This window comes from Neltuma alba, unplaced genomic scaffold (genome assembly GCF_004799145.2).
Source record: "Neltuma alba isolate B1F8T4 unplaced genomic scaffold, ASM479914v2 tig00010922_pilon, whole genome shotgun sequence".
Taxonomy (NCBI): domain Eukaryota; kingdom Viridiplantae; phylum Streptophyta; class Magnoliopsida; order Fabales; family Fabaceae; genus Neltuma; species Neltuma alba.
Genome location: NW_021635698.1, coordinates 82,950 through 155,038, shown reverse-complemented (window position 1 = coordinate 155,038; position 72,089 = coordinate 82,950). Strand labels below are relative to the sequence as shown.

The 72,089-nt window shown below is 33.5% G+C and overlaps 7 protein-coding genes and 1 pseudogene across 9 annotated transcripts; 5 read left to right on the top strand and 3 right to left on the bottom strand.

Moving 5' to 3' along the window:
- Positions 1–3,439: 3,439 nt before the first annotated feature.
- LOC114759955 (pentatricopeptide repeat-containing protein At1g62930, chloroplastic-like) lies at positions 3,440–4,027 on the bottom strand. The gene has a single exon (XM_028949199.1). It carries the CDS (start codon positions 4,025–4,027, stop codon positions 3,440–3,442), a length of 588 nt encoding a protein of 195 aa, XP_028805032.1.
- A 172-nt stretch (positions 4,028–4,199) lies between these two features.
- On the bottom strand, positions 4,200–5,108 carry LOC114759954 (putative pentatricopeptide repeat-containing protein At1g12700, mitochondrial). The gene has a single exon (XM_028949198.1). The coding sequence runs from the start codon at positions 5,106–5,108 to the stop codon at positions 4,224–4,226; it is 885 nt and encodes a 294-aa protein (XP_028805031.1). The 3' UTR covers positions 4,200–4,223.
- A 17,016-nt stretch (positions 5,109–22,124) lies between these two features.
- Positions 22,125–27,526, top strand: LOC114759960 (pentatricopeptide repeat-containing protein At3g62890-like). 3 transcript variants are annotated; one of them, XM_028949206.1, is made up of 3 exons: positions 22,125–22,212; positions 23,076–23,155; positions 23,897–27,526. In XM_028949206.1, the coding sequence occupies exon 3, from the start codon at positions 23,918–23,920 to the stop codon at positions 26,291–26,293; it is 2,376 nt and encodes a 791-aa protein (XP_028805039.1). In that variant the 5' UTR covers positions 22,125–22,212; positions 23,076–23,155; positions 23,897–23,917; the 3' UTR covers positions 26,294–27,526. The 3 variants fall into 3 exon arrangements, with proteins under 3 accessions (XP_028805039.1, XP_028805037.1, XP_028805038.1); XM_028949204.1 differs by having other exon boundaries at positions 22,125–22,289; XM_028949205.1 differs by lacking the exon at positions 22,125–22,212 and having other exon boundaries at positions 22,317–23,155.
- Positions 27,527–28,921: 1,395 nt separating this feature from the next.
- Positions 28,922–33,424, top strand: LOC114759945 (bifunctional UDP-glucose 4-epimerase and UDP-xylose 4-epimerase 1). The gene is made up of 9 exons (XM_028949188.1): positions 28,922–29,314; positions 29,564–29,613; positions 29,717–29,852; positions 30,168–30,269; positions 30,386–30,613; positions 31,224–31,305; positions 31,986–32,068; positions 32,146–32,237; positions 33,013–33,424. The coding sequence occupies exons 1-9, from the start codon at positions 29,117–29,119 to the stop codon at positions 33,098–33,100; spliced, it is 1,059 nt and encodes a 352-aa protein (XP_028805021.1). The 5' UTR covers positions 28,922–29,116; the 3' UTR covers positions 33,101–33,424.
- A 1,979-nt stretch (positions 33,425–35,403) lies between these two features.
- Positions 35,404–37,798, top strand: LOC114759959 (pentatricopeptide repeat-containing protein At1g14470-like). Its single transcript, XM_028949203.1, has one exon. It carries the CDS (start codon positions 35,404–35,406, stop codon positions 37,690–37,692), a length of 2,289 nt encoding a protein of 762 aa, XP_028805036.1. The 3' UTR covers positions 37,693–37,798.
- A 964-nt stretch (positions 37,799–38,762) lies between these two features.
- On the bottom strand, positions 38,763–43,326 carry LOC114759951 (PHD finger protein Alfin1-like; annotated as a pseudogene).
- Positions 43,327–46,779: 3,453 nt separating this feature from the next.
- On the top strand, positions 46,780–52,637 carry LOC114759950 (GTPase Der). Its single transcript, XM_028949194.1, has 9 exons — positions 46,780–47,491; positions 47,665–48,049; positions 48,150–48,374; positions 48,680–48,939; positions 49,219–49,439; positions 49,652–49,777; positions 50,242–50,427; positions 51,441–51,578; positions 52,010–52,637. The coding sequence occupies exons 1-9, from the start codon at positions 47,341–47,343 to the stop codon at positions 52,325–52,327; spliced, it is 2,010 nt and encodes a 669-aa protein (XP_028805027.1). The 5' UTR covers positions 46,780–47,340; the 3' UTR covers positions 52,328–52,637.
- Positions 52,638–58,780: 6,143 nt separating this feature from the next.
- Positions 58,781–59,578, top strand: LOC114759953 (early nodulin-75-like). The gene has a single exon (XM_028949197.1). The coding sequence runs from the start codon at positions 58,781–58,783 to the stop codon at positions 59,576–59,578; it is 798 nt and encodes a 265-aa protein (XP_028805030.1).
- Positions 59,579–72,089: the final 12,511 nt, after the last annotated feature.

Here is a 72,089-nt window from a genome sequence, read left to right as displayed (position 1 = left end):
TTATTGTACTTATTCTACTTATTTTCAATTAAGTCACAACACGTGAATGTAAATTAAAAATAATTGGCAAATAAGTTCACTTATTAGGCTAAATATGGGGATGTTACTGTGAAAACCTTAAGCTAAACATGATTGTTGCGTTAAAAACATATTTCTAGCTTCCCCATGTTTAGCTTAAACTTCTCATAACACTCTTATGCAGTTATGTTTAACTAAATAATTTTTATAATCTTAAACAAAAAGGCTCTAAAGAGTGTTAGTTTTGTCCTACTTTTGTGTTATTGGCATTACAAGAGAATTAATTTTATTAATTTACAAGCAAATTAACTTGATTCCATGTATAACTATATTCCATTAATTAAAACCATGGTGTTGAAGAAGATGAGTTTTTTTATTTTATTTTAATTCTAATGTTAAAAGATTATTAAAGAGAAAGTTTATAAAGTTAAATAACTAGATTAAAATGTAATATAAAATTAAATAATTTGAAAACATAATGGCTACCTATATCAAAAGAATGGAAAAATATAAAAATAACTGCTAAAAATAAAAATGGGTTTACCCAAAATTGGCAAGAGAAGAGTGAAATGGGAGTGCTGGTGGTTTAGGTTCCAGCATTTTTTATATAATAAAAAAATAATAAATATTCAAAGCAAAATTCCCTCTTCTTTAATTAATGCCACTCTCTCACTAATCAACTTTCTTTCTTTTGTTTTTTTGGCATTCTCACTTTGACGAATTGTCTCGCCTTTCAATCTTGTGAAGCCGCGTAATGAAGCTTAAGTTTTGTCTTTTGTGGATGGTTTTTCAAGTAAAATCTTTGTCATTACTCGGCAGTTGTTGGATTTGCAGACGTTTTTCAAATACCGGGGGCCTTCCAGTTTGAGTATCAATGAATCTTTGATATAGATTAATCAGAACAGAAATTTAGTGAATACTATTTTATAAACTTGTTTTTAATAATTAAGTTAAAATTAGGGTTTGGGTTTAACGGAATCAGCTAGTCTCTCACAGTGTGGCCAATCAAGGTTTAAATTCTTGCTAGAAGGTGTGCCTACATTTAGTGTCTGATAGTGTCTCAGATAAAATTGTTTCTACTAGAAAGATACTTGTATTTAACCAAAAAAAAAGAAGAAGTTAAAATTGTGGAATTTGAAAAATGCCTAACACAGTATTCTTTTTTTTTTTTTTGGTTTTTAATTCTGTTTGGTCAGAAGGGGATAACTAATCCTTCCCAAAAACCAATTATTTTGCGTCTGTCTCTTATTTTTTATGCTTTTTGTCTAATTATTTTCTAGCTCTTTTACCGTAGTTTAATTTTTAGTGTTTTATATTCTTATTAGCTAGTCAGGGCCTTGTAGGTCAAATGATACCAAACGCCTTTTTTCAAGGGTTTTTTTTAATGAGGTTGTAAATTCAAATCCTTTGTATAAGTCCTCACTTAGAAACGAGTATTATAGTCTTCAATTCTTTTTATAAGGCATCATATGAGATCTTATTACATTTTTCTCTTCATATTATTCTTACTCAATGTTGGTTCATATTTTCCAAACTTAAGACTCTTCACTTCTCAAAAGATCAGCTTATTAAACACAAATACGATAACTTTGTTACAGACTGTTAAGTTTTTAGCCTCTCCCTAGTTTAAGTGTTAAAAATGACATAATAATTAAAAAGATAGAAGGGACTACTCCATATATATATATATATATATATATATATATGAGTTAGTATATGACTCAAAAATTCAAGACATTTCAATTCTTTTGAATTCATGATCTTTTCTTTCTGTGTCTGTGTTGTGTGTGGTATATATGAGCCAACATGGCATTCAATATAGCATTATCGACGTGATAGAGACTTACTTGACGCGGAGAAAAGGCCCAAGAAAAACACATTGGGTGAAGCTAAACTCAAGTAAAGAGACAAGTAAGGTGCTTGAGAAATGAGAACTCTAGAATGTCACAGAACTGGGTTTGGTGGAGGGGGAACTTCGGTTTGAATCCCAGGTGCAATTAGCAATGGCTACCACATGCATATAGCTCCCCAATGTGCATGTAAAATCTACCAAAAGATGCAAGCTGTTTTTTGAGCCTTGAGGCTTGTTTTAACTCCAATGAGTTCTCAAATCCCAACTCCTCCATATGATGATAGAAAAACAAAAAGCTCTTCTAAAATATCAAGGTATAGAGCTTCAATTTTACGCAATCCAAAACTCTGCAATTATGATGTGACACTTTCCAAATCTCTATCAATCCACAGGATAGGGTACTATGAAGCCAAAAACCGAACGTAGAATATCATAAGACTATTAATTATAAATTTGGAACAAATGATAACAAAAGTCCGTGTGAATGCAGCCTACCTTTTCTTCTCAGCACCCATATTTGGAAGTGGGAGAAGACAACTTAGAGCGATGGTTTATAGCGGACTACAGTTATGAAAACAAATGCTCCTAATCTGGTGAGATGCTGGGACAATGAACCCAGAGTATCCTTGTCAGTAAACAGATAGGTAGGCACGAGCAATTTTCCCGTCTAAAAACATATTTAAAGCACAATACTGCCTACAGTTAGATATGCAATGAATAAACATACAAGTTCAATTCATTAACAACATCAGGTTCTAGCAGACGTCAAGTTCCCATAACAAGAAAAAAATTAGACACGGGTTTTTCATGGACTCAAGCATCACATGTTCATGATTAGTTCACCACAAGCTTTGTTGAATAAAGGAGAAAGCATCATCAAGGGCTACGACCTAAGAGGAAAATAAACAATATTTATTCCATTTGCCAGATACAAGGAGAAAACATCGCAAAGCAACTACAAGATTAACACCAGTATAATCGAAGCCCTTAAACCTTTGTTTATGCTTATGCTACCAAATAAGTTCAGACATCAATTTACTTGTTCTTAAAACAACTGAACGAAGATTGTTTGTTGGCCATACTGTCCTGAAAGGAACTATTACTTTAGATTACAAACTCTAAAAAACAACATTTAAGCTACAATTAGAACAATGGAAAGTGCTAATACTTGTGCAAGAGCCTAAATGCGCCTTTGCGTTATGAAAGACGCCTTAGTGGGAAACAGAACCCTCCACCAAAAGCCCTTTCTTTCATTGGAGGAGTTAGGTGTCTATGAAGGTGATAAATTGAAGTAGACATAATAAAGAGAGAATAAATTGAAGTAGAAATAAACCATAAATAAAGGGAGAACAATGTCTTGTGCAGACAAAAGAATATCACGGGTACATACAATAAGCACAATGAATCTATTACAGATATGACTTGAACATAACTCATCAAGTCCATTCAGCCCATCAAATAATCCAACAATTTTAACCAAAAATGAAACAATCATTGGATAACCATTAAGGACAAATTTTAATATTAGTACATGTATAGGTAAATAGGACAAGAGTATCAAATCTTGTTTTATTGTTTCAGAAGACCATCATCAATCATTTCATGGACAAGATTCTCTACTTTATCATTCTCACTTTTTTCCAAAAGAGCTTGAAGAAGTATTTTATATGTTATTGAATCAGGGAGGCAGTCATTCTGTTTCATTTTCGGAAGCAGTGTCATAGCTTCATCAAGCAGCCCTTGTCTACAAAGGCCATTGATCATAATATTATACGTACAGACATCTAGATGATAGCCTTTGATAAAAAGGTATTCAAAAATCTCCCAAGCATCATTCAGTCTATCACCTTTACACAAACCATCAATAAGTATGTTGTATGTGTACAAATCAGGCTGAACTCCCTGGGCAACCATTTGCTGAAATAATGCAATCCCCTGATCAAGATGTTGGCTTTTACAAAATGCATGTAACAAAATACTATAGGTGACTACATCAGGGGCATGACCACTACCACACATATCACAAACAAGATCTTTCACGCATGACATTTTTCCTAATCTACACATGCCACCGATAAGAGAGTTGTAAGTCCATACATCAGGATCTACATTTTTGCAACGCATTTCCCTAAACAGAGCCATAGCTTCATTGACCATTCTGATCTTACATAATCCACCAATCAAGATACTAAAACTAATTAGAGGGTGTCAATCCACTTCGGACCATCTTATTAAATACTTATTTTGACTCATTAACACTGTCCATCGAACAATACCCGGCCATTAATGAATTGTATGTTACAACACCAGGTCTCTCACCACATTTCATCATCCTGGCAAGCACTCCTTCAGCTTATATGATCTTTCCTTCTTTGCAGAGCACATCAATCAATATGTTAAATGTATAAACATCAGGTTTGATGCCTTTCAGTGCCATCTCATGGAGCAAAGAGTTAGCTTCTTGCCATTGTCCCTTGTTGCAGTGACCATGGATTAGAGAGTTATAGGTGACAATATCTGGTAAAATTCCTTGATGAACAATTTTTGAACACAATTCATGGGCCTCATTAACATGTCCACCTTTGCAAAGGCTATCAACGATTGTGGTGTATATGACTACATTAGGCTTAACTGAGTGCCTCTCCATCTTTCGGACCAATTTAATGGCAGACCTTACTTTCCCAAGTTTACACAGCCCATTGACCAAAGTTGCGTAGCTAAATTTATCTAACTGAAATCCTTTGGCCATGATGTCGTCATAAAAGTCCAATGCTTCTCCAACCTCGTTCCTAATGCACAGTCCTTTTATCAGCGTATTCAAAGTTACAGTATCCGGTTGAAGATCCATCTTGTGAATCTTGCCCAATGTTGAGAAAGCAGAATACATGTCACCCAAATGGCAGTAACAATTGAGCAAGATGTTGAGTGTAAATAAATCGGGTGTGAATCCCCTAAACTCAGCTTGTGCAAACAATGAGATGGCAGTGCGATTATGTTTAGACTTGGCAAGTGATCCTAAAATCTTATTAATTTGGAGTATGGAAGGTGGGGGATGCAGATGGAGTAAGCGAATGAATGAAGCTATGGAGTTGGAAACGCTATTCACATTGGGGGTTTGAGAATGGGCAAAGAATTTGGGGGTAAGGGAAAAAGGGGAAGAGAGAAAGACGGAAGGTGAAGAACATGGAATAAGGTGAGGAAGCTGGGGGAAAGCGTACCTTCTAATTCTAAACGACATCTTCGCCGCCGATAAGGAACCCCGCCTTTCGTTAGAGTACTCGATCTTGGACTGGGAGCAGCACGTTTATTTTATAATGTGAATCCTACGGTCTTGTAACCTATTAGTCTGAAAAAGTACATGATTTTTTAAATTAAAAAAAAGCTATTTCTAATTTTTTTTAAAAAAATAATAATGACTCACAAGAAAAATTACCAATTGTTGTTAGAAGTAAAGATTAAACATATGTTATAAAATTAAGGGACAAAACTAAAATATCATATAAAATTAGATAATCCAAATTGATTTTATGATGAGCAATCATTTAATTTTTTAATGTTTAATTTTTTTATTTTTATAGATCCAAAATTCAAAATATAGATAATTTCATAACTGACATATTTTTTGCAAAATAAATTTATCATTAAAAATTACAAATTAAAATTTTTAAATGTGAACCAGTTAAGTCAAATTTTAATGATTTAGATTTTATTACAATCATAACTATAAAAGTGACGATCGCCAAATATAAACTCATTTTTCTTTGAAAACATTTTTTTCCTCAAGAATTTATGAAGTTTAGTATAGAGTTACATATTGAGGGTCCGTACTCCTTAATTTTATGTGTTAGGGCTTGAGGTGTAGATTTGCAATTTTGAACTCTTTTTTTTTTTAATTAATCCTTTTGTCTGTTATCATAAAAACTGCAATTTGGTAGAAATTCTTGCGGCATCATTTTATTTTTTTTGCTTGGTTTCGAACTGAAAAAAAATCTTCAAAATTTTGATTTAAAATTTTTTTTTCTTGTTGCATATATATATGTATTTCCATTTTTTAATTTCAACCATCTCATTTGAATTTTATTATATATTTCTTAAAATCTAAATAACTTATAAAATGTTGGCATGTTGTTCAAGTAAAATTGATACAACTAATTTGATGTCAGATACTATTAAATGATTTTCTGGCAAAAAAACTACTCGTATTAAGTAGTATTTAAGTATTTTTTAGCTAATTAGATATAGCTCTCCTAAATAATTTTTTAAATGTTGGCATGTTGTTCGAGTAAAAATGAATTCAACCGTTTGACTTATCCATTATTGGTTTTTATTACTTCTCCGGTCCTTAATATAAGACCCATTTAACTAATTTGATTAGATTAAGAAAGTGAAGTAAGTTAGTTAATTATAAGAAATGTGACACATTTTTCCTAAAACACCATAATCATCTTTCTTAATACCCTCTCTCCCTCTTCTACTTAATTATGATTGAGAGAGTATCCATAGAGGTAATTTAGAAAAAATTGATAAATATGATAAATGGGTTTTATATTTAGAACCAAAACCAACTCAACAATTGAGTCTTATATTAAGGACCAGAGGAGTAATATTTTTAAATATGTGATTAATATTATATTATAATAAATATATATTAATATTTTTGCCTCTTATTGCTGGGAATCATCCATCTACAATGACAATATATAAATCCAACTAAATCAACAGAATTTAATAAAACATATATCAAAACATTAATAGTGGATATTAAATAAACTTTTTATACATTATAAAAATTCCTTAAAATTATTTTAATTATAGATATGTGTTCAAAAATATTAATAAACGTAACATTTTTAATTTGGGTAAAATACAATGAAATTTTGGATAATTTGCCAAATCAAATTATTTGAAATGGCTTGGATTAAATTGTAAATTTGATTCTAGAATTGCTTTATTCTATTATAAATTTGTTTGGATGAGAACATGATCCCTCTATACCTCTTTCAGCTAAGATTGATCCATAACTAAGAGTTGAAATTTAAACTCTCACCACTTAAATTATGTCACAGCAAATTTATGATATGTTCCGTGGGAAATTTTTCCTCCAGAAATTTTAAATTTAAACAGGCCATAGTGTAAAAAATAAAAACAAAAAAGAAATTTGCCATAGAAGGAAAAAAAAATACTCTGCAATACATATTTTCATTATTTTCTCATGGCAAGGATCCGAGATTTATTATTGTCATTTGCAAGCTTTTTTTTTTCTTTGCTAAGTATAGGTGTCTTTTTATTGGAAGTAATCCTATTTAAGGCACTGTCAAGAATTGAATATACGCACCTCTCCCAGTGAGAATTCGAACTTTAATTCGCCACGTCATGGCGGATTAGTCTTTTCTGCTAAATTCAACCCTTATTGGTTCTACAAGCACTTTTGAAGCCAAATGAAACCACATTCTTAACTGGGGTATACAGGCCGCAAGCCTTAATGGTCTAAAACGGTTAAAAAAAAATCCTAAGAATTACAAGAGTAAAACCTATGAATTATAGGGGGGGGGGGGGAAAGGTAATAGGCTAAATCCAATTTCTTGTTCCTTAGGACTACGAGTTAGGACCAAAAATAAATATTCAATTTGCTAAAAGAAACAGTACCAGAAGAAATTCAATTATATTTTCTAATCTTTAAGAAAAACCCTAACATAAGTAAGAAAAAAATGAGCACTACGACGACTGTTATGATGGAAGGTTGGGGGGGAGGCTAACAACAATGGCAAGACAAAGCAGGTAAGTAAAATGTTGAAGCAAGGATAAAAATGGAAGACGATGGTATGAGGAAAAATGATGCTTCATTCAAGGATAAGCTACATGGTCAAAACTTGATGGAGGTCTTGAAAGATAGGAAGGGGAGTAGGGTGTTTTATGATGCATGGAATGACTATATAGAGCCTGAAAGCCAACTTCACAAATGGAAATGGTCAAGAAGACTTGGAAGTTAGAGAAGGAGTAGATAAAACGGATCAGAATGATGAGAACTACCTAACATTATGGGTCTAACAGGAGGAATATGTATTATGATGTGTGCCATAGAGGAAGTCCTTAATCGTTAAGCTTCTAAGAAAAAACCTTTTGGTAAGGGTGATAAGGACAACATTGGGAAAGATATGGAAAACATAACATGCTTTCACTACTAGAGATATTGATAATCACTTCTTTATAGTCTTGTTTGAAGATGAGGATGACATGAACCACATTTACCTCTTCCAGTAGAGCTCAAAACCTTGAGCAAAGATAGTAAGGAGAATTGCTTAGTGAACTTGACAAGTGACAAGATGGAGAATGTAGAGCAGATAGGGAAGGAAGCACGAATGGATCATAACCATGAATTAGGTCGAGAAAGTCTGGAGAAAGGTTAGAAGAGATCACAAAAGGTTACGAAAGGAAAGCACTCAGGTGGCGATAGATGTGTAATCCTAGTCCATATCTTTATTAGAGCCCTTAAACACTCAATCCAACATGTCTCCCACTAATTATGATGTGTAACCAACAATTGGCAGGCTAACTGGCTAAAATTATATACCTTTTTGTTATTCCTTTTTTTTATATGTTAGCACTAAATTATAAATAATCAATGAAAACACTATGAACTTATTTAAAATGGTACAAACATCTAAACAAAATCACAAAAAATTATTACAACTATAGTTTCCCAAACATAAGAAAACACTAGCAAGTTCAAACATTAATGTTTCCAATGAAATCAACATTTAACAATGAATAACCATCTTGATCTAATTATCTCCAATGGAAATGACATTCAAAACAAAGGGGAAATGAGTGAGAAGAAATGAAGAAGTAATTCGAGCTCGATTTCTAGCGAATCTATAATGGCAAAGAAATTCAAAGAAAGGGAAGAGCAAAAAAAAAAAAGGGGAACTTTGGCAGGAAAGCCATGGCGTGGGAAAGGTTAGGGTTACTTAGTCTTAGTTTAGGATAGTATTTTGGGAGAATCTCACAAAAAGAAGTTTGAAATTACTAAATTCCAAATTTGGTTTAGTAACAACACTCTAATAGGTTTTGACAACACTGGACTTGCAAATAACAAAACATTTTTGTAAACATTCTTTATTTGAGATTTAGTAATTTTAAATTTCTTTTTGTGAAAATTTCCTTACTAATTTTTTAAATTTATTATCACATATAAAAAAATAATTAGGTGGGTTAGCCATAGGTTGGGGTTATGGCATTGCGACTTAGGTGATGTTGGGTTGGTTTTTTAGCCAACCCTAACCTATCTTTTTTAGCAGGTTGGACTCGATATTACCAACTCTATTTTTTTTTACAATAAGAAACCCCAACTAAATCCTAGGAAGATCACTATTAGGCATAGTAATAGCGTCTTGTCTTATGATATTGGACAAATCATCAGGAATACAGTCGATTACGCTGAAGCTATGCATCACTCTAGGACCCATTGTTGTAAGATAATCTGCAGCCTCATTACAACGACGATTAGTGTGTAGAAGACTAACTTTCCACTCACGATTGAGTAACTGGTGCACCTCATTGATAATCCCATGCTCTTGGTGAATCTCATCAGGTGGTGTTGACAGGAGTTTAATAGCATTTATTGAGTCAGATTCTAAGAGAACTTTCCAATAACCTACGTCCCTTGTTGACTTGACACCATGGGCGCATCCTCATAGTTCAACCGTCAATTCATCACTATCGTTAATTAGATGGATGAAGCCCTTTAAGAAATCACCTTTAGAGTTATGTATGAGACCTCTGCATGCACTTGTATGAGACAAGTACGAGTATGCACTATTAATGTTCACTTTAACCCATCCCTCCTTAGGTGCATGCCAACGATGTTGTGTGGAACTTCATGGAGTTCTTGGGATGGTGGATCCCATGAGACTCTGCCGAGAATGGTAGAAACTATGAATCTAGCCTCTAGTGTTATGGATCACAGTCTCATTATCGATCCACTTACCCTCGAAAATGAAAAGATTTTGATGACGCCAAAGCCACCAAATGACAATTACAAACTACACGTTCCAGTCTTTAATATTCATAGGCTTTTGATTCAAATTCCACCAAATCCAATCAGAAAGACTTATTGCACAAAACATCCTCTATTGTGAGTGATGCACCTGTTGTTGCCAAAGAAGCTTGGTTTGCCTACAGTCTTGAAGGACATGAATAGTGTCTTCTACCTCACTATTGCACACCGAACAAGTTCTATCATCAGTTAGGCCTCTACATTGTCGAGCAGCATTAGTTAAAACACTCCCATGAACAGCGAGCCATAGAAAAGTTCTACACCATTGTGGTACTTGGAGTTTCCACAATTGCTTCCACATAAAACTAAGATCAATATGCTCTTGTGAGAGCTTCACATACGTTGATCTCACAGAAAAGTTACCATCTCTTTACTATTTCTATTTAGCATTAGACCCATCTCCACTCAGCTCTATCTCACTTTTAACTTGCTCCCAAATTTTCTTAATCCCAGCCCATAAAACAGAGCCACTTTTTTGGGAATCGATTTTGGCAACAGCGTCATTACCATATCTGTATTTATCTCTCATAACCTCTACCCATAAAGTGTCTTGACGTTTGACCAACAGCCTTCCCACTTTCATTAACAGTGACTGGTTTTGATATTTTGCATGTCACAATCCAAGGCCACCGTGTTGTTTCTTCAAGAAGACTAAATCCTATGCTACTAATGAGATCTTATTATGCATGTCAAAACTTCCCTAGAGAAAGCACCTATCATTTTGATCCAAGGCCTCGTGGGAGGGATTAGGAAGTAACATAGTTTGCATAACATGACCCAGGATTGCAGAAGTAACTAATAAAATCAAAGTCATCCTTCCTGCCAAGGACAACGAATTTGTTTTCCAACAAGTTAATCAGGCTTTCACTCTATCAATGGTCCCTTGAAACGACTCCTTATCTATTCGTTTATGTAGTAGGGGTACCCCAAGGTACTTCCCCAGGTCTGTTGTTTGAGAAAACTCTAGGATTGAACTGATCTCTTGACATCTATTATGATTCATGTTTGACGAGAAAAGTACTCGTGTTTTTTGGGAGTTTACCTTTAGGTCTGAGTATTCACAAAAAGTATTTAGGAAACTTTTAATTGGTTCTGCTTGCCCCATTGAGGCCTCTGCCAGTAGAATAATATCATCTGTGAACAATAAATGACAAAGTAGAGGGTCACGCTTTACTAACTTCATTGGTTTTCAACATCCCTCTTCCATATGTTCCTGAATCAAATGAGCTAGTCTCTCCATACAAATAACAAATAGATAAGGTGACATTGGATCTCCTTGTCATATACCTCTAGATGTCTTAAAGTGATCCACCTTACTACCATTCTACAACAATTGTAAGTTAGCTGAACCGACATAACTCATAATTACCTCAATGAAATGTTTGGGAAGTTTTAAGTCTTTTAAGCAATATGCTAGACAATTCCAGTTCACCTTGTCATAGGCCTTCTCAAGGTCAATCTTGATTGCCATGAATCCCTTCTTCCCTTTCATAACACGCATAGAATGAATTACCTCCTGTCAACTATAATGTTATTTGATCTATGACGCAGGTGTACAAAACCACATTGATTTGGGGTGATAATCTGTGGTAAGAAATTCTTTATTCCATTTGCTATAATCTTCGTAATGGCCTTGTAAATGACGTTACAAAGGCTAATAGGCCTCAGATCTTTAAAGGTTTTTAGGAGTTCTTTCTTTGGGATAAGAACAATTAACATCCCATTGACTTCTTTAATTGCACTAGGATTGGCAAAGAGAAATTTCATAAAGTGCACAATTGAGTTACCTATATTGTTCCATTGATTTTGGTAGAACAATGCATTGAAACCATCAGGACCCAGTGATTTTAAAGCGCACATGCTAAATATTGCAGCTTTGATTTCACTATCCTCCACTTCACGAGCACAATTTCAAATATGAATATCATTTAATAGAGGATATGAGATTGTGTATTCTAGTTTGTTATGTACTCGAGCATCTTCAATGAAGAGGGATGCAAAAAATAGTGTTGCTTTATATTTTATTTCTTCACAATCATAGCTCTATTTATCGTTTTCCAAGCAAATCACTTCAATTCTGTTGGTCTTCCTTCTCTGATTTGCTTAAGAGTAAAAGAAACAAGAATTTTGATTCCCATAGACACTCCAATTGGCTCTAGCGTTTTGTGCCCATAGTAGGGATCCCCATAGAAGAACACTTTCAAGGTATTTCCATAATTCCGATTGTAGATCCTCATAGGCCTTTGCTCTCATGCCTCCCTTAATGGCTCGATTGATTCCATCAAGTCTTCGCATCAACTTACGTTTCCTACTTTTAATATGGCAAAACACAGTTTCATTCTAATAGCAACAAGCTGCTACAAATCGTTCCATATTGGCATTCCAATTGAGAGAGTTATTCCACTCCCTCTTCACAAACTCCTCAAAATTTTCATGAAATATCTATAACACAATGAAACGAAATGGTCTTTGTAACTGTTTGCCCTCTACACAAGGATCAAGGTGAAGTACAAAGGACGATGATCAGACTTAAAGAAAGGAAGGTGAGTTACCATGGCATTAGGGAATTGCTAGCACCACGCTATATTAGCAAAAATATGATCTAGGAGTGCTTCTGTATTGCCCCGTCTCTAGGTGAATCTAGGTCCCAAAAATTCAAAACTCAACAAATTTATCGCTTTGAACCACTAACAAAAATCCTGATCAGCAGACAAGTGAAAAGGGGCACTCAAGCGTCGTTCTGAATCTAGAAAAGTAGCACTAAAGTCTCCTCCAAGCACTCATGGGCCACGAACACTCTATGTAGTCTTAAAAGCTCAGGCCATAACATCCTACAAGAAGTAATGTTAGGACTAGCATACATAATGGTCATGACCCAATTTCTCATATACTAGTTTCAACAGGTAAATGCCTGAATTGACGGTGTCATTCTAAAACCTCAATCCTTCTAATACCAACATTCCACAGACACCAAATATCTTCATTGTATCCTTCAGGACCAATAAAGATGAAGTCTTGAAAGCCAAGTTGAGAGATCCTACTCTCGGTCTTTTGTCTATCTGACTGTGTTTCAAGCAACGCAAGAAAATCTAAATCATAATGTTTCTGAATTTCTTGTACTAGGCTAGGAAAAGACTTTGAGCTGGTACCCCTTGAATTCCATATCATGAAATTCATAGGGAAACAGTTTCTGGAATTGATGAGGCTTTATTGTCCCTTATTCGGACATCATCCATAGCTTCTGTATCCAAAACGACTTCAATGGAATTAGCCATAGCTTTCTGTTTGTGGCTGCCACCTCCTTTATGTCGCTCCACACCACTTCCAGTCCTTGACATAGCATGCATGTTCACGGCATCAACATGTATGGTTGCTATGCTATCATGTCCTTCCACCGATACAATATTAACTTGCCTATTCATGGACAAAGTGTGCTACCAGGGCCCTCTTGGAGAGTAGAGAAGGGATTGGGCCCCATAATAGGATTCTTTCCTTTAGTTGCATTCTCTTTTCATTTTAACTAAACTTGTGGGCCTGTTCTCCTTCCCATACAAAATGGGCTTCTCAGAATCTTTTCTTTTTGTACCCACATTAACCCATACAGCTCCTTGTTAACTACTTTTCCAAATCTCCTATTTTTATTAGTATCTGGCCCTACCTGCATCTCCTTATCCTTCTCTAATCTCGTTGACTGTTTTATTTCTTTTTCCTCAACCTTCTTCGTAATTCCTTACAGATTTTTCAATATCTTCCATTTATCCCCTCCCTTAAAACCTGCCTCTGTAACTACCTCGCGATCTCATTTGATCAGCATTAGGGCTCCCAAGTGATTAACACTGCTCGGAGATGTTGCTCTGGTGACTAGAATTTAGGTAGAAGTAGGTTTCTCCTTGTGGGACAGTGATATAGTCTGCCTCACCTTAATCGTTTCATTATCCTTAGTTTCCTTCACTCTCTCTTCCTCATGTACCTTTACCAACATCAGGCAATCCTCCTTGATGTGTCCATACATACCACACTCAAAATAGACCTGGTGTAAGCCCTCATAAGCTATATGTCTATCTTCCCCCTACGCTGTAAACACTGGTAGCAAAGGCTGCTGCAAATCAATCTCTACACATATTCTTGCAAAACCACCTTTATCATAAATCGAAGTGGATCTATCAATTTTAGGGGTTTTTCCTGTCATGTTTTTGATCATCCACAAAGATTCAACATTATAGGATTTGTAACATTCTATTTTTTTTCCTTATCTTATTATAAGATTTAAGTTATATGGGTATGAGATTAATTAATAACATCTAAAATTTAATCTTATTGTATAAATTGTAAATCATAATTTTTGTGATATATATATTATGAAAAGATTTTTTAAAAAAAATTTAATTATTATATATAAATACATTTTAAAAAAAATAATTAAAAAAAGCAAGTGGGTGGCACATGGGCCACCCACCGCTTGTTGGAAGGGGGAGGTTAATCCCCTTATTTTGGGCCGTAGGCCTCTTAAAAAAAAAATTTAATATGTGGCAATGGCTTTTCAAGTGGGGTCACGTGCACCCCCACTTTCAAAGCATTTTTTCCCCTTGCCTTTGTTGCTTCAGTCCTCCTCTCCTGTTCGTGTTTCTTTCTTCGCTGCCGCGCAACAGTGAGTGAGAGCGAGTAGGTGACTGAGAGTGTGTGAAAGAAAGGTTTTACTTGGGTACATATAAGATATCTAGGTAAGCCATCTTCATCCTATTTTTTTTTTATTTAGCTTATTCTTTTTATTTTCTAAGGTATGGCAGAAGAATGAATATTTTTTAGAGCTTGATAGATTTTTAATAATTTGATGCTTCTAGCTTATTTTGCTGATATTAATAGAGCTTATGAGGGTTAGAATAGAAGCCTTATGACTTAGATTTTTAGTTAGATAGTTGATTTGAGGCAATGTAAGTTAGGGATTGGTTGGAAAATGGTGATTTGTGTTAATGATGATATTAATTTCAAAATTTATCTTTTAGTTGAGTTCATTTGAGGTTATATTGAGGATTCAATGCTTGAATTTTGAGGATTGTTGTTGAAATAGTAATGTTGATGATTCTTGGAGAGACTTTAACTAGTGAGAGTTGGGTGTTTTGAATAAATTGAGGAAAATAATATAAATTGTTGATTCTAATGAATAGGGAATGGCTAATGGGAAAAAAAAAGGGGAATAGAATTGTAATAATGATTGGAGGTATAGTTGATATATGGTTATTTTTCTAAGGGTTAAAGTAAGCACTTTTTGGGGATTTTAGGATAATTTGAAGGAATTATTCTTATTAATAATGTGAATGAAAGAAATAGAACTGGGAATTACTAGAAATTATCACTTGGAGGAATACATGAATTATTTTTCCTAAAGATAATTTTTTTAAAGTAAGACAATTATGAGGGTTTAGTTAATAAACTATTTTTAATTCTATATTAACTAGTCTTTTTATTAATATATGTTTATAAATTCATTGTTGTAGAGTAAGCTTGGTTTGGGCTCTTGAGTCTTGAATCCTCCTACTTTTAGTTCTTGTGTCAAGAACTTGAGGTAACCACTTTCTAATTTACTTTGTATGCTTGTTGATGTGATTATAAGCATATGTTGATATTATAAATGCTATCATTATATGTTATAGTGGTTTATGTATAAAAAGTGATATACATATATATATATATATCAAAATGTATGTTTTGATAAATTTATTAGTTAAGTGGGCATGAATTATTTTATGAATATCTTGTTGATGTTAAACAAATTTGATTATTGAATATGAGAATACGTTATGAGTATTAGATTGTGTGGAATTGGATGGTTGAGATGTGTTGTATTGGGTTGTGCTGAAATGAAATTGTGGGAGGTTTGATTATTTATACCACGTGGTATAGCCGCCACTTGGCGCCCAGTGGTTGGCATTAACATTCTTAGGGCCCTCGATATCACCCTTCCTTTGGCCGGGTCAAGGGTCAGCCCAAGTGACATGACACCTTTCCAAATTCTCAGGAAAGGAAACCTATGGTTCGATATGAGCTCTGTAACTTTTGGTCGAGTTACACCTCATTATTGGAGAGCTTGGTGCAGTCTTGTAAAAGAGACGAATCCTGTTATGTGTGAATAGCCCATGGGTTTTGTCAGAGGTTACAAGGAGGTTATAAGGATGGTTGATGAAGTTCTGTGCATGCAAGTTACTTTTTGAATTATTACATATTGTTTTTTGTAAAGATGTTTATCTTATATGTTATTTGAAATTGTACTTTGCCTGCTTAAGTATCTTGTAATCACTCCCTGGATACTTGTTGAATTGGAATTGTGGTTACTGGGTCAATTTCCCGTGGTTATTTAACATTTTTTCAAGCGAGGGTTTAGGTGTTGGTCCCAAGGGGAAGTTGTCCGAGGCTTGAGTTTTCCTTTCCACTCTGTATAGCCTCTATTTTGGTATACATGATTCGATTGATGTATATTGCCAAACTTTAGGGCCTTTTGTTAAACTTAACATATGTTTAATCTTTCCGCTGCATTCTAGACTTGTACTATTGGGCGGAGCCCTTTTTGGATATATGTGACTGTTATTTTGATTGCGATTGTTAATGGGCAATAGTGATAGTTATTTTAGTGGACTTCAAATGTTCTAGTCCATTCATGATTGGTTTTAGTATTTTTGGGTTTATAGATATTCATGATGAAATTGTTATACACATGAAAAATCAAGTAATGATTACTTCTTATTACATTAATTATCTTTACTATTCTAGAATAGTAGTTACTGCTTTGTTATGGAAATAACTTGTTAATGACTATGGTAAATTTCTATTTGATTAGTTTTGTCCTTCCTACCATAGTTAACCTTTTGAAGTAATTATCGTTTTGAAAATGTTTATTTACCATGAATTACGGGTGTTGTTACAAGATTTGATCAATAAATCTTGAATACGAACCCAAGCTGCTATATGTCGTTGAGTATTTGCCTTTCATGGGTTAAAATTGGGTTTCTAACATTGAACTAGGAGATAATGGTCATCAATCATCCATGGTCCTTCTTGATACACAAAATCTCGATCTTCTCTACTAGTGAAAGACACAATATAATAGCTATTATTCAGAGGCGCAACCTTTATAGGCTGTTGAGGCTTCCATATCCTTTTCACTCTATCAATCAAGATGTACTTCGGTATTTCGGCATCCAACAGTTCAATAATGAGGGAATTCATCCAAGGTTGGCACTATGCTGACTATTGTTCTGCAAAAACTTTCAGAACAGGATATCTGCTGATCCTATTAGTCCCGCCATTATGCTCCTCGTCTGACCCCTCTTTCTCTCCACCTTCTCCCTCCTCGGTATTCTTTTTGGCATAAAAGGCTTTCCATATCCTTATCCTCTCCATGTTTCATTAAGTAGCCCGACCATCCTAATGAAAGCAGTTTTTCTTTATAGGACGCAGGAAAAGACCTTCTTGTTGGTGGTGCATTACTAGTAAGACTTGGCATCTCCATGTTCATAGCCCCTTCCAACCTTCCAAACATGAAATTGAACAGGGTATTATTCTCCACACCCTTGTCCCTGTCTTTCCCACTGCCCTTATCTCTGTCACTCCCTCCGTGACCTCCTATCACCTACTTGCTCATTTCAACACTCGCTCGTTCGTTCAAGTTTTTTGGATATTACCAACTCTATTGATATTAGAATCCGATTCAGTACTAAATATCTATATAAAAATTTAAAAGTGTGAACATAAAGTAATAAAATGAATTTTATTATTATTTGGGTTAATTAATTTTGTTGTTTCAGTAATTAATTTTGAGTTAATATCATTTGACTAAAGTATATTTTTAGTTTTTTAATTTTATACAATATTTCAATTTAATTCATTCACTTTAAAATATGTACTTTTAATTATGAATCATCAATTATATTCTTAAAAACATGTAATACTCGATTCGTTTAAAAATTGGCTGGGTATGACATTATGGGCTCCAAATATATTCAACTAATCTTGAATATATTGAATTAAAGATGGAGCATCATAATTGAATAGTATGTTAACTTGGGGCTTAAATGGAGAAATAAATAAATAAATTTAAATTTTCATATGTTCCTCATAAATTTCACGTCTCTAATTCAAATCTTATTTGAATAAATAAATAAAAATAATACTCCTAAATCTTGAGCTAGTTTAGATAATATAATTTATTAGAATTTAAAATTTAATCAAATATTCTAGTTAGTGTATCACACAGGACAGAAACTTTTAGTTTAAACCTAAAACTGTGAATTAAAAATAATCTAGGATAACGACATTTGATATCAATAATTTTAGCTTTGAAACAAGATTTCGCCAATGAAAACACTACTTTAAGGACAAAAGAACTCTTTAAGCAAATCAAAATAAGGTCAAATTTAGAGACTAAAATTATTAAATTATTAATTTAAAAATTTAAAAATTAAAATCTAAATAAAGTTAAATTAAAATATTATTTCCCCATTAATTTTCGACCAATACCTAATTGGTATTTCACCCTAAAATTAATTAGAGTTAAGATGCATTCAGAACCTAAAGTATTTTGTCAAGTGTGTTTAATAACTTAAATATTTTGCGGTTTGTCCAATATCTTGAAATATTTTATCAAATACGTCCAATATCCTAAAATATTTTGTAATGTGTCCAACATCCTGAAATTTTTTCAGGTATATCTAATATTTTAAAGTATTTTGTTGTTTATCCAACACTCGAAAAAATATTAAAAATATATTTTATGGTACTTAATATAAATTCATAAACCTTTTTAGTAGTTAATAACAAAACTAAAATTGCTCATAAAATAATGCCTCGAACTAGATCCGCAAAATACTTGAGTTAAAGTGCTGAACCCAATTATTATCAATTATAAAAAGCGTCCTAAGGCCTAGGGAAAGAATTTAATAGTACCTTCAATTTTTAATATAACAACCTGTTTTATTTTTATTTTGATTTTAAATATAAAATTTTAATTCACTTTATTTCTTATATTTATCTATTTTTTTAAGGTAGTTTATAATTACTTAAATTAATAAGAAAATTACACATAGGTCCCAAGAAAGAGATTTTATTCATCTAAGGTCTTACAAAATGTTAAAATTACTAACAAGTCTTAAGAGACCTTAGAGTATTTTATTCTAATTGTAAAATGATATTACTACTCCTCAGATTTCCAATTCATATTTTCTCTGCCCTTACAATTAACAATCTCAGCAGTGACTATTAATTACCCAATGAGAAAGTGTTGACAACCTGAGCAATATCCATTGACAATTTACTTTATAGGATCATATAACCTCCACGTAAGAGTAAATTATAACTAAATAGTATAATACAACAACTTTAGCACTGAAATGGGAAGCTTTTCGAAACCATAAGAACTTTAACTAAACCCAATAGGATTATAGCAAAATTTTAATACGGAGATCTATTGACAACCTCAACGGTGGGTATTAATAACCTGAGGAGAGCTGTTAACAACCTAAACAGTGTCTGTTAATAACTGATTTTATAGGATAATATAACCTCTAACAATTATAACGAACTAAATTATAACTAAATAGGGTTAAATTGATTTTATGTAGTTGTTATGTTATACTGTACTATTTAGTTATAATTTGATTTCATGTAGAGGTTATATTATCCTATAAAGTTAGTTATTAACATACACTGCTTAGGTTGTAACAGTTCTCCTTAGGTTATTAATACTCACCATTGAGGTTGTTAATGGATTTCTACATTAAAATTTTGCTATAATCTTAGGGAAAATGACAATAAAATACCACCTGAATTTCAAAAAGACAAATAAGGCACCTGAATAAGCAAAATGACATATAGAGGACTGGGTACCAATCTGGAATTCAGATTTTTGGCCAAAAGACCAAAATACCCTGTCTAAAAGTGAGAGGAAGGAGAGAGGAAAGAGAGAGGAAGACATTGATGAAATACGGGAAGGAGAGAGGAGGAAGACGCTGATGAAATCGGGAAGAAGAGAGGAAGGAGAGAGGAAGACGCTGATTTTTGATGGGTTCCCACAGCTTAAAATGGTATTGCCTAGCATTTCTCTAAAAAATTTTGGTTCTGTCTCTGTTCTTCGCATAAAACCATTTTCAGAGAATGTGAAGCTGTGGGAAAGATGAACCTGTGGGAAAGATGAAGCGAAAATCAGAAAACAATGGCAAGCAATTACGTAACGTAACTGCTGTCATATGCCTGCTGGTTTTTGGTAAATCCCACTACGTGAATGGTAAATTTCACTATACATGTAGTTAATTATGAAAGTTAATAGTTCAATGTTTATTGTGACGTACTTCAAATGCACGTTCATTGAATGATTTATTTATGCTTATAAGTTGCCTTTCCGGTGAAAACAGGTTTACAAAGCCCATTGAAGAAGTAGTCACTTTCACTATAAAAGTTGTAAATCCCAGTATATGTTTTGTAAAATTCAACGTGAAATTTTATTGGTTTTTACAAACAAGTTGTTTATCTCCTGAAAATATGTTGCAAAACCCATTAACAAAGTAGTCACTTTCACTACAAAAGTTGTAAATCACAATATGTATTTTGTAAAATTCATAATTAACTACATGTATAGTGAAATTTACAACCACTATAGTGAAAATGACCACTTCTTAAATGGCTTTTGCAACCAGTTTTCAGGGGATGGGCAACTTGTTTCTAAAAACCAATAAAATTCCAGACTAAATTTTACAAAACACACAATGATATTTACAACTTTTATAGTGAAAATGACCACTTCTTAAATGGCTTTTGCAACCAGTTTTCAGGGGATGGGTAACTTGTTTCTAAAAACCAATAAAATTCCATACTGAATTTTACAAAACATAGAGTGATATTTACAACTTTTGTAGTGAAAATTACCACTTCTTAAATGAATTTTACAACCTCTTTTCAAGAGATGAGCAACTTGTTTCTAAAAATCAATAAAATTTCACGCTGAATTTTACAAAACACACAGTGATATTTACAACTTTTATAGTGAAAATGACCACTTCTTAAATGGCTTTTGCAACCAGTTTTCAAGGGATGGGCAACTTGTTTGTAAAAACCAATAAAATTTCACGTTAAATTTTATAAAACATATACTGGGATTTACAACTTTTATAGTGAAAGTGACTACTTCTTCAATGGGTTTTGTAAACCTGTTTTCACCGGAAATGCAACTTATAAGCATAAATAAATCATTCAGTGAACGTGGATTTGAAGTACGTCACAATAAACATTGAACTATTAACTTTCATAATTAACTACATGTATAGTGAAATTTACCATTCACGTAGTGGGATTTACCAAAAACCAGCAGGCATATGACAGCAATTATGTTACGTAATTGCTTGCCATTGTTTTCTGATTTCCGCTTCGGTTCACTCCCTCTCTCACTACAAATCCTCTTTCCCACAACCAAAATCAACAATCTCTACAGAATGGTGATGCGAAGGAGTAAGATAATAGCATTTCCAACATTCTTCTTTCCTTCTTCCCGTATTTCATCGGCATCGGTCTTCCTCTCTCCTTTCTCTCACTGCATCGGTCTTCCTCTCTCCTTTCTCTCACTTTCAGCGTCTGTCTTCCCGCATTTCATCAGGGCATTTTGGTCTTTTGACCGAAAATATGAATTCCAGATTGGTACCCAGTGCCCTATTTGTCATTTTGCTTATTCAGGTGCCTTATTTGTCTTTTTGAAATTCAAGTGGTATTTTATTGTCATTTTCCCATAATCTTATTAGGTTTAGTTAAAGTTCTTAATAGTTTCAAAAAGCTTTCCATTTCAGTGTTAAAATTGTTATATTATACTATTTGGTTATAATTTATTCTTATATAGAGGTTATGTGATTCTATAAAGTTAGTTGCTAGCGGATACTGTTTAGGTTGTCAACACCTTCTCAGTGGGTTGTTAATAGTCGCTGCTAAGGTTGTTAATCGAAATAGCAAAGAAAATGTGAATAGGAAATTTGGAGGGTAATGATGTAATTTTATAATTAGAATAAAATATTTTAAAGTCCCTTAAAACCTGCTAGTAGTTTTGACATTTTGTAGGACCTTAAATAAACAAATCTCTTCCTTCGGACCTGTGCATAATTTTCCCTGGATTAATCCAGTGAGTCTCGTACAACTATAATTTATAACCCGAACAAAACACCATACTCAGGTGGCGGATTTTGTAGACGAACAAGGCCTCCACACTCCGGCGGACGCCGTCTGTCGTCGTCAGCCCGGCGTGGTTGTTCTCGTGCAAGTAGTGAAGACTGATTCGTTCAATCTGGCTTTGAATCTAGTTTAAATTTGTCCCCCCGGTCATCTGTTCCCTGCGTGGTAGTTCTTGTTTTGTTATCTTTTGAATATGACGCTTTGAATTTGGGAATATTTACAGATTGAGTTTAATTTTTTTTCCTAGTATTTGCTTGAAGGCGTGTAATTAGGTGTGATACTTCTGCCCTCTTCATTCTGATTGATAGCGACTTGTATGCTTTGGATTGTGGTGCTCTGCAATGTTTAATTTGTTGTGCACTGGCATTCTGTTTATTAATCTCTTTATATTACGATCTATTTAGACATTTCTCCAGGTATTTGTGATGCATGATCTTGTAAATGACTTGGCTCGAGGTGTTTCAATTTATCTGGAACAAAAATTAAAAGGGTATTATATCAACTATGCGCATTAATGTGATATAGGTCCTTCTATGGCTAGTGTTCTATCGCGTGTGAAATTGGTGGCTGTACCAATGGTTTTGTCTGATGATTGTAATGTTAGTCCAAATGTTCAGTATTTATTAATTGTTAAATGAGATGGCGCATGGGAGTATTGGTGTTTGATAATTGAGTTTGCATCTTGCTAATATGTGGATGTTCAGGACACTCAATCATACACCCATAGATTAGAAAAAAAGGAGAAAAAATGTGTGTAAAGAAAATTTGGAAAACATAATTTGCAGATGTAGTGAGTTAGGCTTGGGATTGCTCTGGCATCATTTCTCCATGTGATTTATCACCATATGCTTTATTTATGTGTGAACAATTACATTAAGTCAAACTTGGTATTGTATTTATATAGTATTTGTGGGGTAATTTTGCTTGATTTTTTTGGTGCATCCCTCTCAGGCTTCATTGAGTCATTCTCATCTTAATGTTGCGTTCAAAATACCTTGGAGTTACCATCCCTTTCTTTGGCGGCAATAAAGGTGTGGCTTTCTTCCATCATGATGTCTACTTGACAGATTCGTTTGTGTCATCTTTTTTTTCCTCTTCTTTTATACCGGGTTAAGGCTCTGAATTTGATCTTTTTTGTTGACAATTGGGTCAGGGCTTTTACTCCCAAGTCCTTGAATTTTTATCCGTTTGATAGGTTATGATAAAATTTTCTGGCTCTTCATCATCTATGAATGTTCTATTTGCTGAATCCCATTCTTTTTATTGATTCCTAATGCTTTAGTCCTCAGTTTGGTTTTTAATATAAACTTTATAATAATTGTCTCACTATTTTATGCTAGCTTTAACTACAGGATTACATGCTGGTTCTGCCTTCTTGTTTGGTTTATTAGAATTGAACTACTCATATTTTGCATGAGAAATGATGAATTTGGGAGTTCGTGTGTCTTTTTCTATTGAATCTTTAACCTCGTAAAAATAAGCGCCTGCATCTGCTAAGAATGATTATTGTTTGAAGTCAGTTACTTACCCACTATTGTTTGTAAATGCATTATAATTGGGGGACATTCAGCATATTCTTGCTTGCATGCAAGGCAAGTGTTTACTTGGGAATTTAGGTGGATGAGGTGGTGATAGGAATGAAAATAATTACAATGTCTGGGATGATGACTCATGGATGCTTCTGAATTGTGTCAAGTTTCTATTGACTTTTTAACTAATGAATTCGATTGAACAATGCTAGCATTATTTAATATTTGAGCATTTCCTTTCAGGCTTCATACCTGTGGTTCTCTATGAGCTATACTTTTGCAGCCATGAAATCAGGTGTCAATCCTGGATTAATGTTCAGACCAACCATGAACCTCTCTATCTTAGAGACACTTTTGCAGAAATGCCAATTTCTAAAGCAATTGAACCAGATCTTGTCCCAGATGGTACTGACCGGATTTATCAAAGATACATATGCTGCTAGCAGAATCATCACGTTCTCGACCAACTCAAATTTCATCGACACTGATTACACTCTCAAAATTTTTAATCATATTGAGAACCCTAATGGGTACATTTGGAATACTATGATGCGTGCATACTTAGAAAGAAACTCCCCTCATGAGGCCTTAAATCTGTACAAATTGTTCCTCATTAAGGATCCTATTCCAGATAACTACACCTACCCAATTCTACTTCAATCTTGTGCTGCTCGGTCTTCAGAATTTGAAGGAAAACAAATGCATAATCACATTTTCAAATTGGGTTTCAATTCAGATATTTATGCTAGGAATACGTTGATCAATATGTATGCAGTTTGTGGGAGCTTGAGTAGTGCGCGCAAGATTTTTGATGAAAGTCCTGTGTTGGATCAAATTTCTTGGAATTCGATTTTGGCAGGATATGTTCAGATGGATGATGTAAAGGAGGCAAGATACATATATGATCGGATGCCAGAAAGAAATATTATTGCATCTAATTCTATGATTGTGTTATATGGAAAAACTGGTCATGTTGTTGAGGCTTGTCAACTATTTAATGAAATCCCCCAAAAAGATATGGTTTCATGGAGTGCAATGATTTCCTGTTATGAACAAAATGCAATGTATGAAGGGGCATTGGTTTTCTTCGTGAAGATGAATGAAAATGGAATTACAGTGGATGAGGTTGTGCTGGTAAGTGTTCTTTCCGCCTGCAAACACTTATCAACTGTCCAGACAGGAAAATCAATACATGGTTTGGCTGTGAAAATTGGAATTCAATCCTATGTTAACCTTCAAAATGCTTTGATACACTTGTACTCAAGTTGTGGGGAAATATTGGATGCAAAAAAGCTTTTCAATGATGGCATCCACTTGGACAGGATATCTTGGAACTCTATGATATCCGGGTACCTAAAATGTGATTTAGTTGAAGATGCTGAGTTATTATTCAACACCATGCCAGAGAAGGATATCGTGTCTTGGAGTGCTATGATATCAGGGTATGCTCAACATGAACGTTTCTTAGAGGCTCTGGCATTGTTTCGGGAAATGCAGTTTCATGGAATCAAACCAGATGAGATCACATTAGTGAGTGTAATCTTGGCATGCACCCATCTTGCTGCTTTAGACGTGGGAAAATGGATTCATGCTTATATTAGTAAAAATAAGTTAAAGGTTAATATCGTATTGGGTACAACTCTTATAAGTATGTATATGAAATGTGGATGTGTAGAAAATTCTTTAGAGATTTTCAATATGATGGAGGAAAAAGGAGTTTCGACATGGAATGCTCTTATTCTTGGGTTGGCAATGAATGGTATGGTAGAGAAGGCACTTGGCACGTTTGTGGATATGAAAAAGGCTGGGTTGCTTCCGAATGAGATAACATTTATGGGAGTTCTTGGTGCATGTCGGCACATGGGCCTAGTGGATGAGGGGCGCCACCACTTTCGTTCTATGATTGAAGAACACAAAATAGAGCCAAATGTTAAGCATTACGGATGCATGGTTGATCTCTTAGCACGTGCAGGTATGCTTAAAGAAGCAGAGGAACTTATTGAAAGTATGCCAATGGCGCCGGATGTTGCTACTTGGGGTGCTTTGCTTGGGGCTTGTAAGAAATATGGTAACAATGAAATGGGTGAGAGGGTGGGGAAAAAACTCATACAACTTCAGCCTGACCATGATGGTTTTCATGTGTTACTATCGAATATATATGCTTCAAAAGGAAATTGGAATGATGCTCTTGAGATTAGGGGAAAGATGATGGAACATGGGGTGGTGAAGACACCAGGTTGTAGCATGATTGAAGCAAATGGAGTGGTTCATGAATTCTTTGCCGGAGACAAGACACATTCTAGAATACATGATATTGAGCAAATGTTAGATGTTGTAGCCTTGAAATTGAAGGATGAGGGATATGCGCCAGATACAACTGAGGTTTCACTTGACATTGATGAAGAAGAGAAGGAAACTGCTCTTTCTAGACACAGTGAGAAACTTGCAATGGCATTTGGACTTCTCGCCATCACCCCACCAACTCCAATTAGAATTATGAAGAATTTGCGAATTTGTAATGATTGCCACATTGCCGCAAAATTGATTAGTAGAGCTTTTGATCGGGTTATTGTGATTAGGGATCGCCATCGCTTTCACCACTTCAAGCATGGATCTTGTTCTTGCATGGACTTTTGGTAACATAATCGTAAGTAAACTGGTCCAGGACATCTCACCTTATCAAGATTCTGTATTTGGAACTCACATTCAACCACTAATGGAGATTTGGAGATTCACAACACTTGAATTTGTCCGTGCCTTAAGTCCTTAAAATCTAAAGTTGAGAATGATGCCTTGCACACCAATGGAGGTCAGCGTGTGTAATTTAGCTTTTGGCCAGCAAGCAATTAGAATGGAAATAGTTCGCTACTAAATACAGGGTACTGAGAACAAGTATTTGAAATTATTTCAAGTGTATTTTCTTTTGTAGAACTTGGAAATTTTGACTGGCATGACTATATGCAGATTCCTTGAACTACGTTAGTCACTGGCACATGCTTCTTTTTTTGGGTAGTAAATACATGCTTAAATGTTGTCGCCAGAATTGGATTATCCGAAATGGTAGGAATGAGGCGGGAAAAACATGTACCAGGAGGCTACCGTGACAGAGGATCTTTACACCTACTTGCTGGCTTTTGTGGAAATCATTATGCGCAAGAATCTACTTGAACAACAAAACCCTAAAGGTGATATTGGATTCGTAAGCCACAAGAGATCTAATATGGAAGGAATGAGAAAATAAGACTCTGGAAGCTTGTAATTGAGATCAGCACTCCATGGAAATCACTGGAAGCCAGGTGGTTGTGTCTTGATGTGGACGGTAAACTGGGGAGAGGCTATTTGTGGTCAGTCATATACGATCAAAATGATAGTTGGATGCCAAAGGCCTTATAGCCCAGAGGATTGGGTATTTTCTAGTAAATGGGAGATCAGGGATTCAATCCTGTTTATAACATCAGGCCTTTCAATGCAATAAAAATATATAGGTGGATTAGTGGTTTCATGACTATACTAGGATGCACTTGCCTAGCACCACAACGGAGCTTTTGGGAATCTTGTGCATTTTTTAAGATTGTTTCGGATCAAATTGCAAGAAAGTTATGGTATGTAGCGATCCAAGCACACAAGAATCAGCCGTGGATCAAATTCCCTTGAAGAGTTATAATCATGCTAGCCGCACCATCGCATCTGAGAATGTGTTGTAACTCGGACGAAGACAACATGCTTGCTGATAGAACGACTCATCGCGCCCGTGCTCATGCCTTTTGATCTTTGATCAGTGTTTGGTCTCTCACCAAGGCATTTGTATTAAGGGGAAAAACAGGTTGTCTTGTGTGTACTACTTTTGATCCTTAATATAAAAACTAGTTTGATTTTTAATTTAATCTTGAATATAAGATCTCAATTTACTGTATCTCATATTTATTTATTTTTTTCAAAGTAATTCTTGTTATAGTTGTATAAGTGAAATGTTTAATCAAATCACATTTGATTTACAAAGATATTTTAGGTAAAATAATATTTATTTATTACAAATAACTAACTTAACTAATTTTTTTAATCTATTCAGATCAGTTAATTAATTTTTATATTAAGAATTGGAAGTACTATATTCAACTTATTAGTTGTTAACCATTTTATTGGTTTGAATTAGAAATGTCGTTATTTTTTTTTTGTCAGAAGAAATGTCGTGTTTTGATGATTATATTTTGTATAGGGAACTTAACCATACTGTGTGACCTCTAATTTTTACGTGGTTCTTTTGACAAATTTTAAAATATAAAGTATGCCCCATAACAAGTTAGGAAAGCCAAATAGGGGGTGGGGGGGAAGAAAGAAAAGGAAAGGTGAGCCTGATGAAAATGTATGAACAGCGATAACGATTATAGATTTATAGAAAGCTGTATTATTAGCAAGTAATGAACAGTTTCTCATCTCGTTTTGTTCCGTGCATAGTGTTTGTAATCTGGTTATTTACAATATTAACATAAATATAAAATTTTAAAATACATAAAAATAAAGGAAAAATTGGAGAAGAATTTAAATTTATAGTGGCTTCTAGGCGAAAGGGCACTGCATGAAGGTGGATTCACAGAGACACAGATCACACACACACAAAGAGAGAGAGAGAATATTTTAATCCTATGATGTAGTGGCTCTGATCCTAATTATAAGAGTTAATTAGCTAATTTAAGAAGATTAAAAAAATAAGTTAAATTAGTTATTTGTAATAAATAAGAGTTGTTTTTCTTAAAATATTCTTGCTAATCAAATTTATTAACTAGAACTACTATTATTAGAGGGACTATCTTGGAAAAAAATACCTAAATATGAAAAACAAAATGGATTGGGATCTTATAATTATGATTAAAATAAAAGTCAAACGAGATCTTATATTAAGAACTTGAGGTAGTATTAAATTAAAGAGAAAATCCAACCAAAAAAACTTTTTGAATTTTAAAATATCAAATCAATCTTGTTTACTACACTTTGATAATAATTAATATAATAATTTCTGATTTAATACTTCCTTGGAGTTTTTTTTTAAAATTAAAATTATACGTTTCTCATCATTTTAATTTTAAATATATGTCAGATATCCACATCATGTTATCATACTTAAATAACAAACTCACCTAATCTGCTGGCAAAGCCGGGAAAAAAAGAAAAAAACCGTCCAAAAATCTATTAGCGGAGGTCACAACGTAGAAATCGAAGATTATGAAAGGGCGCGCAAAGGAACTAACGATAACTAAATCCAAACTAGAAAAATTAAAACTTGCTAACAATCTCCTTCACTTCCGCCCAACAGTTGTCTTCAACAATCACTCTTTTTCTCTCTTTCCCGACCTTTTCTTTTCCCAAAGTTAATTTATTTACTTTGCTTCATATCAGCTCACTCTCTTATCTTTTCTGCTTCAATCTTCAAAGTTTTTCCAGGCTCGACAACGAGCGTCGAGGGAAATGGCCTCCTTCGCCGGGCAAACGATTCTGGTTACAGGTGGGGCGGGATTCATTGGGTCCCACACAGTGATACAGCTTCTCAGTGAGGGATTTAGGGTTTCCATCATCGACAATTTTGATAATTCAGTGATGGAAGCAGTGAATCGGGTTCGCGACTTGGTGGGTCCTGTGCTTGCTCAGAATGTTGAGTTCACTCAGGTATGTGATGGGTAGTTTAGAATTTGGTATGAGCTTTATCTTTTATTGTGTTTAAGGAGAACGGATGTTTCAAAAACAAAATTTAATGTTCAAAACATGTCCAATGCGCGTATTACATCCTCATAAATACTGTGATTCTTTATCTATCGTTTTCAGTATCAATTCTTTCTTTAAGGTGGGGGGCATTCTTATATACATATATATATATATTCAGAGTACTGTCACTAGATTGCCGTTGTTTGTTTGTAGGGTGATCTCAGGAATAGGGAAGATTTGGAGAAACTGTTCTCTGAGACAAAGTATGCAAATTAAATTGCTTTTAAATGTCTTTAGTTTACAGCAATTGCAAATAATTATGATTTTTTTTCCCAAAAAAAACAATTGGCCGTCATGACGAGGCAGATTTGATGCTGTGATCCATTTTGCTGGCCTAAAAGCTGTTGGAGAAAGTGTTGTAAAGCCCCGTCGATATTTTGATAACAATTTGATCGGCACCATCAATCTTTATGAAGTTATGGCAAAATATAACTGTAAAAAGGTAAGCTCATACTTCTATTGCTTCAACCGTTGGGTCCTGTTCTTGCAATCAATTGAAATAAAGGGGTGTAGTTTGTCTTCCAATATGAAGATTCATGCATAATCATTCCAATATGAAGATGGTTCTCATGTATTATTCAAGTTATGATGATGCTGAATTAGATTTATAGCTACACAATGCAGCTTCCTTTTTCTTTCTTTCTTTCTGTTTTTGCCCCTGATCATTAAAAGTGAATCTTATTTTTATTCGTCACATAATTCTACTGAGAATTTGTCTTATGATCTAAATAATCTGATTTTGTCGGGGGCAAAACAGATGGTTTTTTCATCATCTGCAACTGTATATGGCCAACCTGATAAGATACCCTGTGTTGAGGACTACAAACTACAAGCCATGAATCCTTACGGAAGAACCAAGGTAAGCATCACAACCTTCTATGCCTTTTGTTCTCTTTTCTTTCTCTCTTTTTTATGGAAGTTTTTGGATGTAGTGGGTTGCCCTTGTTTGCAATCTGACACATTGATTTTTGATAGCTTTTTCTCGAAGAAATTGCCAGAGACATTCAAAAGGCTGAGCCAGAATGGAGAATCATTTTACTGAGATATTTCAATCCAGTTGGGGCCCATGAAAGTGGTAAAATTGGTGAAGATCCTAGGGGCATCCCAAATAACCTCATGCCTTACATACAACAAGTAGCGGTGGGCAGATTGCCTGAGCTTAATGTCTATGGTCACGATTATCCCACAAAGGATGGCACTGCGGTTTGTAAAATCCTCATTTGCTGTACTTTCCTTTTGCATTAGAGAAACCTTATGATAAAATTTAGTCTCATATGATAACCGTGTCCTGAATGAACAGAAACATTAAACTGGTTTATAAATGAAATCTAGTAAGCATCAATATTTATACCCTATATTCCGTTTGATATGCTAATTATATTTTAGCATTCAAATTTTTGTTTTCCTTCAATTCTCTTTGAAACATTATGACATGATCCAGTATGCTTCCAAACATGCGAAAACAACTTTGAAATGGCTCAAGAGCTCACAAGACAAGAGATCTTAGTGATGTGAACAAAGATGAAGATTGATATTTAATCTTAATTTATTTTATTCTTTTTTATTTTTGTAATATGTTACGGATGTCTTATTTTACATTTGCAACTTCTGCTTAACACTCAAGGTTTTGTATGTTTTTTTTTTTTTAATTTTCCTGCTAATTAATTTGTTTTTTGTGTGCAAATACCATCAGCAACATAGAGAAAGACATAACCATGGATTTATTTCTTTTCCATTCAAGAATGTTGACTCTTTTCTTTCTTTCTTTCTTTTTTCCCCCCGCATTTTTCTCTTTTATGGTTATGAGAAACAGATTCGGGACTATATCCATGTGATGGACTTGGCAGATGGTCACATTGCTGCCCTGCGAAAGCTTTTTGCAACTGAGAACATTGGTGAGTAATTCCCGTTTTCCATGTGTGTGTGTGTGTGTGTGTGTGTTTTAAACTGTAAAAGGGATCAATCTATCCTATAACTAGGAAAGGCAATGGGTGGGGTTTTCCAATACGCGCATCCTCGTCCCATTCTTCTATAATTTTTGTTCGTTCACTCTGATACTCAAATTTGTGAGTATTATATAATTTGATACCTACTCTGTCTTGTCCCACACAGAAATATATCAAAACAAAAAACTACTTCTGTTTTATTGTAAAATATCTTTTAAGTTAATCTATTTGCCCATATACTGCAAATATTAGATCAATAAGTTCATACAAAATTCATACCTCAATTTGAAAGCAAACATCTTCGTTCTTCAGTTCGACTCTTGGCATCAATAATTTAATAGCTTTATTTTGTTCAAGGATATAAAACAGGTTTGGGGCAGGACTCGGATGAGGACTACTCTGCCCTGACCTTGCACCCAAAAGCTACAAAGTTTAGGTTTTCTTCAAACCCATTTTATACCCTGATCAGACATTGACTTATCTGACTCAAGTTATTTTTGCTCTTTGATCAGACATAAATTGCCACCCTTGCTTATAATTGCAACAGGAGTTCTCTTTTTGGCATTTATATAGTTACTATGATGTCTTAATTTACTTTCAAGAGAAAGTAATTGTGGCAACTTTGTTAGGTTGTACTGCTTACAACTTGGGAACTGGCCGTGGTACTTCTGTTCTTGAAATGGTTGCAGCATTTGAAAAGGCCTCTGGAAAGGTTATTGTACATCCTACTCACATAAGCAAATTTATGTGCTGAAGCTCAAATATGAATTTAGTTCTTTGATTTTACAGAAAATTCCATTAAAAATGTGTCCAAGGAGACCAGGAGATGCTACTGCTGTTTATGCATCGACAGAGAAGGCTGAAAAAGAACTTGGTTGGAAGTAAGTACTTGAACAAAGCTTTTGAACACAGAAGTCAGCTTTAACAAAAATTATTCAAGATTTTTATAAAGCTGTTTTGACCAATAGATTGGTACTCTAAACTCACTTGCACCATACTTGGCTAAGGGTATGAAATACATCTGATACCCTAAACTACCCTATTTTCACCTTCCGAAAGGTTTGATCACAAAAGTGATAACTCCTCTCTGGAAAGCACTGCATAATAATGATATCTTTTCATAAATGGTAAAGCAAAGAATGAAAAGTCAACAAGACACATTTGGGGGGGAAAATTGACCGTTTTCCTTAAAAATGCCACAGAGTTTCAAGCTGACTTTTCTTTGAAATAAAGAATGTTTAAACTCAATGTCAATGTCATCAATTGAAGAAAAGTATAAGATAATAGTAAATAATTTTAGCACCATAATATTTTTTTTATTTTATAGTAACCTAAATAAAATATGTCAGAACAGATAATTAGCCTCCTGGTTTTCCCCCAATAACTTAGTGAGCACCCATGCATGGCATTGGATCTGAAGAATGATTCTTATTATTGATAGCTTGTGAATAATGTAACTAAAAATGTTATAATGTGTATTATTTTTATTATTATTTTGGAGCGGGTTTTTCAATTTCAAAGGTTATGCATAAAATGTCATAATCACTACAGGGGGTAAAATGTATTTTCTCCAATGTGCTGATTTAGAAGAAATCCTTTAATTATGTATCATGCTATCTCAGGTTTTAATGGTAGAATGTACTGTGATTTTTGTAGGGCAAAATATGGCATAGAGGAGATGTGCAGGGACCAATGGAATTGGGCAAGCAACAATCCATGGGGTTATCTGGAGAAGAATCTATGAATTGGCATGAAAATGAAGATTCTCAACACAAACACATAGCTAGTTTGATTTTTCCCCATTTTTTTTGTTTGGGATTCTTCAGCACATCATATTGAAAAATTTTAAATGTAAGTTATTAATTTATTTTCAGTCGGTCTAGTCGATTACTGCTTTCTGTTGAAGAGTCTTAATTGAAGCCTATTATACTCTACTTTTAAGTTTGTCAGGCACCGTTGAAAACCTTGTACAGTTTTATGTGACAAAACGTACTTTGAACAGCCAGAGAGTACTATACTGAAGGTTAATAGGAAACCAGAATTTGATTCTCGAGGTCTTTTTCCCTTATAAAGTGCTTATTGGTTTTCTGTATGCGCAGTTCTAGCATGATACAAAGGATTACAGGCTAATGCTATTGCAATAGGGCTTATTTGCAGTAGTGATGACCGCGGATTTTATTCCAATTAACTTTAACTGAGGAAAGGGTGAAAATCAAGGAAGAACTACTCTAAGGAAAATAAATACTTCTTCCGATCCTTAATATAAGAGCTTGTTTGACTTTTATTTTGGTCTTAAATATAAGACTTCAATTTATCTTGTTTTTCATATTTATTATTATTTTTTCAAGATAATCTTTGTAACAATAATAATTCTAATCAATACATTTGATTAACAAGGATATTTTTGGACAAACATCTATTTATTATAAATACTTAACAAAACTAATTTCATTCATCTACTCAAATTAGTCAATTAGCTCTTATATTAAGGACGGGAGGTAGTACTAAAAAGTCTCAATGATAAGTGAGAAGTTGTTATTATCTATTTTGGAACCTTTCATTACAGGTTACTTACTTATCATTGAGATTTTTTGATAATTATGTTAGTTCTTTAGGACTTTATTGCAATTCTCCCAAAAATTAGTATAACGTGATTTACATTTGAATAAGTTTTTGTAAAAAAAGAAAAAACAGTTTGGCAAATTGAAACTTATTGGGATAGCATCGTTGAAAAACAGGTTAGATGTAAGATGATTGAAAAAAAAAACCAATTTTATAAAAAAAATATTATAGAGATATAATTTGATAACTTAAAAAATATTAAAATTAAAAATATAATTATAAAAATAAAAGGAGTTAATGTCTTATTGAGAAACATTTATAAATACTTAAAAAAATTTAATTAGATATATTCAATATATATAAATTACAAATAACAAAACAATAATTAAAAGATCAAATGTAGCAAAAAATTTGATCAAAAAGTCTTATTTAGATAGTATAAATAGTATAACAAGAGAGAGGAGAGAGGGCTTACTCACAAAACAAAGGAAAAAAAAAAAAGCAAAAGAGAAAGGAGAGAGGGAGAGTAAATTTAGAAAAAGCGAAATGATAGGTTTAGAGAGCATGATAATAGAGACAAGGGGATCATAGCCTAATACAACTAATTGCAAATGCCAAAACAAAATAGTTTTAGCCTCACCCCAGGTTAGGGATCAAGGTAATTTTTGAGCTGCCAATAATTCCAATAAAAGAAATTTGTCTTACATGCATTTTGTCCTTTAAATGTATGTTTGAGATGGTCCAATGCTATCTCAAAAATAGCCTAAGCACTTGTTTGGATTTTTGTTGAAAGGAGAAAACGCGCATTACAATTTACAAAACATGGGTTTGTGGGACAGTTGAAGTTTTTGGCTTGTTTGAGTTGGCTTTTTGTCCAACTAACTTTTGAAACAAAAGTTAGGTGCGGTGCAAAGTTAAAAATTGTCACAGAAGTTTGGAGTTCTTTAACTTAGTGCTTATTACTAAAACACAAAGTTTGAAATTGTATTTCAGCACCCTTAGAATAACCAATTTGGTCCCCTTAGAATGCACTGAGTTTAAACAGTTTAAGAAGTGATAATGTGAAACTATCTATTTACATCATATACTATATCTGTTCTTGTATTTGTAATATATACTAAAGGGCCCCCATGGTTTTTCTTTTTAGAGGTTCACCTGGCTTCAAATGAATAAAAGGATATTTCAGCCACCATGGGGTATGGGACAAAGACAAGCGTTTTTCATATATGAAATCTTTTTTTAGAACATCTGAAATGTATTTGCCTTGATTTATGAAGAATCCAGATATGTTTCTATGTATTTCCAGTCCCAAAAAGAAATGAATCTAACCCAAATCTTTCAAAGCAGACGTGGCCTCTCTTTATCCATTGATTTCACTAACGGTCATGATTCATTCACCCTTGCTTCAGAGAACTTTTGGGCGTGCCTTTCTTGAGCGTATATATTTGTTGCCAAGAACAAGAGCTTGTACGGACGTGCCTTGGCATGTCACATTTGAACAACATAGCCACCAAAGTAGCCAATCTCAATCATCTAAGACAGCTCCATGCCCACCTCATTCACCATTCTCTTCACTACCAAAACCACTGGGTGGCTTTATTGCTTTCCCACTGCACAAACCTGCTCGCACCATTCACCTATGCTCGTTCTGTTTTCTGTTCTGCTACTGTACCTGACCTTCATGTCTTCACTTCCATGCTCAAATACTATTCTCAAGTTGGTGCCCAAACTGAAGTACTTCTGCTCTACAAACATATGCAATCACTTGGTATAAAGCCTCCTGGGATACCCTTTTTCCCAGTTTTGATAAAAGCTGCAGGAAAAGCCAGCTTCATGTTCCATGCTCATGTAGTGAAATTGGGTCATGTTGATGAGCGTTATGTGAAGAATGCGATCATGGGTGCGTATGCGAAACATGAAGGTATTGAAATTGCTTGGAAGGTGTTTGATGAAATGACTGAGAGAAGTGCTGCAGATTGGAATGTGATGATTGGTGGGTGTTGGAAGTGGGGCAATGAGGAGGAAGCTAGGAGGATTTTTCATTTGATGAATGATTCTGAGAGGAATGTTGTTACTTGGACCACTATGGTTACTGGGTATGCCAAGTTAAGGGATTTGGAAAGTGCAAGGATGTATTTTGACAAGATGCCCGAGAGAACTGTGGTGTCTTGGAATGCAATGTTATCAGGGTATGCTCAAAGTGGAGCTCCTGAAGAGACTTTAAGATTGTTTGACGACATGCTTGATTCTGGGATGGAACCAGATGAAACAACATGGGTTACTGTTATATCATCTTGTTCATCTCTTGGGGATCCCTGTATTGCTGAGTCACTAGTCAGAAGGCTATACAGAAAGAAAAATTATTCAAGTTATTATGTGAGGACGGCGCTGCTTGATATGCATGCAAAATATGGGAACCTAGAGGCTGCTCGGGACATTTTTAATCAACTAGGTATGCATAGAAACATTATCTCATGGAATGCCATGATTTCTGCATGTGCAAGAGTAGGGGATTTATCGTCAGCACAATACCTCTTCAATGAGATGCCAGAGAAGAATACTGTCTCGTGGAATTCTATGATTGCTGGTTATGCTCAAAATGGCGAGTCACTCGCAGCACTGGACCTGTTCAAAGAAATGATCTCCCGTAAAGATTCAAGACCTGATGAGGTGACTATGGTTAGTGTTATCTCTGCTTGTGGACATCTTGGGGCACTAGAGTTGGGTAATTGGGCTGTGAGCATCCTGAAAGAAAATCACATCAATCTCACCATCTCAGGATACAACTCTATAATTTTCATGTACTCAAGATGTGGCAGCATGGAAGATGCCACAAGAACATTTCAAGAAATGGAAACCAGAGATGTGGTTTCCTACAACACATTTATTTCAGGGTATGCAGCCCATGGCCATGGACATAAAGCTATAAATCTACTGTCAAAAATGAACGAAGAAGGGATTAAACCAGATAGGATAACCTATATAGGAGCACTAACAGCATGTAGTCATGAAGGATTATTATTAGAAGGCCACAAGGTTTTTGAATCAATTGAAGTTCCTGATGTAGATCACTATGCATGCTTGATTGATCTGTTAGGCAGAGTGGGTAAACTAGAAGAAGCAATCAAGTTGATTTCAACCATGCCAATGGAACCCCATGCTGGAATCTATGGCTCCCTTCTAAGCGCTTGCCGAATTCATAAACGAATCAAACTAGGGGAACTCGCTGCAGCAAAACTGTTCAAGCTTGAGCCACATAACTCAGGCAATTATGTGTTACTATCAAACATATATGCTTCAGCTGGTAGGTGGGAAGATGTTGATAAAGTTAGGAAAACAATGACAAAACAAGGACTGAAGAAATCAACTGGATGGAGTTGGGTGGAACATAAGGGTCAAATGAACAAGTTCATAGTGGGAGACAGATCACATGAAAGGTCAGATGATATCTATAAGCTTCTGATAGGTCTAAAAGTTAAGATGAGAAATGCAGGATATGTAGCAGATAAAAGTTGTGTATTAAGGGATGTTGAAGAAGAAGAGAGGGAAGAGATGGTGGGAGTTCACAGTGAGAAATTGGCTGTTTGTTTTGGTCTACTAGTTAGTGAGATGGGGACAGTAATAAGGGTAGTGAAGAACTTAAGGATATGTGAGGACTGTCATACAAGCATCAAGATGATATCTAAATTGGAGGGAAGGAAAATAATTGTAAGGGATAATAACAGGTTTCACTGTTTTAATGATGGGCTTTGTTCTTGCAAAGATTACTGGTAGGGAAACATATTGTAGTTTTTATAGTTTCATTCAATTTTGAATTTGATCATTGTAATTTGAAAATTGATAATTAAATCACTTTAATCCACATCATTTTTCATTCAAACTTTGTTACGGTATTTTTTTCCCTCGATATTTTGTCGTTAATATAAAATAACTTCATTATTTATATTTATCATTTTCATCGCCATAAGTCATGCATGTTTAACTTTTGTAAAATTTACCGAAATGATATTTAAATGGAAATATAGAAAAATAATAATATCATCTTCCCTTATTGGTAAATCTCCACATATAATATGATAACTCTTTAACAAACAGGCCTACTATTCATCCATAAAAAGCACAGCTCATTCCTTTAATTTACACAACACACAAGATATCCTAAAACTTCATTGCCGATACTATTAAAAAAAAAAAAACATAATTTTTGATGAAGTTGAGTCACCCATCAAGCGGCTTCTAAGGACATAGCCTTAGTCAAAACTCGAATTTCTTCAGTATTCCAGCATTAAAAGGAAAAAAAAATTGGGCAGCGAGAGTAAACGAACAGTATTAACATCACCCCACGCCTGTATCAAACATTCTTTTGACGCCTCACATCAAAAGGTATTTGAAATTTTTTTCACAGCAATCAGTAAAGAATTGTATGTTTTAACTGCAACTATGATCATAACCGCTGCTCTCTCACCAGAATTCAAAATAAACATGGGAAAAGGAGAAAATTTCTAGCTAGTCTGGCCACAACTTGTGATCAGTGTTCAACAGAAAGAAAACCACAAAATGGCAAAAAAGAAACAAAACTCCTGCATCATCTCAGCACAGCAGATGAATCTTGGGCGTCTTCATGGTAGCTCCATTTAAGCAATGCTCAAAGTTGGAGCCTCTTAGAAAACTGAAGCCAAAGATTACTTCAAAGGGTCTTCATGCTTGAAAAGATGATATGCAGTTGTGACTGATATCATCTATCAGGTGTCAGCATCCTGCTTTTTCATTTCTAAACTTTCAAGCCTTAAAATATATCACATGAGAATAAAGAGATGAATAACAAACCGTAACCGTACGCAGGCAATGCTAATTAGGCTGATCATCAGCACTACAGAATATATTGATGACAACATCTTTGTAGGCAAGTTTTACTTCAACAGACAATTCTCAAAAAGATTAGACGAAGTAGGATTTAGAAATTAACATTAGCAAAACTTGACATTCTGTCTGCAAAATCATTAAAGTTCACATCTAGATAAATTTGTTATCAAACATTCTGAACCTTGTCTGTTTTGTTCAATCAGTGATTTAGAGCTTCTAGACTCTAGCCCTTTTGTTGCTACAGCTTGGGCACTTGTACTGCTTAATGTGCTCAGCCTTAGCAGGAGTAATCTTGACACATTTTCCATGGAACCATCTCTCACACACGTCACAACAGATCCAGAATTCATCAGTTGCATAGTTATCGCCACATGCCCCACACGTTGCACCTTGTTCGTCATCTTCATCTTCTTCTCCACTCTCATCGTCTTCTTTGGGTGGTGGTGACATCTTCACTACCTTGGCCTGTGACTCAGATTGGCGAGACTGTTGGAAGGGAGCACACAAACAGTAAGTAAAACAACACAAACACAAACACAAACCAAGAAAATGTAATTGAATACTGTGAGCCACCTTCCCACTTGATTTGCTTTTGCTACCATTGCTATGAGCAGCTGAATGATCCTTTGATTGCTTGGCACTTCCTGTCACAACTTCAAATATCGTTGGGAGATCATTTATCATTTGAAAAAGCCTTTTCCTGTATATAACCATTTGAACTAAAATTAGAAGCATATCCTTCACCGAGTAAACTGTAACCTAGGTGGGGAATCATACACAAGCATTAATTCCCCCGCAGATGCATAAATAATATAGCTTTGAACAGGCAAGACTTGCAAATAGTTTCTTCAAGCTCATGAAAGATCTAGCTTAAGACCACAGAAAACAGTTAGCTTCAGAAGAGTGCTACTAAAGTCAGGCCATCATATAATGCTTTCAAAACAGACGATATAGATTCAAACAACTAAATGGCAACATAACCAACTCCATAGGCAATTCACAACACATCATAAAAAATAAAACTACCTCCTAAACGGGCAACGGCACATCAACAAAGTCATTCTACATAAGAGAACACAACATTTAATATTAAGTATTAATTATTACTTAATTGTCCCTAAAAGTCAATCTGCCACTCTAACCAATGCATAATTAACTAATCCTCTCCCTAATGCAGCTGTAGGTCAGAAGAGGAAATGCCTGACTCTTACCAAATAGCTAATAGATGTAGCAGAGGTACAAATAAGAAAGCACCCAAGGTAAGTAACTACATATCTCGGAGAGAAAAATATACCCTTGAAGATACAGAAATTCCTTCCCACATTTACAGATCAGAGAATCGCAACCGCACAAATTTTTTTTATTAAAATTATGAAACAATGTGTGTATCCCCAGACAGAATAACCTGGTGTATCCCCAAAACATGTGATGTAGGTTTGTAATCTGGAAAGGAGAAACAGGGAAAGAGGGAGAGGAACAAGTGTGTGTATCCCCAGAAAAAAGAACTTGGCGTATCCCCAAAACATGTGATGTAGGTTTGTAATCTGGAAAGAATAAACAGGGAAAGAGGGAGAGGAAGAGAGTAATAGGAAACAGAGAGGGTAAGAGAGATGAGAAAGAGCTTGCTGAATATCTTCGCTGAACATTTCACTAGGGATCAGAATCATTTACACAGCCTTGTGTGTTCCTATTTGTAGACATTCCCTGTTCTTCACAAGTAACTAATCCCATCAGCTAAGTCCGTCATTTACAATAATACAACAGCATCCTTCAACGGCAAAGTGATAGAAGATTTAAAGGGGAAAAAATTGAGTTGAAGTGACAAGCACAATCAATATGGATCCAGACCTAATCATAACATGGGCTACATTTGACAGTACGTCGTTAAAAGAAGGCAAGTTGACAGATCACCACGCCTTAAAGTGAAATATAATAATATTCTTTACACTCTTGCTTTTCATTCATGTAACAGGGCATTTAGTTACAACTTAAAGTCATACATTTTACATTACAATATTTTACTCAAAAAGAAATCCCAAACATAGTTTTATTCAGAAGTTCGAAATTGGATTGAAGACTTCAACAGTGCTACATCCCCATCATGGCATCACCCCATAATTATAATTCAAAAGCACACTCAAAACTTTAAATATCACGTAAGCCTCAAAAGGTTCCAGGTCCCATGAGGTCAAAGACATTAGTGAAGGGATCTATAACATGAGAACAGTGTCAACAAAATAGAAGCTACACTAGAGAGCAAATAAAATAAATGTTTTATGTTATTATCCAGTTCCTAAGATAATATATAGAAACATAAAAGACAAGCAAGGTTGAGAATCCACAGAACAAAGAGAAGCTAACAAGTTATTCTTGTAATTAGCATAAATAGGCACGAAACAAGGTCTTCTATGATTCAATATTTACAGTTACATAAAGCACAAAAAGCACTTAAACGAAGAATCTAAAAGCAAGTACTAAAATTGAATTAGCTCAATGATGTATCATCTCAATTATTCCATGAGTTATGCTCACCCATGGTGATGTTTGTCTGTGCATATAACAGTCTTATTGATACTTACATAGAACAAAATATTTAAGATATTGAAAATATAACAATAGATCAGCTGACTGAAAAATTCCTTCAAAATACTACCTCCAGTCTGAAATATAAGATCCACATTGTAGTGCAATACTGGAGGTAGTAATTAATTAATATATTGCATAATTTGTTTCACTATATACATTCCGCTTTGCCTGAAATTAAAAAAAATTTTAAACTAAGATGTGCAAAAGAAGTTCTGGCCAGCAAAAAAAATGTACAAAAGAAATCCAGAATTACGACTACACAAAACAAAATGAATATGGGAAAGTAACGTTTCAAGGCTTCAAAAGAATAAAAACATGTTACATAGTAACATAATAGGAGTTACGACCCTTACCTCTCATTCTTACCAAAGCCAAATCGAGCACCAAAATAGAAAGCAACAGCAAGCAGCCATGAGTCACTGTGAACTGCAACAAGTGATAACCAGTCCTTTCTTGCATCCCATCCCTAGCAAAGTTTATAAAAGCTGGCTCAGGAAGTTCAGGAGGCACTTCCTCAACTGGCAAATTCACTTGCCATGTTTCATTAGGAAATCCATATAGACACAAGTTCTCCTTCTCTACCAAAAGAACAATTTAGGATTAAGAAATAACGCACTGTATCCAACAAACACCGTAAGAGTATCAAGCATCAATTTCTCCATAAGGGACTGATGGTATCACAGGGAAGTAAATATTAAGAAGCCACTAGAATCACTTAAACTTTAAAGAAGAATCCATAGCATCAACAATGCTACTAGTATAAAGACAGAGGAGTCTTCAGCTGCCAAATAGAATACAAGCTCCCAGGAAAAAAAATAAAGATAACAATGGTGGTATGACATGCAATTATATCTTGTTGCATCGTGTTAACCAACAAAATTATTTTGGATAGTTTAGAGCAAAATGAAAACACTACCCCACGCAGTGCTCGAGGGTCCTCCAAAATGACACCGAGCAGAAAATATTCTTAACCAATCTGCCAGGTCGGAAATGGTAGGGAGAAGTTCCTCAGCAATCACTGAATCATGGACAAGTATTTCTAGAGAGAGCCCTCGCTACAAGTATTTATTAAGCGAATGCTGTGAGCTTGTGCCAGAGTAACACAAACAAGTACCGAAGCTTAAAACCACGAATGAATAGCTTAAATTTCACACTACTCAAGACAGCCCTCGCTACAACCAGTAGGCACACGTACCAAAGTGAAACAAACATGAGTGAAACATATGCTCTAAGAAAATCACCTACAATCTATGGAGGATGAAATCCCAGGAAAAAAAAAAGGGGGACAAAAAACAAAAAAAAATAAATAAATAAATAAAGGAAAAGAATATTGAGGTAACCCACCAGGGTCGCACTGCTGGTAGAACTTTTCGACATCTGCAAAAAGAAAGACAACAAAAAGCTCAGAAGAACAATATGAGTAAAACAAGAACTGTACAAGACTTTTCTTGATTATCGAAACTCAGAAGAAGAAGAAGAGAGCGAACCCGTAGTAAGGGCCTTAATCATTCCAGCTCTTCTGCCCTTAAAGTCGCTAAAAACCTCCTCTACTGTTCGAGGTATGGATGCGACGACAAGCCTTCCATAATCACTCAGAACAGGAAGCACAAAATTTTCGAATTCAACTATTATATACGCCCAACCCAAAAATCCCAGTTCAAATTCCAGTAAAGAACTACAAAATGTTCCTTCTGACGCAGAATCCCCAAATAATTCAAGCAAAAAGCAAAATTGAATAAGTTTTCTGTCGCTCGCAATAGTTATAGGCCTAGGGTTTTTTCTCCTCTTTTTTACTCAAACTCCAGCAGATTTGGGGAGACGGGACACTGCGGATCCAAAGAGAATCTAGAGGAAGTGAGGAGAGGAGTGATCGAAACGGAAAAGAAGCATTGCAGAGACATAAATATAGACTTGAGAAAAGAGTGGAAGCTTGCCACTATGGCGAGTGACGAGACAGTTGGGTTTTCTCCTCCTGCAGACGACGGATTCGAGAATGAAATAATCTCCGAAGCTAACCCAAATTAAATGGTTGACTTAAAAAATTTAGATAATTTTATTTCCTATATATATTTAATATAAAAATTCTACCAAAAATCCTAGTATCATATTAGGGTATGTTTGGATTGGCGTTGGGCAAAACTGACTTCTAACCCAATTGACTTTTGTAACTAAAGTTAGAGTAAAAGTCAGTTAGTATAATGCAATTTATGTTTGGATAGATGCTTTTAAAAAGTCAGTTGAAAAAGTTAAAAGTTGTTTGGATGATTAATAGAAAAGTTAGTTTAGTTGTAAAATACTAAAAAGGATATGGAGTAGTGTTTGAAATTTTATATTTTTATTGTGATAATAATTTAAAAGAACACATAAAATTATTATGATAAAATATAAATAGTTTATTTGTAAAATTATAAAATAAAAATATTTGTTAAGGAGAAAATTTGAAATTATTGTAGATAATTAATTAAATATACATAATGACAAACATGAATATAAATTAAAATTTATTGGTCTCTAATTAAAGTAAATAGAATCACATAACTAATTAAATCGTAAGCTTTGGCACAATTTTTACATAAGTCAGTTAGAAAAGTTGATCCAGATTGTGTTGGATAAGTCAGTTAGAAAAGTTACTTTTTTTCATAAGTCAGTTTAGAAACGAAGCTCAATCCAAACAATCATCTGAGCTGCATAAAGTCACAAACCTCAGTTTCACGCTTTCCGTGTGCTTTTGGCATTCCAACTACAATCCAAACGAACCCTTAGTATTTATAATTCATAATTTTTTTAAGCCGGACATGCCATTAAATAGTCATCAAATATGATGGTAAAAAAAAAAACTCATCAAAATATCAAACTCAAATTATATTGGTTTACTTATTTTGTATAATATAATATATACTTCTTATTTTAGAGATATTATTCAAATGAAAATTATTTTTTGAAAAATTATTAATTTGTGGCCCAGAAAAATTACTACCTCCGGTTCTTAATATAAGATTTTGTTTGATTTTTATTTTGGTCATAAACATAAGACGCTAATCTATTTTGTTTCTTATATTTATACATTTTTTCTAAGATAGTCCTTCTAACAATAACAATTCTGGCCAATACACTTGATTAGTAAGAATATTTTAGGAAGACAACACTTATTTATTACAACTAACTAACTTAATTCTTTCCTTAATTTTTCAAATTAGTCAACTAGTTCTTAAATAGGACTGGAGGTAGTATTATTTATATGCAATATAAATTTTATAGGAAACTCATTAAATACATGAATAATTTTCTTTAAATTTGATGCCAAGTATGAACTCATATATATTTGAATATAAAAATTCAAAAAAAACTACCTCCGATTTTTAATATAAACCTTATTTGAGTTTTATTTTGATCCTAATATAAGAACCCAATCCGCTTTGTGTCTCTCATATTTATACATTTTTTTTTCCAAAATATCCCTTCTAACAATAATAGTTCTTGTCAATACACTTGATTAGCAAGGATATTTTTGGAAAGACAACACCTATTTAGAACAAATAACTAACTCAACTTACTTCTTTAATCTCCTCAAATTAGTTAACTGACTCTTATAATTAAGACCGGAAGTATTACTATACTGATCTTCAAAATAAATTTGGATGGTAAAAATGATGTAATAAGAGAACAAGAAGAGCAATATTAATCAATGTGATTTCTTTGATAAAAGACCTTTTAATCCATCTGTGGTTTCTCTATAAAAAAAAACTAACCTTTCCATTAATATTTGTCAAAACTTTTGATATGGGACTTCTTCACGTTTATACCAATGATTTCAGGCGTAGATTGTATCATTGGTCCGAGTTCCAAATGGCCTTTAGTAAGACATTACATTGCTAGCCCAATTCTTTGTTAATTATTTATATACATATATTATTATATAAATTCATCATATTATTTTTTATCCAATTATTATACCACTGATTTTACTATTGTTCAGAGTGGATGAATTTTGTCTCGCTAACTTTTTCAACTTGATACTGGGTTTGACTTTTAAATATTAATATATGCCAAATCCAACTCAAACACTCCTCCGGTTCTTAATATAGGACTCAATTGTTAAATTAGTTTTGGTCCTAAATATGAGACCTATTTTTCATATTTATCAGTTTTCTCTAAATTATCCCTATGAATACTCCCTTAACTATAATCAAGTAGAGAAGAGAGGATATTAAAAAAGATGATTATAGTATTTTAGGAAAATTATGTTTATTTCTTGTAATTAACTAACTGAGTGCCTATTTGGATCAGTATTGCTGATCCAAACGTGGCTTAAAATACAGATAAGCCCGATTTAGTTAGGAGGTGTTGTTTGGGAGGACGTCTGTTGTATTGGGCTTATGAAAATTTAAGCTGGCCAGTCGTACGTTTAAAATAAGCCAGAGAATGGAGCTTATGAAAAGCTTATTTTGTCCCACTTCTGCATTACCTTTCTGACACACTCAGCAAATTTTTATTCCCTCTTTCTCTCCCTTCTGCATTATTTTTTTCAGAGCATTTTCTCTAAAGTTTTTAAAATTTAATTAACTCAATTAATTTCACTTCTTCATATTAAATTAATTTAAATTTATTGTATTATCTCAATTCATTTTTTTCCATGTTTCACTTTATATTTAAATTATTTTTTATGATTTCTCTAAAATTTTAAAATTTAATTCACTCATTAAATTTGACTTCTTCATATTGAATTCTTTTAATTTTATTGTATTATGTGAAATTATTTTTTTAATCATGTTTCATTATTTATTAAAACTCACACCCATTTTAGTCATTTTACAACTAAACTTACTTTTACTCAACTATAATCCAAATAACCTTTTACCAATCTTACTTTTGCAAATTGGCTTTTTTGAACTTCAATCCAAACATAATTCAGTTTATCTAATTTAGCTTATATCCAACTTCACTTTTCCAAAAGCCACTTTTCCAATAAACTACTTTTCCAATCACTAATCCAAATGGGCCATTACCTAACTTTCTTAATCTAATCAAATTAGTTAAATGGGTCTTATATTAAAGATCGGAGGAGTACTTATGTTTAAATAGGCAAAACTCATTTCATATTTTCATTAGAATTAATTGGCACTCTTTTTTTTTTAGCTATGCATAAACATTCTCTTTTTATGCCATGCAATTCTATTTAAAGTCATATGGCAGAAATTTAAATATTAGTTTATTATGTTATGAAAGATTAGTCGCCTACGTGTACTGGCACTCAAATCATGATCAAACGACATGTAATTTGCTCGCACGCCGGATCCCACTTCTGGGCCTACCCCGCTTATTCCAATTTCGCCGGGTCGAGTGTCGGATAGATCCGGAAGCAGGGGGTTTAGCGGTTTATGGAAGACTGGGAAAATGAGACGCTCTAATTTGAACATCTTTTCCAACATATACACACGAACAAAATCAAATCCCAAACTGTACATACCAAACGGGGTACACTTTCTCGTTTCTTGCTCTCGACGGCGTGACCAGCTGCGGCGGAACAAGCGGCGAACGATGTGGGACACGGGATGCAGAAGACACAGAAAAGACGCAGGAGCAACTAAAGGCGTGTGATATTCCTCTGTAGTTCATCTTTTCCTGGTTCGTGTAGGGGCAACGAAGGCAATTAAGCATATAACCTGGGGCTTTGCAGGTTCCTAACGAGCCACCTCCCTCGCGGGTTTAATAGAATAGTTGTATGATTAAGTCAAGTTCAACATTTCAGGGTGATAGCTTCCACCTTTAAAGGCTTGTGGTGGAGCTAGTGGAACAACTGTAAAAGAGCCTAACAGTGGAAGTAAAAAGTTGAGATTCGAAGTAAAAATTCAATCTTACATCCTTTTGGGGCCATTGCTTTATTGCATATGTGGCATAGTAATATCACCATGCGACTTGTAGAGAAGCACTTCTTGGGTTGATCATCCGTCGATGTAAAAGCTGATACTCGGGATGTCTCATTTCTTGTTGGGAGCCATTTTGGTCCGGAGGCTTAATGGTCTTGGTCTACTATGTAGACGTGCTGCTTTACAGAGGAACTTGAGTAACTTAATATCTGATTCTATCAGAGACAGGCACTCCTTCGGTGCCAAAATTATCTTCGGTATGTGATGAATCCTTCTTCCCCACGCCCCTCCGTTTTTTTTTTTTTTTTCCTGGTGTATGCTTCCTGTTCTGTTATGAGACCGCAATTTCCAAGAGTAATTAAAGATCATGTTGTTTTTGGGAGGAGATGGGTTAAACTTATTTGATGATTGACAGCTTGTTGCTTTGCAGAAAAACCTTTTAATCGTTTGCTCATACACGGCTCAGCAGCAAACTATTTGGATTGCAATGGTGGCTTGATTATTTCAACTATTCGTACTTCTTGTTCGGTTCTGCATGACAGGGGATTTTGTACCCTTGCTGGGGAGAAACTGATTGAATCTGATTTGCACGCTACTGAAACTGAAAACCATTCGGTGAAGTCTTCTGCTGACTTAGATGATGGTTGTACCACGATAGGCTGTTTTGAGAAGTCTTATGATGATTCTGGTGATGGTTTAGTGACCAAGAAAACATATGAAAAACCGGTGGATTTCACTAAAATCGAAATTGCTAAGCTCCCTGTTGTTATGATCATCGGTCGCCCTAATGTAGGGAAGTCAGCATTGTTTAACCGGTGAGTACTTTTTTTGGTAGATCCTTAGTTTTCTGTCAATTAAGGCAAGATACACAACGTTGAACTCTGATCACATTTTTGTGTGGATGATAACTTTTAGTTTGATCCGGAGGAGGGAGGCTCTGGTATATAACACACCTGATGATCATGTTACTCGGGACATACGAGAAGGGGTTGCCAAGTTGGGTGATTTACGGTTTAAAGTGTTAGATTCAGCTGGATTAGAAGCAGAAGCGACTTTGGGGTCAATCCTTCACAGAACAGCAGGAATGACTGCTAGTGTATTATCTAGGTCTCAGTTTGCAATCTTTCTGACAGATGGAAGGTTAGTTTTAAATATGAATTGCATATATATAAGCCTTTTTGCATGAATTAAGTTGTCTGATTGCTGTCTGGCTTGATGATCTGCATTATACTTATGGGAGCTTAGGCGACCATGTGCTATGAACATTAAAACTTAAATATATTTGAAAACCAGAGGAAAAAAACACTTCTGTATTTCATATTTTAAATGTAACTGACGTCTTGTCACCAATCCTTACAATTTTGAATTGCAACTCTTTAATGCAAAGTGCTAATTCTGATTTTGCTTGAATATTTTTTCCATTTATTATTGACTTTTCTGACCAGATTTGGACTTCATCCTCTTGATTTGGAGGTTGGAAAATGGCTGCGCAAACATGCACCTCAAATCAAACCTATTGTAGTGATGAATAAATGTGAATCACTCTTTGATGCTAGTGGTTCTCTTATGGCAGCTGCTTCTGAAATGTTCCGTTTAGGATTTGGGGAACCTATTGCCATATCTGCAGAGACTGGGTTGGGTTTGCCAGACTTGTATCAGTCTCTTAGGCCTGTTCTGGAGGATTATATGCTTCAAGTCTTAAATGGTAAGATAACCCCAGTTTTAGAGTAGATTTTCCCATCTGATGATGAAAATGTGATTACTACGCACTTATTATACCTGTTAATTGAATAGGTTTTAAACTTTGATCACTATGTGATGTATGTGTCTTTTCTTTTCATTGGAGCGGGTTGTTTGGCCAATAATGTATTAATCATTTTTTTATGAGATGATGAATATGCAAATTTGATCTCATCAAGTTTAATTGTTGCTTTGCCATCTTTCTGCCTTGAATTCATTCAATTTTGAATAATTGTGCATGAAGGAACTCAGGATGATAGCCACGGTGAAGACAGCTGTTCCACTGAGGTTGATGAAAGTAAAATTCCATTGCAGTTAGCAATCGTGGGACGCCCCAATGTGGGGAAATCAACCTTACTAAATACATTGTTACAAGAAGACCGTGTTCTTGTGGGTCCTGAAGCTGGTCTGACAAGAGATTCAATCAGAACCCAATTTGAATTTCAAGGCAGAAATATTTATCTTGTATGTACGCATTAATTTCCCTTTTGTGTTGGCTCTAGAGTTGTGGTATAATTGGAGGAGGTGGAAATATTTCTGCGAAGTATGAACCTTGACTCTAGTTATAGGACACGTTACTTTCTTTATACTTTTTATATGTTCTTGTGGCATTAGATCATTTTATAATCTTCAAAACATGGTACAATAATATTTACATTTAATTTCTGGTCATTCAGGTGGATACCGCTGGGTGGCTGCAGAGGACAAAACAAGATAAAGGGCCATCTTCCTTGAGCATCATGCAATCAAGAAAGAATCTGCTCAGGGCTCATATAATTGCTTTGGTACTTGATGCTGAAGAGGTATGCCAAGTATACTGTGGGTTTAGGTTTGAGCAATTCAACTGTAATGTTACCAGACTACAATTGGCATGCAAAGTTGCACTCTCATGAGGTCTATCGTTTATCAATGAAATTTTATTGTTTCCGTAAACTCATTTATTGCTTGAAAGGTTCTACCTGATTTGATACTCAAATTTTGCTAATTGTGCTTTGTGTTATCTTTTCAGTTATGCTTTTTCTGAAAAACATGCATGTTATTCAGTATCTTTCTTACTGTTTCACCCATTTGGTGAACATTGTAATGTGGGTGATGTGTGAATTAGGAATAACCGTATATAGGCTAGTGGTTGACTTTTGCTAGGTGAATGACCAATCGGATTGTCATATCCTCACTGTAGAATTTCATGATCTAATATGTGTCTCCCTTTCTATATGCTTATCACATCCTTTATTAATAAACTTATCCTGCAAATTTTATTGGCTAGATTGCAAATGCCAGACGAAGTATGAAACACGCTGAGGTAGTTATTGCTAGACGAGCAGTAGAAGAGGGACGTGGTCTGGTTGTGATTGTGAACAAGATGGATCTTCTTAGAGGGAAGCAAAAATCTTCATTATACAAGAAGGTTATGGAAGCTGTTCCTCAAGAAATTCAGACAATTATACCTCAGGTTTGTTTCTAATAAACCAAATGTTTGATATATTTAAGATCCATTGTTTTGGCTGTTTGTAATTCTGACATAAGAGAGAGGGAAAGAGAGGAAGCTAGAGAAGAGAGACAGCAAGATACCGAGAAAGAGATATAAGACGGAGACAGGAGAAACAGGGTGATCACATTTCCATTTACCAAAAGCCTGATTACAATCAGTCCCTAAGCCATCTATTTATAGCCATTAGCTCCCAATGGTCATCTCTCATTATTAACCCAACTAACCCTTAACTAACTTCCTTTATTTGTTACAATATCATCACATTGCCTTGAAGTATTATCAATTTTTTTCATAGTTGCCAAAATCATATATTTGGATATGCTGTTTAAACCTCATGGTTCAAAAAGAAGAGAAATCTCATGTCCAGAAAGAAAGAAAGAAAATCCGTCCAACAGTCTCTTTCCATCGCTCAAATCAACCACACAATCTCTTATGTCATTTCCTAATTTTCTTCTGAGACTCTGACCATTTGGCAGATTGAACATAATTGACTCAAACAAGGAAAAATTCTTACTTGTGAATCTAGGTGTTTTCAATCGGAGGGAACAAATTAATAGTGAAAGACTCTCTTTCTAACTGGCTTCAAAGAGAATGCAGAAAATGTTTATCCTCACCCTTGTCATTCACAACTCTCTCAGGCACGAACTGTTTGTAAAGTATATAACGTTGGGTCAGAATTGCTGAAAAATGACATTGGGGATGTGTTAGTGCTGACTGTGGAAGCCTTGCGCGTACAAAAATCTGTTAGTACAATGCAATTTTCTTTAGATGGTGAATTATGATGTGCAAGCTTAGATGGTGTATCTAGGGTTTAGTGCTTAAGTATAACTGCCGTTTTGTTTTTGTTGCTTTCATATAATGAAGTTAGACTATGTAACCATTTTGGTATCTCCTCATGTGGGGGATGAGTATTATTTTACCTTACCATTCAGTTTTATTATGGTTTTGTGGTGACTTTTGGCTATTGTCTGCAGATAACAGGAATCCCAGTTATATTCACTTCAGCTGTGGAGGGGAGAGGCCGGACAGCCGTCTTGCGGCAGGTTATTGATACATACGAAAAATGGTGTTCAAGGTTACCTACAGCACGCCTGAATCGTTGGTTGCTTAAGGTAAATATTAGGAATTATATGAAATTATTCATAGGTCCCTAAGTTTAATCTTTTTGTAATTATAATCTATCACTAATGCATTGTTTAATATCATTGGAACGAAAGAAAAAGAGCGGAAGAGAAAGGAGAAGAAAGGATAGAGAGAGTGTGGACGAGTTAGTTACCATTTTGTTTGGCATGGTACAGTGAAAAAATAGACATTTTTCATCTCTTATCTCGTTTTATCAAGGAAAAGGAAGGAAATACACATAAATATGTTAGATTACTTTGTCATCTCCCTGTTAACAAGATAACAAAAATGGGATTTTGCCTTTCGTTTCATTTGCTTTCCATCCTAACAATTAAATGATGTATTTTCATGTGACATTGTTAATAAACCTGTCCATTGCTTTTGTTTATCAACATTTAATATCTTATATTGGTTTTATTAGGTTATGAGCCGGCATTCTTGGAAAGATCAAGCAGCTCAGCCGAAGGTCAAGTATTTCACGCAGGTCAAGGCACGGCCGCCGACGTTTGTTGCATTCCTGCGTGGAAAGACTGAGCTTTCCGATACAGACATAAGATTCTTAACAAAATCCTTGAAGGAAGACTTCGATTTGGGTGGAATTCCTATACGGATCATGCAGCGGTTTGTCACTAGGAGAGATAGTAGTTGTAGCAGTGGCAACAACAGCCAAAAAAGCAAATCTGTTGGCAAAATGGTTGAAAGAGTCTCTTCTGAAAAGAGAAGCATGTTGGTTGAATGACCAATTTTCAACCCAATATACAAATATGAAGAAGCGAAGTTGTTAGCAAAAATGGTAGAAAAGGTCTCTTATGAGAAGAGACGCACATTGGTTGAATGTCAATTTTGAGCCAAAGCTGCAAAAAGAAGGGCTGAGATTAGGTTTTGTTTTTCTTGCCAGAGAGCTCAGATTAGTCGGATGCTTACAATGTATTTGCTTCGGTCCTAAATATAGGATATTTTAAATTCATGCATATTAAGGAAAGATGGTGCTAATCTTAAAAAATTATCCCAACATTCTACTTTATATATTTCTAGATTTTATCATTGGACCTAGTCCTAGAGGTTAGTTCTGGTCAATCAGCTGACATGCGAGAGGGGCATAGTGTCAAAGATAAGGGTGCGTTTTTTCGGCCTGAAAGATAAGGATGGGTTTGGATGACAAATTCTCTAGAAGAATGTATAATGCTCCCTCTTGGACTGATGATAGAAGCCTTTTTAAAAGAAAATTTTTATTCTTTTTATAAGACCTTTTTTAATGAGTATTAAATATATTTTTTAATACATGTTCATATTTAGTGAGGGTAGTGAGAAAATATAAATTAATATGATATTAAGATTTAGTATAAGTAATGAGAGAAGACAGTTTTAATGCTTTTAATTAGTTTTATTGATAATCAGATTTATAATTTTTTGAAATTATTTTTATTGATTGCACAAATACTACGGGGCTATTTCAATGAAATGAATGATATTTTCATTGCAAATAATTAAGAAGGATATATTTAAAAAAATTAATATATTAATTTTTATAATATTTAAAAATTAGGTGTAAAGTTGCAATATTTGTACGTGGAGAGAGTATTAAAAATAAATTATTGGTGATATTTAGTGGGGTTGACAAAAAGGAATCACGGTATATTTCACATCTTCAACCGTCTGACACATATCCTCCTACGTACTACGTAGTACTGTAAAGGAAACACGTAGGACCAGATAATAGGTAAGATATTACAATTTCTAAACTTCTAGAACGAATAAACTTCACCGTATTTAGGTTGAGTGTTGGAATATAAAATCACAACTTTTTCTCTTCCCTTTCTTTAGATTTTCCTCTCTTCAAGTATATATTACCTCCGTCTTTAATATAAAATTTCGATTGATTTTTATTTTGGTTTTAAATATAAAATTTTAATCTATTTTGTCTTTCATATTTATATTTTTTTTTCAAAGTGGTCCTTGTAATAATAGTAGCTCTAACCAATATATTTAATTAGTAAGGATATATTTTCAAAGTAGTCCTTATAATAATAGTAAGGAAATACAATACCTATTTATTACAAATAACTAACTTCACTTATTTTCTTAATCTTCTCGAATTAATTCGCTAGCTTTTATATTTAAGACCGGAGGTAGTATTTTTTCCCTATTGATCACACCATTTCTATATATTTATTCTTTTTTAATTGTTCTCTAGAAATTTTGACAATTATTATCCTCGTCACTTTTTTTTTGGCCAACATAAATGAAGAAATCACTAGATGAAGTAAAGTTAATTATATAAAGATAGGTGAATATTGTCTTATTTATGCCCTTACTAATAAAAAAAAATGAAAAGATACTTTTTATAATTTATTTATGCCGTTGATCTTGTTTTCTCATACTTTTAGGGAAGATAATTTTTCCGTGGATTATTTAACGAAACTCTCTCATAACATGAAGACTTGTTTTTGTGTCCTTAATTAGCGCTGTCTGTTGAGGGATGCTGATGAGGGATGTTTGACTTGGATTGGGCTTGTTTTGTTTTCTTCAATATAAACGGCATAAAGTACATTATTGTGTACCGAGAAAAAAATAAAGCACATTATTGAAAAAAGAAAATTTCAACCAATAAGGATTAAATGTAGCAGAGTACGCTAACTTCTTACAACAATATCTTGAATATGATTATCTTCAACGGAAGGATACATGTACCTAGTCAAAAAAAAGAAAGAAAGAAATTTTCAACTAGTATAAGATCTTATGCTGTCTCTGATTTTTAATATAAAATCAAGTTAACTAAATTGAAAAAATTAAAAATCTTAAAAAGATTATTTAATTATAATATATGTTATATGATCTCTTCAAGATATTTATATATATCATTAGATTACACCAATTTATAAGCTGAGCAAATTAGTTTGGAAAAAACAATAAATATAATACTTTATAATAATTTATTTAAGTCTTAAATTATCAATTGGGTTTTATTAAGAAGCGGAACTAATATTTAGGGTTGAAGGTAATACTCGTAATCATAAAAATTTTAGAAAATTTCTTATAAAATCCAATAGCTTGAGCTTGATTGTATAATAAAAAATTTCTTTTCATTTAAATCTTTTTTTTTTACGAGCCATTTCAATCCCTATTTCTTCTTCAAATTCTTTCAAACGTTACAACTCACAAGTCCTAACCACTTAAAGTTACACACGCATGTATGTATGATGTATAATCAATTTATTAACTCATTCAAAAAATGAAAATTGGAATCAAATACCCTAAAAATTACAAATAATAACCCAAATTACATGCATAAATTAAATGCCCATAACAATCTACAAATAATATATTTTATATGGAAATAATTATATTTGTTTTAATAAATAAAATCAACTTGTTGTATTTTTAAATTTTCTTTTAGGAGTGTTTTTGGGATAAGAACAACCCGAGCTAGATTGGATTGGCAGCTAGACGAGAAGTTAATAGTGAATTCAGTCTTGATCAGTTCAACTTATTAATACCATATAATGCTGAAAGAAGGAAGTAATAATTTATCTTTCTTGATAATAGAAATATGGGTTAAAGTGTAAATTAATCTTAAAATTTTTCAATATTCGGCACTTGAAAAAAAATTTTGCTGCAAATTTAACATAAGAATTTAAAAGGGAAAATCCCAAAAAGTGATAGTTAAATTTCAAAATTTCAAATCAGTACTCGTTACTACACTCATAAAGAAAATGACTACATTCAAAAAGCAAATGATAACCCATTTTTATAGTAATTCCTGATTTGGCATTTTGAAATTCAATAGTAACTTTTTTGGGATTTTCCCAATTTAAAATCATAATAATATTATCTTTATTATTAAAAATGTCAACAATCAACATTATTATTATTATTTTAACTGTAGGAGGTAATATTTCTATAATTTTAAACTTCCAGGTAATCAGCTCTCCTGAATAAAATTTTTTTGAGTAAATTTGTACTTTAACCCTTAAAATATTAAATATAAAGAGAATGTCAGAAAATAAGTTTTAGCAAAAACAAGTATGCACAAAAGACATATAAACTTCTAATTTATTAAGTTAAAATCTAATTATTCCCAAAAAATCGAACTGAAGTGCTGATCAGATCACCGATGATAAACATTTAATAAATAATTTCTTTTGAGTTTTTATGTAGGAATTTTCTTAGTACTTTTTCGTTGTAAAAAGAATTTAATCATGTACACCGACTTGCAATAATAAAACTGAACAATTATGCCGTCGAATTATTAGTGCGTCGTGGCCTAACAAAAGGTGTTTCATGAGCATATGGATAGGGGATTGAGATGTGTCCGTACACTAATGCTTCAAAAAAATAGGTATAATATCTATCCCCTTCCCATGCTACGTATAAGAACTTAAGAAGTTGATTTTGATTCTAGATATAAAATTTTCATATATTTTATATTTTATATTTATTAATTTTTTTGTAAACACATGTATTTTTTTATTAGAGATAATTATGATCAAAATACTATTAGGTACTAAATGTGAGTATCTCTTTTAACAGGAATTCAAATATTAGTTTATCATGTTACGAGAGATTAATCCATCTCCCTAGACTTCAGTTGTCAGGCCGTGGCCCAATTAGATTAGCATATTGGTGAACTAGTCTTCAATAAATTAATCTTTATTCATAGAAAAAGCACACATAATCTAACGAAACAGAATTATCAAGACACAGATTTTTTTTTTTTGATAGTATCAAGACACAGATTTAACATAATTATTTTTAACTCTTTTCAAGCTCAATACATATAATTCAATATTTTTTTAGTCCATCTACTCAATTCTTGATTAGACAGATTAGAAGACTAGATTTCCAATACACTGATTTAAGGGAGTGTTGGCAACTTTTAAAAGTACTTTTCTGTAAAATGAGACAAACTCCTCCACATATTTATTTTGTAAACTGTAAAAGTACTTTTGAAATCATGATTTAGTTTCTATTCAAATACCCCTTAATCAACTTACCAATTGAAGTTAAGTTTAAGAAAAATAATTATTTCTTTATAATATGATGAACCAAAACCTGAACCTCCGCCAGTTCAGCAACGTTGGCCACAGTTTAGAAGTAACCCAGTTTTGGACGGATAATTGGCCTTTATCATTGCAAGCGCGTGAAACATGTATAAGTCTGCATCCCTATGTGGGAAATGGAGAAACAAAAACCCACCCAATTTGCTAGGCATACGTTGGATTGAAAAATGTTTTATATTCAAAATTATGCAATTATTTAATGCTTTTGAAGTGAAAATCTGTTTGCAATTTTAGAAATTTTCAATTTGAAATGATTTTTTTATCACTACTTGATAATTATTTGGTAACAATTAACAACTAATTTATATTTAAATATTATTGAAGACTAATAGAAAGCATATAAATATACACTAACTCTGGTCCTAATTATAAAATATCATTTGTAGAGTTTACAAATGAGGTCAATTTGAACCAAAAAACTAATTAGATAAAAAGTGATGTTTAGCATAATTTTAAAGAGTACTGAATTTTTGTTCAAAGATCACTTTAAAAGTCGAATTTTTTTTTTCTAATTTCTGATTTTTTGCATCTGACTTTTTTTTTAATATTTAAACCCTTTTGAAACTAGCTTTGTAATATATCATCTAAACATGCTCAATTTTTGTTAAATTTTATAAAATCTATCAAAATATAAATCATATTATATTTACTGACTTTTACATCAATTTCAGTTTATAAAAGTAAATTGAAAGAACATTTACTTTTACTAGTGTTAATCTAAACACTCTCACAAAATTTAAACCAAGGGTCTTGTTTAAGAGATATCAATTTTTTTGAACCTCGACCATATTTTTTCTTCGGGTTAGGTGACAGTTTTCTCATAAAGTCATGGGTTTTTAGTTACCGTTCATACGGTAGAGAAGAATTTGGACTTTTACTCTTTACATTCCACGTTAAAAGCTTCAATATAGCCTCATTTTTAAGCGTATATATCGAGTTCCTTCAATTTAATATTATTTTTATTTGGGTAAGAATATGCCAAATGAAATGGGTTACTATTATCTATCACTGACTAAAATTTGGGAGAATTACATTGAGAACCCATTCAAGAGAAATAAATAAATAAATAATCCTTGAAACCATCAAATTAATGAGTTTCAAGAGACTTCATAGTAAGAGATTCCACTTTCAATTACTAAACTGCCCTTATCTCCCCCCCTAAAAATTATCAAGTTTCTTTAGTAATATGCAATGACAACTAAAAGGATAGTTATTAACAACTTAATATGAAACAATTGATAACTATTATAGCAGGTATTAACAATGTATTTTTTCAACACTAGTAGTATGCATTGACAACACAACAACTAATAACTATTGCGGCATATATTAACGACATATTTTCTCAATGTATCATAAGGATTTCAAGTTAAATATGCTTATGCCGAGTCTATTAAAAAAATGTGTTGTTAATACTTGCTACGATAGTTGTTAATTATTGCATCTTCAGTTATTAATAATTACCCTTTCAGTTGTCAATACATACTTGAAAAAGAAAATGAGGATAACTTAGTAATTAAACAAGTAGAATCTCTTACAATGAGATACCTTAGGATTCAAGTTAATTTAATGATTTCAATGGATTCTTTTGTATTTATTTTTCTTCTGTGGGACCATAGTGCAATTTTTTCCCTTAAAATTTTCATGTAAAACCGTTGATTTCTTCATCGTTCACATGATGAGGAGGAAGTTGAAATTTGAGTCTTTTTGCACTCAATTAAAAACTGAACCGGTTAGGACCTTCTCGAATTCATTTTCTTCTATTTGGAAGAAAGACTCCCATAGTTAAGAAAGGCAAGAAATTGACGCTAGATTTCAGTGAACAAGAGGCGATCGAGCATGTGGAATTTGGTGGGCCCAAAAGACTAAAACCATCAACTAATTTAAGTCACAAAATTCAACTAGAATTGAGCAGTTGGATCACTAAAGGACACAAATGTACACGCACAATATTTCAAACTTTTCAACTTCATAGAATCATAAGCACTCCTGGAGTATGAAACCATTGACAAGCAAGTGTGCAGTGACATGATTAGTGACGTAGCAAGCCTTTGATCTTCTGCTATAAAAGGCCATATGCATTTCCTTGTTCTTGCACCATCCCAACCGAGAGAGCAATCTGCAAAAAACATATGGCTTCTAGTACTAGTCTACTTGTGTTCTTCCTAGGACTGGTCTTTCTGATCAGTCCAATGAGAGCAGATTTCAATCATGAGCCTTTCTCTGAGCACAAAACACCAAAGCCTGTTGAGAAACCTCCACAAAGAAAGGCTTTTCCAGGACATCGTTTATCTGAGGAGAAGCCATTATCTGGAAATAAGCCTTTCCCTGAACCCAAACCAAAAGGCGAGAAGCCACCTCCAAAAACCAATCCTTCTTATGACCACGATCATCCTGGACACCGTTTATCAGAGGAGAAGCCATTCCCTCAACCAAAACCAAAAGGTGAGAAACCACCTCCAAAAACCAATCCTCCTCATGACCACAATCATCCTGGATACCGTTTATCAGAAGAGAAGCCATTCCCTAAACCCAGACCAAATGGTGAGAAGCCACCTCTAAAAACCAATCCTTCACATGACCATGATCATCCTGAACACCGTTTATCAGAGCAAAAGCCATTTCCTGAACCCAAACCAAAGGGTGAGAAGCCACCTCCAAAAACCAATCCTCCTTATGACCATGATCATCCTGGACACCGTTTATCAGAACAGAAGCCATTCCCTAAACCCAAACCAATGGGTGAGAAGCCATCTCCCAAAAACAATCCTCCTCATGACCATCATCATCCAGGACACCGTTTATCAGAAAAGCCATTCCCTAAAAATAAACCTTTTCCTGAACCCAAACCAAAGGGTGGGATGCCTTCGATTCCTGGAAACAAGCCTGAATTACCTCATAGGCCTCCCCATAAGCCTCCAATGAACTAATCAGTATTTTATGTATGCTTTGTATGATATGTTTATGATGAGAATAATGACGGTTTGTATATACCGTTCATGGACTTGCTAGTTATACATACATGTTATTATCTTGTGAGCTTTGTGATTGTTTTCATAGTCCCTATGAGATCCGAGATGCACCAGTTATTGGTGCTTGTTATGTATCATATTTAGTGTTAATCCATGTTACTTTCATGGTTTTGTGTTATGTATCTATTTATTTTATTTTTTTTAATGTTTTATTTTACCAAACTTATTTCTTGCAAATGTATAAAATTGAAGCAATACAGAAAATGACAAACATAATTTATCCTAGAAGATATGGAATTTTGAAAACAAAAAGTAATATTAAAAGTTATTGCCACAAAGTGTGATACAAATCTTATCACTAGTTGGTCAGTTTTTGGGAAATAAATTTTGAAAAAATTGATATAAAAGAATTTTGTGGGAAAATGATTTTGTAACTAGAGAAAATGATAGAAAAAGAAGTGTAATTGTTTAAATATATGAAATTTTAATTTGGGAAGCTAACTCTTTATAATGTTAAAATGAGAGAAAAATCTAAATTGTCATTTTGAAATTAAGGTGAAATAATCCTTTAATAAAACTATTAGAAAAAAATTCAACCCCCCACCAGAAGCCTATCGATAGTTGGCCACCACTAGCATCCCCTCACCGGCACCAGAGCTCTAGAACCGATTACTAGTGAGGTGGCTGCCAACGTGATTTTTTTTTTGTGAGAGAATTTTTTTAAAAAGAGGTAATGGCACGACTACTCTTTTAGGTCATTAATAATTTTTATATGTATATTGACCATATTTTATTTCCTCCATTTTATCTCAATAACCTTTCCAAAAAAGATGAGATCATCCGCAAAAAGAAGAGATGAGATAGTATTGGGTTGTTAACATTATGAAAATCTTTTGATGTCTCTAACTTATTCATGTTTCCTTTATTGTAAATGAAAATTTTTTTCTCCCAAAAAAAATTAGAAGAGTTATCCTTTTTTACTCTTATTATATATAATAAATAAAAACATCACAATCAGTGTCGGATTATAAATCTTCAAATATGGGGAAAATGTTAAAGTTGAGTTAAATTAGCTTCTCATGCGATCATCTTATGGTGTCTTACATTTATTGTCTTCTTATCTTCTTTGATATTGATAGTTGAAGGCAACTAGGGTGAGAAAGCAACTTCTTGAGGTTTCATATAAAAGGAGCCCGCTTATTTTTTCAAACTAAAAAAATATTAACAAAAATAAGAGGGGAAAAAAGGGGGGAAAGTATAAAAACTCAATATGAATATTAATTCTATATATATAGCATTTATGTTACTTCTATTTGGAAACCTCTTTTTTCTAGTTAGGTCATGAAGCTTGGTTTTTTGGCCGAACAAGATCATAAAGCATAGTGAAGAATTATATATAACAAGTACTTCTCATAACAAGCTTTTTCTTAAAACAAATATTAATTTTATAAGGATAGAGTTAATCCTTATAAAAACAAACACTTAGTTCATTAAAAAGTTATTGATTTCATTCCCCATTTATTTTTGCAAATTGCTGATTTTGTAATATCCTTGTTATGTAATAGAAAATAAATGTTAATAAAACTTATTTTTAAGAAAACAACAACAACAATATGATAAAAATAATGATTAGTTTATAAATAAAACATATTTAAGTATACGATTTTTTTAATCTTTTTTGTCTATATTTTTTGATAAAAAACATCTCCCACGCATTAGTTATAAAATAAAAGTTTGAAATTCTATAGCATGGTTCTAATATCCAAGCATACATATGTTGCAACTTCTAAGCAACCATGTAAACACGTGAAAGACCCAAAATATATGAACGTTTTACAAGTTTAATATACTGCCGTTAATTTTTAATATAAGACTACTTGACTAATTTAAGTTGATTAAGAAAATTTGTTAAATTATTTATAACAAATATAAATTGAATTTCCTAGAATATCCTCATTAATCATATGTATTAGCTAGAATTACTATTTGATAAAACTAGCATGGACCCCCACGTGATGCGCAAGAGCGATGCTATTAAATCATGAATGTAGAAAATCGTACAAACTACGATACTGTTAAATCACGAATGTAGGAAATCGTACAAACTAAGTAAACACATTCAAAGAAATTCATCAACATAGATGGCCAAAAAAAAGTGCACTTCTTATGCAGAATTATAGAACCCTGCATGATAATAGTGAAACGAAGATGCGTACAACAAATTAAAGAAGAATAACTAAAAAGAAGCATCAACAGTTCAAAAAATCTCCCTATAAACAACGTTGGTAGTTACGTTGCTCACATTGTACCCATTATTTTGTATTAGTATTTTCAAACCTCTCATGCTTCTCACTCTTGACATTGCAACATATAACTGACCATGCGAGAATACTGGCTTTGGCAAATACAAACCCACATATCATAAAGATTGTCCCTGACTTTTATTTATCATCATTGTAAATGATAATATGATTGGGAATTGTCTCCTCCTCATTCAAAATGGCAACCGACTTTCAGAAGGATTCATGTCCATATAGTGGATAAGAACTTTTTGGTTGGGTTTAGATCCATTCACAGTTATAGCTTCAATAACGGACTTGCCAAGATGTGTAACACGCAACCTTGTACCATTGCGTAATCCTGAAGCTTGGTCAATGTTCCTAAGTAACATGAATGGTAAACCTACTTTCAAACATAACTTATGCATTGTCATACCAGAGCTATTAATGGTATTCAAGAAATCAGTAGTGTACAAATCTTCAAAGCAATCATTATCATTAGATTACTTGCAAATAGAATCACAAATTAGATACTCAACCTCTTCTCCAGGCAACAAAGAACAAATGAATTCATTAACCCTATCGACAATCTCAATTGTTGGTGCAAGTATAGCCCTATCATTGAAGTATTTAGAATTTGACAAATTCTGCAAAAGATCAGGGTAAGTTGCTAAAACGATAGCATTTAGAGGATCATCATAATTAGTTATCAACAACTTAGTAGGGATCTCAATTTCAACTGTGCTATCATAAGGCATATCAAGATTACCATCACCTATATCTAAAAGCCACTTGGTGAATTTCTCTAAAGATTTTTTTTCCTTAGTAGAAGAAGCAGATGATAAGCACATGTTTTTGGTTAACTTAAAGATGATGCAATAATTCCAAAAATATGATAAAGTAATACACGCATTGACAATACTAGCTCAAGTCCCTCTTGGTATGACTGGAAGTATCTGACAAAAGTCACCACCTATCAAAATGTACTTGCCACTGAAAGGGAAATTAGCATGTATAAGATCCCTTAGCGTACAATTAAAGGCTTTAATGCAAAAACACTGAACCATGAGAACTTCGTCCCATATAATTAACTTAGTATGGATGATCAAATTAGCTAAGGAAGAATTTGGAGTGATATTACAAATGGAATCTTCATTTATTTGGATAGGAATAGCAGACCTAGAATAGATTGTCCTACCAAAAGGTAATAATGTAGCAGCAATTCCACTGGATGCAATAGCAATGACAATATCACCTTTGGCTCGAAGTGTAGATGTTATAGCATTCTATAGGAATGTCTTCCCTGTGCCTCCATATCCATACACAAAAAAGAATGATCCAAAACAGAACCCAATGAAGACATGACTATGTCAAAGATATGCTTTTGTTCTTAATTCAATGAGTTTGTCAATGCATGAGATTCTTTCAGCAATGATTCTTGATCATAACTACGCTCTTGGAGTATCAGGTGATTCCTCGTATCAAGAGATATGCTCGATGATGGTGTTGGTAGCATGGGGAAGTCATGAAGACTCTTCCCATTTTCTTGCAATAATGAATCAATCTCCTTTAGAGCTGTCTTCCTTCTCATCATCAGATATATGTATGCTTGGAAAGAAGTTAATATATGAATTGAAAATTTCCATGAAAAAGAAAAAAAATAAATCGTAATCTTACTCGATAATAGAGGATCTCTATGTGATATATATAGTAGATCATCTGATAATATTTTTGAAGTTTGCTTCTAAACAAAGTCAGGCCAACTTAAAGATGAACAAAAAAGCATGCTCACAAACATCTTTCGTAACAATCTTCCAGATGCACATACTGATGTCTCCTTGATGGCATTTATGTATTCGATATCATCATCAAGCAATCCAAGTGCAAAGCATACATCTCTAAAAGTTGGGTAAATAATACTGTCAACTGTTCTAATTGCTTCAAAAGATGATGGACATTTAACCTTGGTTAAAAGAATCCATAGGTAGTAAAGTTCACCAGATGAAGGAGGGACATGAGTAATTCTACCAATTATAAAGCCCTTCTCTCTAAGTTTCCATGCTCGTTTGCTCCTTTGCCAAACAAAGTATTGAGGAAACTCTGAATAAGTCAGTTTTTTTGTCCAAATCATTGTCATAGTTCATCTTCATCTAAGCAAGAAACATTGACTCACATGCACGTGGCTTGCAAGTAATTCAAGAACATCATTACATTAGAATAAATAACATATTACTGATTAGGTAAGTGGAAGCTCAACCTCTCAATAAGAGGATACCTATGATGAATATCAAATGCAAATATGTGCCAAGATGCTTCACAAGCTAAGATATACTTGAAGTTGTAATATTATTGTATTTCATCAACAGTACGTACAGAAGATCCATCCTCAGTGTTCTCATATATAGCAGCAACAACCCTGTCACTACCCTTAGTAATATACTTCAATAAGTATTTGATTGCAAATGACTAGTTACACTTCTCAACATTGATATGAGCTTGGAATTGAGATAACAAAGTAGGATTATACGACACAACAAACTGATTGTCAAGAGGAATGCCTTTCACTTCTATTGTCCTGCCATCGTCTTTCCTCCTATAAGTAGGGTATCCATCATCATCAATAGTAGTTTGCTTCACAAATTTCTTAGGAAAATACTTACTACACTTGTTGTTTTTCATGCAAGGAGATATAGGATTTGATCATCCACATGGGCCATGAATCATGAATCTCTTAACTAGGTCGTATAATTGTGGGTTTTCATGGATGTCAAGTATTTCTACTGAGATAGCCCTATCTATATCTTTTGGGTATTTTATCTCATCACGTTGAGCTAGGAACAAAAAAATATGCATATGTAGTAGTCCTCTTTTTTGAAATTCAATCGTATAAACATTTGCAAGATAAATCAGTAAGTATCACTCATGATACAAATTTAACATGCAAATGGCAGGAAACACAATTGGTAAATATAGATACCTGCAATGATAGTACCAAATATCTTCTTCTTCTTAATGGTGTCCATCAATGCTTTTAGTTTCATGTGGAAAATTCTGCATAATATTTTTAGCCTATCAGTAGTGGTTAATGATTTATTTCCTACTAGTCGTGTGACTTCTGGCCAAGCTAGATTACATGTAAATGTAATAAAAATACTTAGATAACCAACCCATCTACAAATATCCATTGCATCCTTATAGTCACCAACTATATATTGTGCCCTCCAGTGAATAAAGAGGGTAGGATTATTCACTTCCCTGTAGATGATGCATTTCTTTCTCTAGTTAACAATGTATCTGTTAATCCCTGATACAGATCTGCCCTAAGTTCTTTTTGATGGGTTCTAAGCCATAACAACCTCTGAGATTCGATCATGGTGTATCAATCAACTATGAATTGTTGAAGTAATTTTCTCCACATGAAGTACAGTAGATTTCTCATTGTTTCTCATCATCAGTCTATATGTAAAATACTCTCTAATACTAAGCCTTTTTTTCTTCTTCCTACTAAGAAGGGTCTTTTCTCGATGATCAATATTGTCTCGATATCCATTTTCACCTCTACGAAATAATATCGAATATAAGAAGCATTCAGCTCATCAATACGTTGTGGCAAGCCTGACAATTTGTGAAAAATAACATCGCTTCTATTGAAATTCATATTAATGTCACCTATAATCAGAGCAGCAACCTCAGAAGCAAAAGGCAAATTATAATTACGTCCATCCTTGCTTCTTGAACTAATCAAACAAATTTTCACATTGGCATATTGGTCATCCTTTATCATTGAGGATGCTGCTCAATATTGTTTGACAAAAGGATTGATCTCATCAAGGGTTTCTTTGATCTGGAGTACAACTTCATTATCAATGGTTGACTCTTTCATGTGCTTGCTGCATAATAAATCAAAACATTTATTAGAAACAAATGAGACCAACAAATAACTTCAACTTATGAGGCCGCTAATTTTTGGAATGTATAAGTACCTGACAACAGATATCTAATTAGATACTTCATTATTAGTATCATATATATACAACTATGAAAATACAGGCTTTGAACCTTCAGGGGGCAATAGACTTCCTATCCTATGGTACTTCATCCCAGACAACACAAATGAATAAGGCCCTCCACCATAGTTTTTTGAACAATCAATTTTACCACCTATAGAAGTAAAAGAAAACATGTTATTATGAAAAGACCTCTCCTTAATACATAATTATAAAACCATTTTTAAAATGATAGCCATGGCAAAAAAAAATTGAGTTAGGGTGTTAAAATACTACCATGGTTATAAAGAGTTTGGCTTATTTTGAAAACATCCCAAATAGCTCAGGATACATAAAACACCCATGGGTTTAACAACATGTAAGACAAGGACTCAGGGCATAGTAAGCACTTACAAGCCCAACATAACATTCATCCTATAAAGACTTAGGGCACAAGAAACATAGGGTGCTCAACCCAGCCCACAAGTCATACACATAAGAGTATCACATACAACAAAGTCTTATGGCCTTTAACCATTTTAACAGTATTTCATCAAATACAGTCATCCAAACAAAAGACAGTATACGGCAACATAGTCGTGGGCCCTAAGATGGCAATATATAACATTACATGCCTAAACCAAAAGAGGACTACTAGGCTATGCTCACCTATGCCTCTGGTTGCTTCCCTTCACGCTGAGCCAAACTAGATGGCTCTCCTGAAAAGCATTGATGAATAGCGGTGTGAGACGTAAAGTTCTAATAACCAAATATTAATTTATGACATATACAAATAGGATGGCAAGTCAGTGAAATAGTGCTTAAATAACATAATACTCCTCCGGTCCTTATTATAAGACCCAATTTGACTTTTTATTTGGTCCTAATTATAAGACCCAATCCATTTTGTCTCTTATATTTATGCATTTTTTCCAAGATAATCCTTCTAATAATGATAGTTTTAGCCAATATACTTAATTAGCAAGGATATTTTAGGAATGACAACACTTGTTTATTATAAATAACCAACTTAACTTACTTCCTTAATTTCCTCAAATAAGTCAATTGGGTCTTATAATTAGGACCGGAGGAGTATTAGTATATTAAATTTCAAGCAAAATACAACATATTTTCATTTTATTAAATAACATAATATTAGTATATTAAATTCAACACCATAAGAAAACATAATTTCAAATAAAACAAAACTCATGCATAATTAAATCAACATACTTCCTACTTCACCAAAATTTATCATATAAGCCAATACATATTTTATTCACAGGCATACTTTCACAAATTAATTTAAGAAAATAAAAACATAATATACACTTTACAATCCAAAGCATGTATATAAAATAAATTAACCCCAGTTATCGCTACTCCAAGTTTAACCTCACAACTCGAGAAATAAAAGCACAAATTACAGACTTCGAAGTACAGGATAATCTACAAATAATGTAGATCTAATTTAATATACATGCCAATAATTAACTTAAATTACATAGAATTTATTATTATTAATATTTATACATATATTTACTACCCAAAAATTCTTACTTCAAATAAAAATTTTTCCTCTACCCAAATAACTCATGTAAATTATTAAAAAAATATTGTTTTTATCTAATATTATAAAAATCTCAATTTATAACTTAAGTTTCCAATTTCAAAATTTTTCTAATAATATAGTCTAAACCTATTTTACATTTTAAACCGATTAAAATATCAATAATATATTAAATAACCCAAATAAGTTATTTAACTTAAATTTAATCATTAAAAACATTCTATATATCTTGAATAATACATTTTTCAACTAAAATCTTAGTTTAAAATTCTCAAAACAATCAACAAATAAATATAAACTGATTAAAATTTCAATAATACATCAAACAACCCAAATAAATTATTTAACTTAATTTTAATCAGTATAAATATGATACATATCACAAATGACATATTTTTTAACAAAGTAAATTTGATTTTAAATACCATAGTTAATAAATAGATAAATCTGAACCGATTAAAATTAACTACTTATTTATCTCTAAATTTTTATGCTCATCTATTGTCGAAACTCAATACTTACTCTATACGCAAATCATAAAATTTTCTTTAAACATTATAATGATACTATTAATATAAAGCTCTAAATATATAAGAAATATTCATAAAGAAAATTTAATAGAAAGAAGTGTTTTTATGTACCTAAATGATCCCCAAATGCTAGCACGTACTTGCAGAACTCTTTACTCACTCTTGTTCTTTCTCTTGTTGCTTCTCTCACCCTCTCTTTCTCTTCTCTTGCTCTCTCTTTCTCTTCCGTGCTCTCTTCCTCTGGCTTGAAAAAAAAAACTGGGATGAGAGTATATAATACCCCCATATTTAATTCCTTCAGCTGCCCCTTCCTATTTTCTACCTCCATCCGTTCCTTCCATCTTTTTCTTTCTTCTTCATTAATCACCCTTCCTTCTTCTTTTAGTAAATGCCTTTTCTCCAAAAATTCTTCTTTCTCTTCAATGCACCCTTACTTTTCCACTTCCACCGACTTTGGTGGAAAAGTTTGGGGTGTATGTTTTTTTTAATATTATTATTTTATAATAATAAAATATTACTTTATATTATTTAATTAATTTTTTTAAAAAAATATCTAGGATGTTACGTGTTATAAGATCTTATGTTTGCTAGGAAATTTTGTGAAGATGCCAACTTCTTGTCAAAAAACAACTTCATAAATAGATTTGTAGGAGTAGTTAGAGGAGGGAGCTGAACTTTTCCTTTCAAGCAGCACATTGAGAATTCTGGATTTCTATCATACTTCTTTGATCCAGCCTTCTCATTGAACCACATCAATGTATCACATTTTTGGCACTTGAAGGTAGGTCCTCCTATATCAACATAATCTTCAAGAACAGAAAAAAAATGATTTAAAAAGTAGCAAAGGAGATAAATCAAACGGAAAAAAAGGTAGGCAACCAAAACCCCAAACCTTTAAAGCATGCATTTCTTCTGTCTTTTCCTCTTTGAGAAACCTGTTGACATTTTTTTCTACAATCTTCTCAACTACCATGAATGAACATATTACAAAATATATTTGTGGGAAATTATCACAAATAATCAAGAACTCTATCAAGTTATTATAGTACATTTTTTTACCAATTACTACGCGTCTTATTTGAGAAGTTCTACATTTGTGAATTAGGTAATACCTTTATTAATATCAAATTCATCACTGCCAATATCACTACAAGAGTTGGATGGAACATCAAGGTAGAAATTAATATTTCTATATCGCTCCTTGGTATTTTTTGCTTCACCATGGCATTAATAAATAATGTCTTCCACAAATATGTGTGTGTATATATATATCAATGCAATTAAAAGAACTTAGCAAACCTATTACAACGGTTGATGGACTAGTGTCATCCAATTTACCATATGTAAGATGTGTGGAATAAGCAGGATCTATAACAATATGTAAGTGCTATTTGAAGATTGATTTGGGAAGTAAAGCATTATTATAGAACGTAATGCATTTAGAAATTCAAAAAATCTCAACAGTTGATGATTAGCACTGTTTAAATACTAAATACTAGGTTTATGCACTAAAAGACAAATAGGAAAATCAATGTCACATGTTCATTTATTTTAATTTAAATGCATGGGCCAGCAATTTCACATTTTGTAATCTTAATATACTAAAATGTGTCTAAACATAAAAACAGTATTTTTGTCACATGCAATTAAAGAATGTGTGCTAACATGACCTAAAAATAGTTATTCCTCTAAGTGAAATACTTCATATGACAAAAGTTTTGAATCAATAACTATGCATTTATGCATCAAACTAGTGAGGTTGAAATCCAAATCCCAACTTGTAATCCTATAATGCTTGTGTTATTCATCCCATCCCATCCCATCCCATCTTATTGTGGAATCCAGTAATTAGGCGAGTCAGACAAGTGACCAAAGCTGCTAATTGTTTTCAAGTAACTATTAAAAGGTGGGATTTGGATTCTGTTCAATTGTTAACAATTACAAGATTTTAAGAATTAGTGTTTCTAATGCACGGGTGAAGCAAGGGGAAGTTTATTCATTAAAGACTGGGCTATGGAAGAAAGTAGAATGCGGTGCCTTAGATGGTCTAGCTATTAGGTCTAATAGTATTGCTGTTGATAGAAATATCTTCTGGTTTGGATTTAAGCTCGTTGGCAAGGGCAAAGTTCATTCGTTAGTCTCATATGACTTGGCACTGGAAGTGTTTATGTTGATACCATCACTTATTTCATTTCTTAGACCAATTGGTTTGCTTTTATCCAGGCTTGCTGTTTATAAGAATAAACTTGCTATACTTTTTTCTCACAATACCATTGATAACTTTGAATCTTCTTTGATTGATTTGTGAGTAATAGAGGGAATGGGTACATTTGGTGAAAGATGGGGTTGGAGTAAGAAATATAGCATTAGCCGCCCTTATTGGTTAGTTCCAAGGACTATTTGGAGAAATAAATTAGTCTACTATCTTGATATAGTGGCGCTTAGACAAATTAGTGCAAATGATAGTGAAGTGAAGACTGATGATGGAACAAATGTTGTTTTGGTCAATTTGACTACTAATGAATTTAAGATGGTTGCTATCCACAAATATGGCATCGGTTGTCCTGTTTTGAACTATGTGGAAAGCCTTGTACAGTTGAAAATGACTACATTGAAGAGCTTTGATACTAAATCTTGATTATCATATTGTATATTTACTTCAACCTATTTTGATGGAAAAGTGAGTAGTCTATAAGGCTATTGATATCTATTGTAGCAACATAAAAAAACAATTTAATTAGATGATTTAAAATCAAACTACTTTAGCATGAATATCAGCAACAAAACAAATTCATAGTTTAATGAGCTTGTGTAAAATTTGATGGGTTTGCCAAAGAGATTCCAATTACTTTATAAAAATGCATGAACAATGATAACTATAAAATGGATCTACAAAGATAAAATTTAACAATTTCTCCTCATGCTTGAATTATTTTCTTGATGGATATATCAAATATTTGGGTCTCTGTATATGTGTAGAAATAATATCTGATAGAGGAAAATCTAGACTTGATAGAGAAAAATCCAACTAGTTTATACTACTGTTTACTCTAATTACATAAAGCATAGTTTACTAAAAGACTATATTATATGTAGATGTAATTATAAAATGAGCTACTGCCAATCAACCCCCATAAGTTAATAAACATGATACGAAACACTAATACTGGACACACATTACCTGATGCATGTTCTCCTAGCGCACAGCTACTTGATGCATGTTCTAGTAATGCATAGCACTAAACTCTTTGGTCTGAATTCTCAACGACAACCAATCTCCTACTTCTTCACCTAACTACAGTGTTTTGAAACTCAAGTTCCCCTGTCAAAAAATTTAAGGGCAATAGATTGCATTAGTTTGTGACAATGTAGTTTGCAAATATCATAGCATAAAGGGGTTCTCAGAATGAGAAATAAAATGATGATACTTGCTTTTGTATAATTTTGGAACTCAAGGTCCAAGCTAAAAGCAACATTAGATATGTCCTTAAGGAGAGCTCTCCTTGTCTTGCGTCTAAAAGATGAGTAGTTATTGGTTTGAAGCACTTTATTCTCTTATGTGTTTAACTCTGCACCAACATGAAGATCTGACAACTTCGCTCCGCTCCCTAAAACCAGTGTTTAAAAATAGTTAGAAAACATTGACACAAACCTTAAATGATTATAAGGTAGAGAACTTGTCAGGTTGACCCTAATGCTAGCTTGAATCACCTAATAGTGTAGTCCTTATTAGAGATGAACTAATATGAGACATTGCATTATGCTGAGATACAAGCTTGGAAGATTTTCTCTTCATTCTCTCAAGAGCTCCAAGCTTAAAGTAACGTGAGTCTGAAATGAGATAGCCAACTATAAATAATATCTCAATAAAGTAAAGTACAAATAAAATATTGACAATAGGTGGCTTGCAAGCATAGGTTGTCATAATTACCTATGTCTTATGCAATATAAATGGCTGTAGCAATGCAGGGCATATGGATAGTGGAAAGAGGGAACAATCCCAATATTGAACTACCTAAAGACCACTTGAAAAAATCCACATACTTGCTACCATATCATGATTCAAACAAAAAATACTAAAGTATTAAAATTAGTTAGTCCTAT

What these genes read in the sequence shown, in the direction of transcription:
- LOC114759955 (XM_028949199.1), bottom strand. Translation starts at nt 4,027, where the DNA reads ATGGTCAATGAAGCTATGGCTCTGTTTAGGGAAATGCGTTGCAAAAAT.
- LOC114759954 (XM_028949198.1), bottom strand. Translation starts at nt 5,108, where the DNA reads ATGTCGTTTAGAATTAGAAGGTACGCTTTCCCCCAGCTTCCTCACCTT.
- LOC114759960 (XM_028949206.1), top strand. Translation starts at nt 23,918, where the DNA reads ATGAGCTATACTTTTGCAGCCATGAAATCAGGTGTCAATCCTGGATTA.
- LOC114759945 (XM_028949188.1), top strand. Translation starts at nt 29,117, where the DNA reads ATGGCCTCCTTCGCCGGGCAAACGATTCTGGTTACAGGTGGGGCGGGA. An exon ending in AGAATGTTGAGTTCACTCAG is followed by an intron (nt 29,315 to 29,563) that starts GTATGTGATGGG and finishes GTTTGTTTGTAG; the next exon opens with GGTGATCTCAGGAATAGGGA. An exon ending in CAAAATATAACTGTAAAAAG is followed by an intron (nt 29,853 to 30,167) that starts GTAAGCTCATAC and finishes GGGGCAAAACAG; the next exon opens with ATGGTTTTTTCATCATCTGC.
- LOC114759959 (XM_028949203.1), top strand. Translation starts at nt 35,404, where the DNA reads ATGTCACATTTGAACAACATAGCCACCAAAGTAGCCAATCTCAATCAT.
- LOC114759950 (XM_028949194.1), top strand. Translation starts at nt 47,341, where the DNA reads ATGTCTCATTTCTTGTTGGGAGCCATTTTGGTCCGGAGGCTTAATGGT. An exon ending in AAGGCAGAAATATTTATCTT is followed by an intron (nt 49,440 to 49,651) that starts GTATGTACGCAT and finishes CTGGTCATTCAG; the next exon opens with GTGGATACCGCTGGGTGGCT. An exon ending in TGGTACTTGATGCTGAAGAG is followed by an intron (nt 49,778 to 50,241) that starts GTATGCCAAGTA and finishes TTTATTGGCTAG; the next exon opens with ATTGCAAATGCCAGACGAAG.
- LOC114759953 (XM_028949197.1), top strand. Translation starts at nt 58,781, where the DNA reads ATGGCTTCTAGTACTAGTCTACTTGTGTTCTTCCTAGGACTGGTCTTT.